Source organism: Phocoena phocoena, chromosome 5 (genome assembly GCF_963924675.1).
Source record: "Phocoena phocoena chromosome 5, mPhoPho1.1, whole genome shotgun sequence".
Lineage (NCBI taxonomy): Eukaryota > Metazoa > Chordata > Mammalia > Artiodactyla > Phocoenidae > Phocoena > Phocoena phocoena.
The window spans coordinates 32,107,149-32,179,237 of NC_089223.1; positions in this window are offsets into that span (position 1 = coordinate 32,107,149).

The window sequence follows — 72,089 nt, forward strand, 5'->3', positions numbered from 1 at the left end:
ACTCTCAACCACTGCGCCACCAGGGAAGCCCCAGAAGCACAGTTTTAATTATGCTTCCTGATGGTTATTGTTTTTTGTTTGTTTGTTTGTTTTGTTTTTTTGCAGCATGTGGGATCTTCCTGGACAGGGGCATGAACCCGTGTCCCCTGCATCGGCAGGCGGACTCTCAACCACTGCGCCACCAGGGAAGCCCCGGTTATTGTTGACTAAATGAAATCCAGACATCTTAACCTGAATTCCAAGTTCTCTGAATCTGGTTCTAGAACCTATCTCTGTTTTTCCAGCTTTAAATCTTTCATATACTCTGTGTTTCAGTCAAATATACCATCATTTTTCAAGCTGTGTCCTGCAATACAATAATACCTTTCAGGAGGTTAATACTTGTTTGTTTCTTTTTTTTTCTTTTTTAAGTTCTTTGATAATTAAATTTAACTAATGTCAAATAGTTTTCCTGCACAATCTCTCAAAGCCTTTAGTATTCTAATACACACTGTGAATTTCCAATTGGGGGGAAAAGTATGTGGTATTTCTCAATTCTATTTGACCATGAACCCTATTTAAGGGACCATCAACTATCTCACTAGACACTAATGTTCCCAGGAACACATTCTGAAACAGACTGATACAGATGCTCCCTTATTCCCCAAACATACCCCCTTTCTAACATCATTCTCTTAGATTAGAACAGTGGTTCTCACCAGGGTTGATTTTGCCCTCCAGCAATGTCTAGAGAACAATTGGGAGGGGTATCCAGTGGGTAGAAGCCAGGGATGCTGCTAAACGTCCTGTAATGACATGACAGCCCCCCACAGCAAAGAATCACCCAGGCTCAAATGTGAATAGTGCCAAGGTTGAGACACCCTGATCTGGAATAGCCTCCCCTCACTTCCCTTGGCCAGGGAAAGCTGTATCCATTTCTTAAAGTCCAGATCAAATATATTCTTTTCAATGAATATTTGATTTTACTGCCTAGATTTTCTCCCGTCTAACTATATACAGCACTTTGTCTATTTTGCTCTTGTAGTATTTATCTAATTCTTTCCCATATTATACATATTTATGCACACTTATAACATCTTATACTAGACCGTAATGTTTTTGAGTGTAGGGACAATATTATAATCATTTTTTTTCCTTTCTTCAAATAGCTAGCACAGTAGTAACCGTAAGTTCTCACTTGAAAAACAAAATGAAGCTTGATTTAACTTCCATTTCAGTTACCTCCTAAACTTAATTTTTCACCCAGTCTTGTCAGTATTTCCTTCACATTTTCCCCAAATCTTTCTTTTTCCTTCCACGTCCATTGCCACTGCTCTGGTTCAGGCTTTATGGCTCCATGCCCTTACTTCAAAGACAGGGAGGGGAAAGGGTGTCACGGAGAGGGCTCCAGGGACTTCCCTGGAGGTCCAGTGGTTAGGACTCCGAGCTTCCACTGCAGGGGGCACGGGTCGATATCTGGTTGGGGAACTAAGATCCTACATGCTGCATGGCACGGCCAAAAAAAAAAGAGAGGGCTCCTTGGGCTAAGTCTCACAGGCCTTGAGTTGACCCCTGGCTCTGCCCCTTCCTACCTGCATGACCCCAGGCAGAGTACTTGCCCTTCCCAGAAATAAGCTCTTCCTGCCAGTGTGGAGGTGATTCTATCTGCCTTGCAGAGTTTCTGTGAGGCTCAAAGATAAGTATAGGAAGTACCTGAACCACAATGGGTGTTCAATAAGTGAACTCTGATAGTCAATAGCTTCTGAAGGCAGCTTCTGACTCCCAGGCTCTGCTTCAAAGCCTTTTCTTTGATTCTCCATCACCCACAAAAGCCTACACTGCTGGAATTCAGAGCTCTGGAGATTCATTACCAATTTACTCAAAAAAACTTTCCTCTAATTCTCCTTCACAAACCCTCAACCCCTGACAAACTGGTTTGTTCACTGTGCTTCAAAAAGGCCTGAACATTCTCACCTCCACATGCTGGTTTGTGGGGCTCTCCCTCTTGGAAAATGCTCTTGTCCTTTATACAAATCCTACACATCCTTCCATCTCAGCCTTACCTCTTTTTTCCATAAAGTCTCCTTAACCCTCTCCACCAACAGGGATCCCTTTTCTTTTCTGAACATTCAGAGTCCTTACAGTCTTCCCTTAATGAATCAATTAATTTCCAATTGCCTGGTGGTGTCTCATGTGGGGAACTATTACAATCAACTTCTATGATTACCTAGCTTTTTGTGTGTTCTCTTTCTTTCTTTTCTTTCTTTCTTTTTTTTAAAAAATAAATTTATTTATTTATTTTTGGCTGCGTTGGGTCTTCGTTGTTGCGCACAGGTTTTCTCTAGTTGCGGCAAGTGGGGAGCTACTCTTTGTTGCGGAGCACAGGCTCTAGGCGCACAGGCTTCAGTAGTTGTGGCACGTGGATTCAGTAGTTGTGGCACATGGGCTTAGTTGCTCTGCGGCATGTGGGATCTTCCCGGACCAGAGCTCGAACCTGTGTCCCCTGCATTGGCAGGTGGATTCTTAACCAGTGCACCACCAGGGAAGTCCCTTGCTTTCTTATTTTAGATTGTAAGTTGCTTGAGGACAATAGCCATACCCTTCCAAGTTGCCTTGCACTCACTAGAGGTTCCAAAAATATTCAGTCCAAAATATTTGGTGTCCTCGTAACTTTGAGCATGTCTTAAAATGTTTCTTCTCTTAAACCTCGTGCTCACTTTTAGAAGGTTCCTCTGGTATAGGCAGAAATGGAGAGTGATTTAACATGGATTCAACAGGTGAGCCAGGAGAGGGAGGTCAACGCACCCAGGCTCTGAGAATATTCTTATAAACAAGTACAAAGGCAATCAGACACTAACATTTTAATTAATAATTTTAATGGCTTATCCAAAATAATCCTCCTGATTTGGAAGGATTAAGTTCCACTTGACAAAACTACCAATCCATGTGGAAAGATGTCTCACGTGCTGCTCTTATAGTCACAGCAGGGTCTGGTGGGACAGGAGGGGTCATCCAGCAAAGTGATCCAGCCAAGTGCACGGCTGGTGGGAGCCTTGTCCCCAGGCGAGTGAGGGTGTCCCTAGCCCTGCACCAGACGCCAGCATCCTGAAACCAACAAAAATCTGGAAATAACTCCAAACCTACAGAGAAGTTATGAGAATAGGAATAGTACATGGTACACCCCCATATACCCTTTAATTAGATTTACCTTTTTTGCCCATTCTATTATCTGTGCTCATTCTCTCTCTATTTTTTTTTTCCTGAACTATTTGGAGAGTAAGTGACATATATTAAGCCCCTTACTCAGTACTTCAACATGTATTTCCTAAGAATAATGCTGTTTTTGTGCATAAAACTCAACTGTAGAGTTATCAACTTCACTAAATTAAACATTGATATGATTCTTTTACCCAATCAACCATCTGTTCTCCAGTCTTGTTAATTGGCCCAATAATGTTGTTTATAGCATTTTCCCTCCATTATAGGATGCAATATAGGGATTGTTTTTATGTTCTCATGTTGCTTTAGTCTCCTTTATTCTGAACTATGTCCACAATTTTTCTTTCTCTTTTATAAAATCAACATTTATAAGGAATTCAGTCCTTTTTTAAAAAATAAAATGTTTGCAAGATGAAAACCCTAAATAGTCCACAAAAAACTTAGAACTCATGAAGGAATTCAGTAAAGTCAGGATACAAAGTCAACACACAAAAATCAGTTATGTTTCTATACACTAACAATGAATAATATGAAAAGGAAATTAAGAAAACAACTCCATTTACAATAGCATCAAAAAGAATAAAATACTTAGAAGTAAACTTAACCAAGGAGGTTTCACCAAGGAGATGAAAGACACTGAAAACTACAAAACATTGTTTAGAGAAATTAAAGACACAAATAAATGGAAAAACACTCAAAATTCATGGATAGGAAGACTTAATATTGTTAAAGTGTCTATACTAGCCAAAGCAATCTACAGATTCAGTGAAATCCCTATCAAAATCTCAATGGTATTTTTTTGCAGAAATAGAAAAAAAAATTAAAATTTATATGGAATCTCAAAGGACCCCAAATAGCAAAAGAATCTTGAGAAAGAAAAACACAGCTGGAGGCCTCACACATCCTAATTTCTAAAAACATATTACAAAATACAGTCATCAAAACAGTATAGTGCTGGCATAAAGCCAGACATAAAGACCAATGAAGTAGAATAGAAAACCCAGAGATGGCATATATATGGTCAACTGATCTTCCACAAGTGTACTATGGCTACACAATGGAGAAAGGATAGTCTAAGAGACTAACACCAACAAATGGTGTTAGGAAAACTGGATATTCACATGCAAAAGTATGAAGCTGGACCCTTACCTTACACCATGTACAAAAATTAACTGCCCCTTGATGGCACAGTGGTCAAGAGTCTGCATGCCAATGCAGGGGACACAGGTTCGAGCCCTGGTCCGGGAAGATCCCATATGCCGCAGAGCAACTAAGCCCATGGCCACAACTACTGAGTCTGTGCTCTAGAGCCCACGAGCCACAACTACTGAGCCCATGTGCCACAACTACTGAAGCCCACGTGCTGCAACTACTGAAGCTCATGCCTAGAACCCGTGCTCTGCAGCAAGAGAAGCCACCACAATGAGAAGCCCTCACACTGCAATGAAGAGTAGTGCCCACTCTCCACGACTAGAGAAAGCCCGCATGCAGCAACAAAGACCCAACACAGCCAAAAATAAATAAATAAATTTACTTTTAAAAATTAACTCAAAATGGATTAAAAACCTATATGTAATACCTGAAACCATGAAACTCTTAGAAGAAGACATAGAGGAAAGCTTTATGACATTGGATTTGGCAATGATTTCTTGGATATGACACCAAAAGTAGAGGCAACAAAGATAGACAAATGGGACTACATCAAACTTAAAAACTTTTGCATTGCAAAGGAAACCAAACAATCAACAGTGTGAAGAGACAACCTACTGAAAGGGAAAAAATATTTGCAAACCATATACCTGGTAAGTGGTTAATATCCAGAATATATAAAGAACTCAACAATAAAAAAATCCAATTGAAGTATGAACAAAAGACTTGAATAGACATTTCTACAAAGAAGATATAGAAATGGTCACAACAAGCACATGAAAAGATCCTCAACAACACTAATCACCAGGGAAAATGCAAATCAAAACCACAACGAGATACCACCTCACACCATGAAGATGGCCACTATCACAACAAAACCAAAAAAACAAATGAAACCCCCCCGACACAGCCCAGAAAATAGAAAATGTTGGAGAGGATGTGGAGAAAAGGAAATTCTTGTGCAGTGTTGGTGGGAATGTAAAATGGTGCAGCCACCCTGAAAAAACACATGGAGTTTCCTCAAAAAATTAAAAAGAGAACTACCATATGATCCAGCAATCCCTATTCTGGGAATATAGCCAAAAAAATTACAAGCAGGATCCTGAAGCGATATTTGCACACCCATGTCCATAGCAGCATTATTCACAATAGCCAAGAGGTTGAACCAACTTAAATGTCATCAATGACCATGAATGCGTAAAGAAAATGAAGTATATGTGCACAACGGAATATTATTCAGCCATTAAAAAGCAGGGAATTCTGACACATGCTGCAACACGGGTGAACTTTCAAGACGTTATGCTACGTGAAATAAGCCAGTCATAAAAAGACAGACGTTGCACAATTCCATTCGTACGGAGTATGTAAAGGAGCAAAATTCTTAGAAATAGCCAGTAGAATGGTGGTTGCCAGAGGCTTTGGGGATGGGGAGCAGGGGAGTTGTTCAATGATGAGCACAGGTGGAAAGTTCTAGAAATCTGTTGCACCACAACGTGTGTGTAGTTAACACTACTGTACTGTGCACTTGAAAATGGTTAAGAGGGTAAATTTTACGTTATTTGTTTCTTACCACAATAAAATAACTAAACTATTAAAATGGTCTCTGTTTGGGGTTTGTCAGATGACTGCTCGTTATTAGGTTCTGTTTATGGGGGTGGGTGGGAGGGGGAACTCTCTAAGTCGTGTCCTCCTCAGGGCATCCCACCTGGAGGCACGTGGTGTCCACCTGGCCCTCCCTGCCGTCGTTAGTTTTAAAGAAGACGCGGTCGTATTCCTCCCCTGACAGTTGCTCTGACGCCCTTGGCGACTGATGGGCAATCTGTGGGGAGCTACTTTGAGACTATGAAAACACCCTGCTTCTTACCAAAATTTCCCCCGAAATTAGCATCCACTGATCCATTCTTGACTACATAAGTCTTTGTTATGATGGCTCAAAAATGATGCTTTTTCAACACGAAAAATCTTCAAACATTATCACCCATGATTTCCTTCACGTTTATTGACCAGCACTTGACATTCTGCTGTGGCAAAAGCTCTTGCTTCTCGTTCCTTCACTCATTCATTCATTGATCTATGTTTTATTGGTGTGGACTCATAGTTTCCTCTTTTCTAATGGTCTATAATTCACTACTGCCCTCCATCATCTTAGTGCTCTAATTGTTCCAGAACTGGCCAGTGAGAGCCCCTGCCAGCTGCTCCTCCATCGTTGTGTCCCATCATTTCTGGAGCTCTCGTTTACTTTCTGGCAACACAAAATATTTGGCATCTTTTAAAATCCTGGGTAAAATCAAGAGAGAGGGAGGAGAAAAAGAAAGAAGAGAAAGAAAGCAGAATACCAGGGGAAGAGAGAGACGAGTAGGAGCATTGTAGCAGAGACTCAGACCCACTGGCCCCTCGGTGAGGGGTGGCCCGACCCCCGGCTCTTCCCAGAGAACAGAGCTGGGCCTCTGGGAGACCAGGTGGACTCTGTATGCTGGGCCTGTGGAGGCAACAGGCTTTGCGTATTGCTCATGACTCTGTCAGGTGCAAATGACAGAAACCCAACCCAAAACAGGAGGAGAGACAAAGATTGAGAATTTAACTGGCTTATATGCCTGCAAATAATGGGGTTTCAACACAACCCCATTCAGTTTCAAACAAAGCTGGGTCTGGATGCTTGAATGGATGCCAGGGATCAGTCTCTCCGTCTCCCATCTCCCTCTATCTCCCTACTATCTCTCTGCTTAGATTCAGCCTGTGTTCCTTTTATTCTTGGTCAGCCTCTCCTCCCAGGTTGGCAGAGATGCCCCTGGCCGTGCTCGATGAACCCTACTTGCTTAGCAACTCTAGCAGAAAGAAAGCACCTGTCTCCCGATGACGGTAACAACAGTGTCACCGGGCGTGTCCCTGACTGGCGGGCGCCTGGGCTGGGAGGGGCAGTGCTCTCATTGGCCAGCCCTGGGCTACATGTTCCCCTCTGGGGCCAGAAGGGTGGGTGAAGTCCCCCAAACACGTGGGCTGAGAATGGAGGGAGGGGCGGCTCCTCAAAGAGACCGTGGTTGGACTTTTACCCAAAGGGAGGAAAGGGGTGTTGGGAAGAGTGACACGAAGATTCACTGTGTGTGGAACGGGGCTCTTGGTCCCGAATTCTGCCTTTGAGATGCACAGATAAACCGCAGCCCAGGCTCTTTGCTGTGACAACCTTTCTCCCCTCACACAAGGCCCCTGACAAGAAAGACAACCTTGAACTCTCCCCCTCAAGACTGAGGCCTCTGTCCACCTGACTCGCTCCTGGCGGCCATTGCTCACCAACAGGGATGAGAGCAGAGCCTCTGCCCCAGGAGCGCAAAGGAGGGGACGGGCCCCAGCACCCCGTGGGGTCCTCTCCCCACCTGGACAGGCCTTGTTTCATCATTTCTCCCTGGGCTCCAGGGGCCCCAAGGGGCAGTGTCAGTCATGCTGCTGGGTTACGTCACATCAGATGGCAATCAAGTGTGCAGTGCACATAAGCTGACAGGACGGCTCTAGCAATCTGCTTATCTGGATGCCACCCTTGCTGAGTAAAGGGTCATTATCAGAATTATTCACGCAGAGTTACAGCAGTGGGAAGTCTGCAGAGGCTTCATTGCGTCACCCTCATTTTAGTCACTCAGCACAGTTGAACCTCAAAGAAGCCTGCCCTTCCCCCTTCCCCCTCCCCCTCCCCTCCCCCTCCCCCTCCCCTCCCCCTCCCCTCCCCCTCCCCTCCCCCTCCCCTCCCCCTCCCCTCCCCCTCCCCTCCCCCTCCCCTCCCCCTCCCCTCCCCCTCCCCTCCCCCTCCCCTCCCCTCCCTCTCCCCCTCCCCTCCCCCTCCCCTCCCCTCCCCTCCCCCTCCCCTCCCCTCCCCTCCCCCTCCCCTCCCCCTCCCCCTCCCCTCCCCTCCCGTCCCCTCCCCCTCCCCTCCCCCTCCCCCTCCCCTCCCCCTCCCCCTCCCCCTCCCCCTCCCCTCCCCTCCCCTCCCCCTCCCCTCCCCTCCCCCTCCCCCTCCCCTCCCCCTCCCCCTCCCCTCCCCCTCCCCTCCCCCTCCCCTCCCCCTCCCCCTCCCTCCTTCCCCCTTCTTCCAGTACCTCAGAGGCTTCTCCCTTCCCCCACCCACTAACCAGGAGGGAGAAATTACATCAGGTCCCCCTCAGGCTTGGTCTTTCCTGCTGCCTGGCATCTGTTCTCTGAGCAGAGTTACACACCTGGAGGCCTCTGCAGGGGGAGGGCTTGGGCTGCTTTGCAATTAAACCCATTCCTAGAATGGTCCCACCACCGACTTTGGTATCAAAATGTGAAAACAAGCGATTTCTTTGACCTGTTACATTTCAGATCTGGTTCCCACAGCTGCTGTCTGCTTAGCACCTGTCTTGTAAAGAAAAAAAAGAAACAAGCATTGAGAGGGGGAGGCACCTCCAAGAACTCGTAGACCACCAAAATGCTCCCCAGCTTGCTCACGCGCACCAGCCTGGGTCCCCACCCATGCCACACCCACCCCTCCTGCATCTCTTCACCCAACAAGCCTGCACCTGCAACCCAAACACACGCAAAGCCCGCCCGGCACACACAGATCCCCGTGCAAAACCCAAGCAGATCCATGAAGGAGCTGTGGGAAAGAGGCGGGAACAGCTAGTGTGGTTAACGAACGAGGTGGGTTCAAAGGCGTGGGCGTCTTCATCACCGTCATCCAATGATGACACCTAAGAATCACGGGCTCTGAACCTCAAGGCATGCATGGCGAGGGGAAGATGAAGATTTACACTTCAAATGTTTCAAATGCCTAGCTGGGTAGACGCTACTTTAAACAATGCTTTAGAACTGAGCCACACTGCCCTACCCCACGCCCATTTCTGGACAGAGCCGCAGCAGCTAGCAGCATCTTAGGAACGTGGTGATCATTTTGTTGCACAAAAGCAGGGTCTTGGTCCAGTAATTTCTTTAGGTTCCAAGTGGACCAGATGCCCCCCTTGTTCTCAGGGGCCCGGAGGCCAGAGCATCAGAGTGATGGGCCAGTGAGGGGATTCTGGACTGTGTCCGGCCACCTTCTAGTTACCCAGAGGAATGGAGGGACCCATCCAAGGACACCCAGGGGTCGATCCCATGTATTCACTTCCTAGGGCTGCAGTAACAAAGTACTGCAGGCTGTGGCTTACGCAACAGAAATGTATTGTCTCCGGGTTCTGGAGGCTGGAAGTCCAAAATTATGCTGTCTGCAGGCTTGGTTCCTTCTGAGGGCCGTGAGGGAGGCGTTGCTCCTGGTCTCTCTCCTTGGCTGGTAGACGGACATCTTCATCTTCCCCCGGCATTCTTCTCTTGTGGGCTGTGTCCAAACTTCCCCTTTGTACAAGGACATCAGTCATTATTGGATTAGGACCACCCTACTGACCTCGTTTTAATTTGATTACCTCTATAAACACCTGTCTCCAAATAGGGTCACATTCTGAGATACATAGTGGGTAGGAAGCCTATATTTTGGCAGGGGGAACATTCAACCCATAACACCCTGGCTCCCTTGGCCTCTCATCCAGTTCTGCCTCTGCTCTCAGGGTGGTGCCTTGGCACTGACACCTCGTAATTTTTCAATCAATCCTTTCAGTGGCCAAGTGCTTCTGGCAAATTCTCACGTCCATGGCTAATGGGGAGTTCTTAAAATCTGACAAGTTGTGAGATCAGAAACCTGGGCTTTCTTTCCCTCAAGATCTCAGGGTCATTGGCTACCCAAGGCTGGCAGGGGTCTGGAACCGCCCCTGTACTGGGGACCCCAGGCTATGGCGTCTTCCTCCTCGGGTTCCCCTCGGCCTGACTCCAAGCCGCTCTGTGGCCACGGCCTCGGTGTTCCGGGGTGGGAGAGCTCTAGACCAGCAGGTGTCTGTGAGCATGTCTGTGCTTGGGGGCTTAGAGGTATCTGGTTAAAAGGCACAAAGTCATCGTGCGGGACCCTGTCTGCTACTCCCCTCTTCACCCCCAGTTACCTGACGTCCAGGGGCTCCTGGCAGGTTGTCCCAGCTTTTGGCCTTTGCAGATGGGGATGCATTGGTGACTGTCGTTAGCTTTAACTAACTAACGTCCGAGCCAGCGAGTGCTGAGAGAGTTGCCCTCCTCTGTCCCTTTGCTAGTCCCAGACCCGGACAGGCAAACCGACCTGAGCTTGAGAACGCCCGATCAGGTCGGGTGCAGGCCATTTCCCTGTGCGCACCCTGCCCCCCCTCCCCCAATCCCTGCTCCCACTCTTTGAGGTGAGCGGCTCCTTCTGAGCTGGTTTCTGTTTCGTCTTCTTCCTGTTAATTAAAGTGAAGTTCCCGTTTCTGAGCAGTGCCCAACTATTTATTTCAGAACAGGCAAGTCTGAACATGGGCCTCCCAGCCACAGCGTGGGAGAGGTAGTAAAGGCTTTGCTGGACGGGAGCCATGGGTGCTGGGTTCCGGCAGCAAGGAGAGGGGGTTCATTCTTAGAACACCAAGTTCAGGGTCTTAGAGATCCACTTGACACACACAAGGCAGGGGCTCGCTAGGGGTGGAGGGGCCACTGCCCGCGGTCACACTCACAACATTGGAAAGGACTCAGAGCAGGGGAAGGACCTACCCAAAGACATGGCCCATCCAGAGAGTACCCAGGGGGGGTGATCCTGTTATTTGTTTCCCAGCGCTGCCTTAACACTGGTAAGTAGTACAATTACACTGTTAGAAATTCTTTCCTTTGGCTCATGCAGGTTTTGTGAAACCTCTTTAAAAATAAAAATACTCTCTGAGAGTTTTTTACCTTAGCATGCAAGACTCTTCAAGATTGGGACGCAAAGCTCCCGCACTGGTCAGGATGGGCTATCGTGGGCAGTTAGGGAGAGAAATGGTCCTAGGACAGGATGAGCTGCCCGCTGAGTGGGTGTGAGGAGTGCTGGGGAGGGATTCTGCTCAGGGAGAGCCTGTGGTTACCCATCAATAAATGTCAAATTCAGGGCACTTTAGTCACTGCCGTCTACAAAAGAGGACAAAGGCCAGCTTGTGGTCAGGGGGCCCACGGAAGGAGGTGGACTTGGGGAAGTTTCAGTCTGTAATTCACTCGTCTTGAAAAAATGGTCTTTAGTCAGTGAAGGAAGTTTTCAATGAGAAGGGGAACCTGATAGGCTCTTTTTTTTCTATTTTACTGCAGAACATTCATGGAAAAAAAATCAGCATTTCACCGACAGGGTAAACCGACAGGGTAAAACATCGCAACCCAAGTGACACTTTCTTTTTCTCACTGTGTGAAAGTCTTCAAAGGGGAGTTTGCCTCTTGTGCTGCGTGGTTAAGATGTTATTATAAAACTTGGGGCCAAGTACTTAATTTTTTTATTGAAGTAGAGTTAATTTACAATGTTGTGTTAGTTTCAAGTGTACAGCAAAGTGATTCAGATATATATATCTGAGATATATATATATATATATTCTTTTTCAGATTCTTTTCCATTATGGGTTATTACAAGATATTGAGTATAGTTCCTTGTGCTATACAGTTGAGTACTTTGAATTGGGAAAAAAACTGAAAAGAGGGCTGCCCACTTTGGAAGTTTGGGTGTTCCCAGGTGATAGAGACTCCCTGCAGCCTACAAATAACAAGACCGGGCTCCTTTGTATGAGGAATTTGCATCAGAGGCAAAGATTTATAGTGAACGGCCACCAGATGGTGTCTTAGTTCTCCTCCAGCTCATTCTCTGGCTTCCTTTGTTCTCTTCGCTCATGAGAGCTGACATTTCATGGGAAGAACAGTCCATGTCAGGGAAAAAAGTGGGACCGAAGGAGTCACAAGTATGATTCTATCCTGACAAAACTCCCAGCTCGTAATGTACGGAGCCACAGTCAGCGACCGAGAGCGAAGATGAGTGCATGTTTCGTCACACGGGGTGTGCAACGATTAAAGGTGTATTAGCTCCCAACATGTACTTGGCCCTGACTCAGTGCTAATTGCTCCCCGCAAAGTGTCGATGCTGGATGCATAGCTGATTTCTCGCTCCTGGGGTGTTTGGGGGACGCAGCTTGAGGGGGAGGGAAACTCTGTCCTTGTAGAACCATCTTTACAGACCACACTGACATTCTAAATAAATCAAATCGGTTTAATTTTTTAAAATTCTCTCTTTGGAGACTGAAATGACTTTTTTTTCTTTTCCACCAGGAAGAGAAAACAGGAATGCAAGTGGGTAAACTGAGTTCTAAATGAGCACAGTGACCTTTATGCTTTTCTCCTCTTTAGCAGACATTTTTATGCTTTTCCCAAAAAGACTTCACAGTTTGTCAGGATAACTGGTCTAACTTTTCTGAGTTACTAGACCTGCCACAGATGCTTCCAGTATCTGGAGAGGGGATGTGCAGCAACTATGACTTTGGGACTTGGGATCCTGTACTCTCATGAAATAACCCTGTCCACCTCCTTAGAAACACCTCCATGCTCTCTCCTTGGAAATGTTTGCTGTCTGGCTGTCACTGCCAGTTTTATAACTTAGCACACCCATGAACCTCAGGCAGAGCATTAAGAAGGAAGAATCCTTGTCTCCATCTTTTTCCTTCCATTTCCCAAGTCCGTAGGCATTCACGCCCCATTTCTATTCTCCAGGGTTTATCTCAGAGCATGGAGACAAAGCAGGCCAAGGTTGGGCCAGCCAGGGCCACCAGCAAGGAAGAGTTGACATATGGAGGACAATTCCTGTAACTTCTCAGTGTCTGAGGTTGTTAGAGAAGAACGTGGTCTTCTGTAACTTAGAAGATGCCGTTTGTGGACTTGAAATCCGTTTCCACGGGTAGCGATTTCCGGGCTGTGCTTGTGCTACAAACCACGTCTCCATTTTTGCCAGCCACGTTCACCCTATTTTATGTTCATGCATACATATGGGGGTACTGGCCAGAGGCCTCACAGAGATTTCTGAGAGTGGGTTTGGGTGTGCTGTAAGCAGCAAACCTCTCTTTCATTGACTGAGAACATCCACTTTGGTATGGCATGCATCTACTTCTTAACCTTTATTCATTTTGAAAGTTGACTCTACCATACCATTTGCAGGACAGTTAAAGGTGCTTCAAAAGAGCTAAGAGGTCTTCCGTCTTACCTGTCCCCTTAAGAGTAGCAGCAGTGCAGCTGATGGACATGTGCCCAGAGGAGTCAGACCAGCTGGTTAAACTCTTGGCTCTGTCATGTGGACGCTGTGTGGCTTTGCAGCGATCACTACTGGGAACAAGTTTGCGCTTTATTCCCACGCCATGGTCAGAGACTGTTCAGGGGGCAAGCCTCTCTTGGCCCTGGAGCCCTGGCAACTAGGTCGTACGGTTGGCTCTGCACCACCTGGTGGCTGATAGGGGTAAAGCAGCCTCCTCCGAAGAGCACTGCGTTTTGGAGCGAGAGGCATTTTTTTTTTTTCCTGGAATTCAACTTTATTACTTATAAAGGGGAAGGGCAACCAAGATAAGTTTGAATCAAAATACATAAATGTAGTCTTAAAATTAAAAAAAAAAGCAGTTCACAAGTATAAAACCTGGGTGTCAGAGAAATCCAAGATAGGAAAGACCTATCCAATGGGAGGTGGTAACAGCATACCGGGGGGCAGGTGGCGGGGCAGAGGGGTAGGGACAGTGCTCAACTTCATAAACAAAGAAATAGAAAAAAGTACTCTTTCTAGAGTTGAGAAAAGCTTTGTAACTGAAACAAATAATATCACACTACTTAACGTGCGGTTTTCTCGACAAGTTGTACCTAAGCGGTACATGCCGTGGGAACCTGTCTTCAGTTGTCTTCCATTAATATGGGCAGGGAGAAGTGAAAGGTGGAAGGCTGATGGGAGCACTTGTAAAGTTCCCTTTTACCTGAAGGTGTCAAACAGCATCCCCCAGAATTGTGAAACAATAATGTGTAGGTCAGTTCCTCCAAATCAATCAATGAGGGCTGGGAAAGACACTGATCAATTTGCATGACATAGAGAACCACTCAGTGACTCAAATGCCACAGAAGATTGTTAACCTGAAAGATCTTGGTTGATCCTTCCAATACCTAGCCTCATGAAAAAATAGTTCTGTTTCCTATTTTATTTTATTATTTTTTTTTGCGGTACGCGGGCCTCTCACTGTTGTGGCGTCTCCCGTTGCGGAGCACAGGCTCCGGACGCGCAGGCTCAGCGGCCATGGTTCACGGGCGCAGCCGCTCCGCGGCATGTGGGATCTTCCCGGATCGGGGCACGAACCCGTGTCCCTGGCATCGGCAGGCGGACTCTCAACCACTGTGCCACCAGGGAAGCCCCAGTTTCCAATTTTAAATGATTTAATCTTGCCTCTTTACTCTCAGTGGAGGAAATGCAGGCTTAGCGAGGATGACGGGCTTGTCGGAGTTCTCACAGCAGTAGACTGTGGTGGTTAAGAACACGCGGTTCTCGCGTCTCTGTGTCTGAATCTGGGAGCTAGTGTAACCTTGGGCAAGTTTTGTGACTTCTCGGTAGTCAGTTTTCTTATCTGTGAAATGAGGGAAGTAATGTTCACCACCTCACAGGTTTTAAGATGACATTAACCAGTGCATGTGGGAGTGCTTAGCCCTGCCCCTGACCTCAGCGAGGGAGATGTCTCCAGAGCATTCTCCCTTACAGCTATTTATCTGTGGTTATAATTTTCCCTATGATGGATAACACTCATTTGACCTGAAAGTAGGAAAATGAAGACTCTCAAAGACCACTGAAAGAAGCAGCCACAGATATTTGGCTTTCAGACAGAACATCTGACTCTGGTGGCTGAGCAAAAGGAGAGCGCTACCATGGCTCAAATTCATTACCAAGGATTAAAGGTCCTGAGTGCTCTAGAAATATTGGTTAGATGAGTGAAGGGAAAGGGGCCTGAGCACAGAGCTTGTGAGCAGGGGTGGCCCTTGTCTCAGAAGAGAGAGGTAGGAACTCAGAGAAAGTCTCAGTTTGCACTATCCACGGTGGCCCAAAGTCCAGCTGGGACCCCTGCAGTCGCCCTTTCTCTGGCTTCCTCCGTTCCTGTAGCAGTGACATTTACAAAGCCCGCTCACTTAATGCTGCAGAGACCACGTTCTTGAAATAATTGCGGAAGTCTTCATCCTTTCCGGGACTGGTCTGGCAGTTCTGTTGAAAATAGGACAAGTGAACTTTGCCAGAAGCCAGGCGGTAGAAGGGAGAAAGGAAATGAATACCTAACCCTCTTTCTCCTCCTTCTCTCTGATCTACTAATGATGCCTCCCATGGGCCTGTCCCAAGTCAGGAAGCCCGGTGGATGCAGTCTGGACACATCAGCCTCCCAGGACAAGCAGCAGGGCAGAAAATGGATCTAAGAGAGCAAAGAACACACACGGCCAATGGCTTCTACGTGCACAGGAAGTTTACATTTTTCTGGTATTTATATATGCAGCAGTACCTCTCTCAATTTGAAGTGGTTTTTTATAACTCATCTTACGGGACTGTATTTCCACTGGTACTACCCAAAAATAGAGGTTCTTTTCCCCCCTCTCCTTTCCCAATCCATTCCCCTCTCTGCTCTAGCTCTTGTTGTGGCTCACACCCATACCTAATGTGATGGGGGATATTAGGCGCTTAGTTGGAAGTGGATAGTGAAATCGACCAGTGCACCTTTCTAGAACGTTCCTCCCCTTGCACCACCTTCAGTGTGTTCTCAGAGGCCTTCCCAGTAGGCTGGTGCCTATGGAGAGTCAGGGAGGGAGAGGTGGAAACAGAGGGAGAAGTGGGAGACTCTCCTAAAAGGAAAAGGGGAGGGCTCCACCATGTCTTGGTTTGCAGTAGACAGCACAGCTACTGTTCCTGCATTCTGTTTCTATATGACCATGGATCCATTCACTCAATCAACTAATATTTATTGGATATATAATGTGTGCCAGACACTGTGCTGGATACTGTTGAATGGTGGACAGCCCTGCCTACAGGGAGCTCATTGTCTGTATCCTACTGGTCCTTATAAGATACATCATCCCCCCTTTGATCACACAATGAGATAAACTCCCTGAAAGAGACGTGCCTGGGGCACGGAGGGAGCCCAGGGGAGGGTGCTGAGAAGTGAGAGAAGGCTTCTTGCTGACTTCTAGGAACTGAGTGTGAGGCCAAGAGATTAACAGATGCAGGGAGAGGAGGGAGGGAGGCACAAGCAGGAGAGCTTGTGCAAAGGCATAAAAAACAGCAAGATGGGTTTGGGGCAGACTCTGGAAGACTGGACCCAGGAGTGTGTAGGAAGCCCTGGAGAGGAGGCTCAGAGGAGAGGCAGGTCCCAGAGCAGGGGCGCTCTGAAAAAGGATGGAAATTTTATTCTGAAGGTCATCAAAGCATTCCTGTAAGAGAGTCACCTGGAGAGCACCATTTACAAACAACCGTGGTGGCCGTGGTGTGGAGGCTGAGAAACAGTAGTAAAAGGTTCCTAAGGTAAACTGAGCAACTGATGGCAACACCTGACCGTCTCCAGTGGCAGTGAGGAATGGGGAGAAGGGGTATCCTGGACTATAAAGCCAGGCAAAGGGAGATGGCTTCCAGAACATCCGCTTCCGCTTCTGCCTCAAGTAATCTGGGCCTTCTGTTTACACAAAATTGCTCTGTGAATTTTACTACCTATCTCAGTTAAATTCAACACGGAAAGGAACGAAACCCCTTTCTAGACGAATATCCCTTCCTTGGGGCATGGGATCTCTACTGTCTGCCTTGTACACAAATTTCTGCTTGATATCAGAAAGATGACACGGGCTTCTGAGGCCTTGTTCTTGGCAACACTAAGTCCTGGGAAAACTTTTGCTGGAACGAAATGTAGAAGCAGCCCTGAGGGGCCTGTGCCCCCCGCCCTCAGCTCTGGGGGCTATGGATGACTGTGCCCAGGCGCTTTTTAACGTGGGCACCAATGCAGAACTCATTAAGTAGGCGGAGGGGATCCTGGCTGCTTTGTCTTAACACCCTTCCATCTTTTTTTTTTTTTGCAGTACGCGGGCCTCTCACTGTTGTGGCCTCTCCCGTTGCGGAGCACAGGCTCCGGACGCGCAGGCTCAGCGGCCATGGCTCACGGGCCCAGCCGCTCCGCGGTATGTGGGATCCTCCCGGACCGGGGCACAAACCCGTGTCCCCTGCATCGGCGGGCCGACTCTCAACCACTGCGCCACCAGGGAAGCCCCCTCTTCCATCTTTAATTAGATGATTCTTTTTAAAAAATCCTCCTGTTGGTTGATGTGGAGCAGCTAAAATTAAAACATGTTCCACAGACTGACTCAGCAAGCTTACCTGGTTTGTCAGTGGCTGGCTCTGCATCAATGCCCTAAGTTTATCCCTGTGCCCTGGAGGGTGGACATGGCCTCCACTTGTTGAAAGAAGTAGTTTGGAATCGGTGTTCCTGATCACCACTGTCTTGGGAGCTTCCTCCAAGCACTATGAGACTTCTCAGGTGGGCCGGCCCCATTCAGGAGGGCTTCCCACATCTGTAAACTGTGAGACTCAGTTCAGACGAGCTGACCTTTGAAGCTGGAAGGTTTGCTTTAGAAGCGCCGATTTCATTTCTGTTCTGGTTATAAATAGTAAGACTAAAGCATAGAGCTGAGGATTCGGACAAGACGTCTTTCGAAAACCTAACTGACAATGAAATAGCATAATGCAATAGTAAATTTATTTGCAGGAAGTATAAGAAATGTAAAATCATTGAAGAAAAACTGCAAGATAGCATATAAATACAGTATGCATTTGCTAAAGTGTGTTTATGCTGGCAGATGGCTGTTTTAATGCAATTCCAACAAAGTTTGTATAATATAATCATCGTAAAAGGCAATTACAATACAGGGGCTTTCAAAATGAGAAATTTTGCGTTTTTAAAGAATGGAGTTATTCTTCTTTAGGGGTCTTCAGAGAGAAAGGCAAAGAAACATAGAAGCCTCTGCTTGAAGTAGTCAGCTGCTGAGTTAGAATTTGCAAGTCAAAGACTTACTTGCGTCTAATTCTCAGACCAGAGAAGAAAGCCATGGAAGATTGCTTAGAGGAGAAAAATTTTAAGATTATTAGACATTTCTTTGAGTAAACCAGCAGAAGGGAAACAAAGTGAGACGTATGTAAATGTGCAGACATATCCAGAGCAGTTCTGATAAAGGCGTACACGAGTCATCCCAGTGAGCACGTTTATAGGAGGCAGTCTGTGTGCTGGGCGCTATGATGGAGACAAAACACGCATTAGATGCGGTGCCCGCTCAGATACCATGTAGCTGGGGATCTAAGACGCTGCGACACAAGACAGGCATACACACAAGGGCAAACACATAATTACCACCCCAGAGCAGCCATTGCACGTGCTCTGAATACATCCTTTTCCTCTTTCAGAACTGAAACAGCACAATAAGGCAGTTCAACTAACTCAGCAAATGGGTGACAGAGGCGTCACAGGCATGGCTTTAATGTTATCTAAAAATAGCTTTTGTATTTCAGCTTCATTTTAATTTAAGCAGAACCAGAACTCCCCCCTCCCCCTGCCCCTGACATATATCTTCTCTTTGCTTTCTCTAAGTGGGGGAAACAAAGTTGGCTGCCTTAGGTACATTTGGATGCAAAGAACCTCTGTGATGTTTCAGATACAAACAAGAGTGATTACGATTGTGGAAAGAAGGGTCTATCAGTTTAGGCTAAAATCCTGAATAGCAGTGGTCTCAGGTAAGGAAGACCAAAGGTAAGCAATCTAAGCCGAGGAGAAGGCTTCAGGGATCCAGCCTCTCTTGCTCCTCCACCACCCTCTACATGAGGCTTCCACCTCATTGGTTCAAGGTGGTTGCATAGGCTCCAGCCATTATGTTGGGATTTTCACCAGCTGGAAAGAAGAGAGAGAGAAGGGCACGTCCCACACTTTAAGTTTGTGTCTTAAAAGTTTCACACATTTCCACCTACATCTCATTGGCCAGAACTTAGTTTTATGGCCCCACCTAGTTGGAAGAGAGGTGAGGACACATGGTCTTTCTTCTGGGCAGCCTTTTGCCCAGCTACAACCAGGGCCTCTACTGGGAGGCAAGAAGAGGGGAACAGATACTGGGAGTCTCTGCTGTAAGGAATTAGCCAAAGGGACAAATGCATGAAGGAGCCTGGGCAGCACTTTTCTTCGAGTGGCACACTTTCCCCTGCTTGTCTAGGGAAGAGAGTTGAGCTTGTGTTTGCAGAGCCCACACCAGTGTAGAACACTAGCTCCCCCTTTAGCCTCCTACCTGGTCCCAATAGGTTTGTATTCATACCTTTATTAAGGAAGAGCCAATTTCTGACATCTGTTCTCATTTCTTCTTCCCAGGATCACATATAAATCTAATTCTCATGACATTTCAGCCCAGACCAGAACCCACCAGAAACCTCCAGGTGCTGCAGCTAGGGAGCTGCACCCACTCTCCTGGGGGTGCTGTCGCTTCTACCAAAGTGCTGGTCTCTAGAGGACGTGGACCTCGAGGGATGACTGCCAGTGAGCAGGGTGACATTCTGCAGCACACCAGGTCTGTACGGACCATGGAGACACCAGTGCCAGGGGATGGTGGCTAAACTGTGGGGAACACGTGGCCAAGGTGGCACTGAAGGACTCCCTACTGCCTCTGGGCAAAGCTGTTCACATTAGGCACAAAAGCAGGGTCCTGGCATCCATTGGGTACCGTGTCCTCTCAGCAGCAGGCAGAGGCATTCAGAGCCCAGAGACACCTGATCTGGGTCTAGATCGGGCTATGCTACTCACCAGCTGGGAGACCCAAGCAGGTTACCTAATCTCTTTGTGCCTCTGTTTCCTTATCTGTAGAATGGGGATATATTAGTTTCCTGTGGCCGCTGCAACAGATTTCCAGTTTCTATAACAAATTACCACATACAGGATGGCTTAAAACAACAGAAATTTACTCTTCCACAATTCTAGAAACAAAAAGTCTGAAGTCAGTATCCCTCCAGAGGCTCTAGATAAGAATCCTTTCCTTACCTCTTCCAGCTTCTGGTAGCTGCCAGCATTCCTTGGTTTATGGCTCCATCACCCCAATCCGGGCTCCGTGGGTCATGTTGCATTCTCATCCTCTGTGTGTCTATAATTTCCCACTGCCTTTCTTTTATAAGAACACGTGATGGCATTTAGGGCTCACCGGATAATTCAGGATAGTCTCCCCACCTCAAGACCCTTAACCCAATCACATCTGCAAAGACTCTTTTTCCTTAACCCAATCACATCTGCAAAGACTCTTTTTCCATATAAGGTGATATTTACTGATTCCAAGCATTAGGACCTGATAGCTTTGGGGCTGTTATTCAGTCTAGGTAAGGAGTAATAATACTACTAACTTGGAAGGGCTGTTGTAACATCAAATGGTTCAACATGCATAAGGTGCTTAGAACAGGGACAGGCACATTGAAACTGCTATGAAGGTGTGGGATTTTACTATCCTCTTCAACAGGTAAAGCGACAGGTACGACGGTAAAGAAAGAATGGAGGGCTTCCCTGGTGGCGCAGTGGTTGAGAGTCTGCCTGCCAATGTAGGGGACGTGGGTTCGTGCCCCGGTCCGGGAAGATACCACATGCCGCGGAGCGGCTGGGCCCGTGAGCCATGGCCGCTGAGCCTGTGCGTCCGGAGCCTGTGCTCTGCAATGGGAGAGGCCGCAACAGTGAGAGGCCCGCATACCGCAAAAAAAAAATAGAAAGAATGGAGCCAGGGAACTTGGGTCTGAACCTGGTTCAGAGATTCTCCACTAAACCCAGCTCCTCTGTAAAGCCAGATTTTGAGCTCTGGGTTTCAATGAAGACCTCAAAATCAGGCCTGTAAATACTTCCAAATCAAAATGCCTGCTCTTCTGCTGTGCTTTCTTTTCACCTCCAGCCTACTCTCGCCACATCTTTACCTCAGTCTGTGTTATTTCTTTTTTCCTCACAATGGGAGCTAGACCTATTCATTGCAAAAAAGACAGTATCATGAGAAAGTGATGACAGGACCCAAGATGTACTTTGTTTTTTTTAACTTGGGAAGTGTAGTCCATGGTGCATACAATCTTATATGTTTATTGGTAGGTATGGTCACCCCTCTATATCTGTGGGTTCTCATCCACAGATTCAACAAACCTCAGATCGAAACTATTTGGAAAAAGAATTCCAGGAAGTTCCAAGAAACAAAACTTGAATTTGCACCTGTAACTATTTATATAGCATTTACCTTATATTAGGTATTATAAGTAATCTAGAGAGTAATTAAAGTATACAGGAGAATACGTGTAGGTTGCATGCAAATACTATGCCATTTTATATAGGGGATTTGAGCATCCTCAGATTTTGTTATCCGTGGGGGTCCTGGGATCAATCATTCATGGATACTGAGGGTCGACTCTGTAACTTTCTGCATTCATCAGAATGGGCTAAGTTACGCCTACTTCTCATTGTATCCTCACATGATGGAGAGCAGAGAAGGAAGCAGGCTCTCTCCTGACTCTCACAAGGGCACTGATCCCATTCATGAGGGCACCACCCTCATGACCTCATCTACTCCTAATCACCTCCCAAGGACTCCACCTCCTGACACCATCACATGAGGGGTAATGTTTCCACATATGAACACCAGTGGGGTGGGGGGCCTGGAGGGCACGAACGTTCAGTCCAGAGCATACAAAGAATGTAAATGTGCTCCTTTTCTATTCTCAAACAGCTTCACGTGGGAACCAAGGTCTGGGCTGTAGGAATTCAGAACGGCAGAAACTTGACTGAATTGGCTTTCAGTTCAATTTTTGTGTCCATTCACTAAGTATAATAAATATCATTAAATTTGCATTGCCTTTTATGTTTCTCCCTTAACTACTTTTCTTCCACCTATATTCTGATAGTTTTTTTAAAAAAAAAAAGAAAGAAAGCACTTTCTCTCTTTAATTTCTTCATGAAACAGTAAGCGGTTACCGGCACTGCAGGCTTTATCCACATCAGGGCAAACAAAACGTGAAAATTAAACAGCTCCCTTCAGCCCGCTGGTCCACCCCATCTCTGCCCGCTGGCAGTCCATTAGTGCGTATTCAGTCCTGAGGAGAAATCTGATAACTGGGTTTGCAGTTCTTTCTTTGAATGAAAGGTACAAAAAAACACTAAACCTGAAACTTGAAAGTAAAAGAGACTTGAGTATGTCTGCCACCTCAAGCTGCTTGCAAATCATGTCCCAATATCCTCCTTTCCCTCCAATTTATACAAAGTCCCAGTTAAAGCAACTCTCATGTGAGCATTGAGGGCTTGGTAAAGTGACTCCCAGAGGTAGTGGAGAGAGCTCTGCTCTGCATCTAATTTGGGCCAAAGGAGAAAAGTTTTGGTGACTCTGGCAGGGTGGGGGAGTGGTGCCTTGACTCCGCATGGACCCCAGACATAGTCCTGGAATAAATAACAGAGCAGCCCTCATGCGGGGGTCTGTAGGAGGTCTGACATTTTGGTTAGAGATTACTGACTTTAGAATGGCAGATTTTAAGATCTGAGATTCTGAAAAAGAAAATAGTCAAGAAAAAAGGGAGCTTCTCAGAAGTAAAATTCCAAGCAGAGAAGTATGAAGGAACCTATTGTTAGAGAAAGAGGCCATGTCTCTAGAAGCCCGCTGGCCTCCTCTCGGACCCAGGCCTGCTTCCCCCTGCTGTCAGAGAACCTGGGATTTGGTCGGTTTCCCTTCCTTGTCAGCTACCAGAGCTGCAGCCACCAACCCTCTCCCCAAATCACCTCTGAGTAGACAGTCTTAAGGCTCAGCTTTTGTCTTGTTGCTTCCACAGATCTGCATTTATTCCCGTTGGGTTAAGGCTTATTATTGGCAAATCACCAAGAAAAACAGATGAGGGTCAGACATATGCGATTATGGAGAAACTCCAGAGGCTCCAAACATCTCAGGGGCCTTTGGTGCTGCCAATCCTCACAAGGTGCGCTGAGCCACTGCCCTCCTGCATAGCCCCCTCTGTCCTCCACTCCCCTCACAGCCTCCCCCGTCCTCCGGGCACCCAGGCGGGTGATCTGGGATTCTTTAGTAGTGGCTCTCCAGGCTCTGGAGGCAGAAGTGATGACACAGGTACCATAGAAGTGCCAGCCTATACCCATCACGGATTTCACGTTTCCAGGGAATTTCAGATGAATGCTTTAACGTCAATGAAATATTTTCTCCACAAAGGAGACACCTTCGGTTGCTTTCTCACAGGACCTCAAAGTGTAGATACACTTCACGGGGGGCTCACATTTTAAAGACAAGCAGAAGGACTCAGAACAGAATGGTCCCGTGAGGGGGGCATGGGATCTCCAGTCTAAGGGGCACTCGCCAACTCAACTGCCCAGAGCAAGCCAGGGGCCTGAGCAGGGCCACCTCAAGCCCATATGGCATCTTTGTCATTCAGGAAACGGGGACCTGTCTTCTGGGGGATGCACCCTCACTTCAGGACCACAGCCTGCTGGGCAGAGCCTGGGTACATTTCAGTGGCCCTCGCGCCCTAGTCAGGCCTGCTGGCACGGGGCGCACCTGTCCTCTGTGGGTGGCACCCTGGTAAGGCAGTCGGGAGAGCTGTGGAGCTCGCTGGAGCTGGCCCTCTGCCCAAATCCTGGTTGCCACACGGAGATGTGGGCCCAGTGTTGCCAGATGGTACAGTTTTTCAACAGCAGCTAAGGGTCCAGACTCTAATGGGAACTCTCCTAGTTTATAAATGTAGGCAACTGTTTCAAATATTTTAAAACACCACGTGGACCCCACAAAATATTGATAATTAATGGCCTCTGAAGCACAAGGTTAGGGAGGCAGGCCCAGATGGTCCTCACGCTTGAGAAGACAGCTAAAGGGGACAACAGTGGGATTTCAGATCAAGAAGGTAAAAGGGGGAGGAACAGGTCTTTCACTTGGGAAGGACCACAAAGAAAACAGTCAGAATGTGGGAATGCTCCGCTTTTATTTTGTTCTATATTTGTTTTGCCTTCTGCTAAGAGGAGGGCTGGAAAGAGTGGACCAGAACAATGAGAGTGAAGTGAAGGTTAGCAGACCTCTGGCCCGGCGAGTCCTTCAGAACTAGTGCATGCGACGCAGGCCAATTGTCAGGCACGATGTCTTAGCTCAGTTAATCTACCAATAACCCTGTTAGATGGGTGTTGTTATAATCTCCATTTTTTAGATGAGTAAACTGAGGCACAGAGAGGTTCGATCACTTGCCCAAGGTCACACAGCCAGCAAATGGAAGAGCTGGGATTTGAGCCCAGGCAGTCTGGCTCCAGAGTTCTCACCACTACCTTCCTTTGGCTGGAGAAAAACATGCAGACAGAACTCTCGGCTTCTGGGGTCACCTGTGAGAATCCTGGAGAAAGGGAGGGAACCAGAAAACTGGAGACAGATAGAATGTATTCTGATTTTTTGTTTGTTTGTTTTGTTTTTGTTTTTGTTTTTTTTTGCGGGACGCGGACCTCTCACTGTTGTGGCCTCTCCCGTTGCGGAGCGCAGGCTCAGTGGCCATGACCCACGGTCCCAACCGCTCCGCGGCATGTGGGATCTTCCCGGACCGGGGCACGAACCCGCGTCCCCTGCATTGGCAGGCGGACTCTCAACCACTGCACCACCAGGGAAGCCCCTGATTTTTTTATAAAAAGTTTTAAATAAAACATTTTACTTATACAAAAAATATAAATAATGATATAATAATATACCTGTGTACTCATCACCTAGCATAAGAAGTAAAAGTGTACAGGTGTGTTGTTTCCTATGCCCCTCTAAACCTGTTCCCTGAGCCCCTGCACCCTGATGCATATGTGTTTGCTTTCGCCACCTCTGTGCGTACGTGTAAACAACTTACCCAATTGTTTGGCAAGTTTTTAGACCTTATACTTTACGTCACCTTCAGCGATATCTGTTTCTTTAACCCTGTGTTGTTTTAGGTCAATCTATACAGGTACGTGTAGTTCACGCTCATTCATACTTGGTACACTTTTTTATTGAAGCGTAACAGCCATTCAATAAGATTCACAAATCTTAAAGGTACAGCTCAAGGAATTTTTTACAAAGTGATTGCATTTGTATAACCATCGCTTAGCTTGAAAAAGATATGCAGAACATTACTAGGGTTTAGATGCCTTCCTAATATGCCCTCTCCTGTTCATTCATTTTCATTGCGGTATAGAATTCCACTGCGTCGATACACCACAATTTTTAAATCTATTTTCTCTTTGATGAACATTTAAGTTGTCTGCACTTTTTCTCCTAATAAACAAGGCTGCTGTGAACATTTTGGTCCATGTCTCCTTGGGCGCGTGGGAAAGAACTGACCTCGAGTCTACACTGAGGCTCTGTCTTGCTGGGCAGGAGGTGAGGGTGGGGGGATGGGGAGCCTGCACGCCTCCAGCTTAACTAGATGTCGCCAGTTGCTCTCCAGAGCCACCCAATCCCCACCCACTGCAGTGTGAGAAGTTCCCGTCCTCCGAGTCCTCACAGCACTTGGAATCGTCAGACTTTCATATTTCCTGATCTAAAGGGTGAGAAATGGTTTTTCAACATGATTTGAATTTGCATTTCCCTGCTTGCAAATGCGGTGGAGCATCTTTGGTATTCGGGTTTCCTCTCCCGTCAGTTGCTTATCCGTGACCTTGTCGGTTTTTCTATTGGGCTGTTTAACTTTTTCTGGAGTTCTCTACATAGTCTGGAAACTACTACCATGTCAGTGACACATCAGGGTATGCAAGTTTACTTCAACTTTCAAAAGGGGGAAGAGGATTCCTTTTATGAGCTATAGATTATTGAGTTTGATTTTTAAAAAATTGCTAGCAGTAGTCTACAACAGATTATTCAATGGAGGATTTGTGAGCATTTAGAAGTCAAGATCACTGGGAGGGGCACAGATCACCAAAAACAAGTCACACCGGCCTCTCAGCCTTGTCTCGGTAGGGTTTCAACAGTCAACTACTACCATTTGGGTGACACTCATAAATTGGGAGCCACTAAGTGCTTTCACATATGTGCTCTCACTATGGCCTGAGACCAGTATTACCACTCTCCTCACTGTACAGACTGGAAGGGTGAGGCTCTAAGTCCATCAGCAGCATAGGGATTGAGGAAGAACTATGGCAGAGCAGGGAAGTGCTGAGATTTTTCTGCAGGGATTTCAGCAAGGCCCTTGGCCTTGGACTTGTCAAAATGCAGAGAAATGAGGGTCAAAGCACCGATGTTAGATGGGTTCAATTACTGTGTCTTATGGGAATTTTCTAGAGACCTGCCCCTGGGCTCTGTCCTGAGTCCATTCAACAGATACGTCAATGTCTTTTAAGAGGGACTTCCCTGGTGGCGCAGTGGTTAAGAAGCTACCTACCAATGCTGGGGACATGGGTTCGAGCCCTGGTCCGGGAAGATCCCACATGCAGCGGAACAACTAAGCCACTGCGCCACAACTATTGAACCTGTGCTCTAGAGCCCGTGAGCTACAACTACTGAGCCCACGTGCCTAGAGCCCGTGCTCCGCAACAAGAGAAGCCACCGCAGTGAGAAGCCCGGGCACAGCAACAAAGACCCAACACAGCCAAAAATAAATAAATAGATTAATTAATTTAAAAAAACAGGGCAGAGACAACATGCAGATCATATTTGTAAAGGGCTTGAAACTGAATTAAATTAAAAATTCTTAACAGATGGGCCAATATGAACCAAATGCAAATTACTAGAGACACATAGCAAGAGGTCCGTCCAAATCTTCTTCCCTCCTCCTCTCCCTGATTTCAAAGACCCAACTAGAGAAGGGGGTGAGAGGGATTGTCCAAAGGGGTCTAAGAGAGGTGGGAGCATCTTGTGGGGGCCGAGTGGAGCAGAAAGAGCCAGAGGCTAAGTCCAAACCCAAGAAGAGTTACTGGCTGAGTCCCAAAGGCAGGAGCAGTGCCAGAAAGGGCATCTGAGGCCAAGGGCCAGGATGGGGGAGCTGGAGAGGAGTGGAGTGGGGGTGGGGGCAGGGGAGGATCCTGGGAGGGTCACTGCCACAACCCAGAAGCAGCCAGGGTTACCGTCAGAGGAATGAAGGCTAATAGCCTTAGCTTTCATTCTTAAACTTAAGGGAGTTAAGGGTCCTGGACTCCCTTAAAGGTACCAGATGAGCGCGGGCAGGTCTCAGAAGAAAAAAAAATTGGCTGTGCATGTGGCAGGTGTCATATCCAAATGGGAACAGGTCCTGTCCAGGAGGCCACTCACCTGGGACATTGTAGAAACGGCCCACAGATCCAGGACACTGTGGCCATTCCAACTCCAGGTCCTTTGATCCCCTGTTGGAGGGATAGCTCAGGATCAAGTTCAAGCAGCACCTGATTTGGACGTGAGGTATGAGGGGGTAGCTGTGATAGGAAGAAGTCTCACATTCATTGTGAACCAAAGGAACCTTGAAAATTTCTTTTTTTTTTTTTTTTTTCTGAAAATTTCTTTAAGTATTCCTCTCAGAGAGAGAGGAAAAAACATTTGGGTATGCTATTAGGATAAATTTTCTTTCTTTTTCCCTCAGATCACAAAAGTGATAAACATTCATTGTCAGTTTTGGAAAATACAATAAAGTAGGAAGAAAATTAAGATTCTCATACTCCAATAGTCCACAGAGAACTATTGTTACTGTTTTTGTGTATAGTCTACTTCCGGGCCTATGTATGCTTGTAGGTAAACTTTTGTTTGTTTGTTTTGCCAAACCGAGATCATATTGTTTGTTTTGTAACCCGATTTTTGCACTTAACTATTTATTGTATTTTCCCATAGTCTTAACCACATTGTAATGGTCGCAGAAGTTCCCATCGTGTGAAAGTACTATAATTATTTAACAGACCTCTCATTGTTAGGCATACATTAATATAAATCTTGAGATATAATCCGGGCATTCGTCTAGACAAACGAGCCTGAATGCTTCAGCTCTGCGCTTGGGAAATGACGGTGAGAAGCTAAGGAGCCAGCTTGCGTGCTGCAGAGCCCCCAAGGCCCAGAGTCAGGTGCTCAGAAGCACGGCCCCCGACCCACAGCCCGACACCCTCTCAAGGCCCAGGACTCCATGCTGCCGGCCTCTGGGCACTGGTCCCCGACTTGCCCCTGTTCCCCCTCCATCTCCCCTCAGGGGACCCATCACCCCCCTTACCTCACCCCTGCTCTGCTGTGATTGGCAGATCCCACACTTCCAGCCCCTCCTCTCAGTGTTCCTGCTATCTCTGTGTTGACTGAAACCAGACTTTTTCGCCCCCAGACCCTGCTTCCCTTGGAGCCCTCCCCCATTGCCATTTCCAAGTTATTTCTCTCTCTCTCTTTTTTTTTCTGTTAAGAACGCCAGCTTACTTGAAGCTGTGTCATGCAGCTGCATCACGGCCTGCCTCTCCTCACCGCTGTCTTTACCGACCTGTGGCTGTGCACCCATCCCTTCACCTTCTTTCTCTTCATGAATAATTCTAGCTCCGACTCACTAATTGCCCCTCATCTTCTACCCCATCATCAGCCTCAGTGGCTTTTTTTTTTTTTTTGCGGTACGTGGGCCTCTCACTGTTGTGGCCTCTCCCGTTGCGGAGCACAGGCTCCGGACGCGCAGGCTCAGCGGCCATGGCTCACGGGCCCAGCCGCTCCGCGGCATGTGGGATCTTCCCGGACCGGGGCACGAACCCGTGTCCCCTGCATTGGCAGGCGGACTCTCAAACCACTGTGCCACCAGAGAAGCCCCTGTCTGATGGGTTTTTGCCTTGCTCCTTCATCTGCTGTGTATTTCTCTGTCTTCTCATTTTGGTTAACTTACAGTGTTTGGGGTCTCCTTTTCGCAAGCTGCAGGTTCGTAGTTCCCATTGTTTTTGGTGTCTGTCCCCAGTGGCTAAGGTTGGTTCAGTGGGTTGTGTAGGCTTCCTGGTGGAGGGGACTAGTGCCTGTGTTCTGGTGGATGAGGCTGGATCTTTTCTTTCTGGTGGGCAGTTCCACGTCTGGTGGTGTGTTTTGGGGTGTCTGTGGCCTTATTATGATTTTAGGCAGCCTCTCTTCTAATGGATGACGTGTGTTCCTGTCTTGCTTGTTGTTTGGCATAGAGTGTCCAGCACTGTAGCTTGCTGGTCGTTGAGTGGAGCTGTGTCTTGGAGTTGAGATGGAGATCTCTGGGAGATTTTCGCTGTTTGATATTACGTGGTTCTGGGAGGTCTCTTGTGGACCGGCGCCCTGAACTTGGCTCTACCACCTCAGAGGCACAGCCCTGATGCCTGGCTGGAGCACCAAGAGCCTTTCACCAACGTGGCGCAGCCTCAGCGGCTTTTATACCCAGCTGGAGGGCAAGCAGCGCCATAGCTGCTAAGTCCTGTATCAGTTTCCTGGGGCTGTTGGAACCACAGACAGGACAGATTAAAAGGACACAGACTGATTCTCTCACAGTTCTAGAGGCCAGAAGTCCCAAATCAAGCTATGGACAGGGCCAGAGTCTCCCAGAGGGCCCTAGGAGGGGCCCTTCCTTGCCCCTTCCCACCTCCGGTGGCTTCTGCTCTTCCTTGACTGTGGTTGTGCACCCATCCCTTCATATGGCCTCCTCCTGTGGGTCTGTCTCCTCTTCTTTCTGGTATCAGGACATGTCTTGGATTTAGGGCCCACTCGGATAATCCAGGATCCTTAACTTAATTACATCTGCAAAGACTTTCAAAATTAGGTCACGGCCACAGTTTCCAAGGCATGAACATGTCTTTTGGGGGTTACCATTCAACCCCTCCTGTGTCACGGGCACACCGTAGACCTGGCATAAGGAGCATCCCCCTGCCTCCAAGACATCAGTCTCAAATATCCTCCTCCCCAGCCGCTATCTCCCCTCTTCCTGGCTCTCCTCTATGCCCTAGGACCTCACCCCAAGGACTCTTTCAGTGACGATGCCCCCTTCCCTACCTGTGTCTTATCTGTCTCCCTCCCTCAGCAGTGTCCCTCAGATGACAAGATCCATCATTCCAGCCTCTCCCGGGGAGACCTCTTCCACTCCCATGCTCCTCTGTTCTCTCAGCCATACTCCTGTGACAAAAGCCCGACCCTGAGTGGTTCAAACATTGACCTTCTACCAGCCTGCCCTTGAGCAGCTGACCGTGACAGAAAAAAAAAATCACACAATCAACCAGGCTGACTGGTTTCTCTGTAAATTCACCTCCCATGGACACTACTTGGCTGCCCCACTGGTTTTCATTGAGTTTACTTCCCCCAGCTGGTGGTGGCACACTTTTCCTCGCTCCTCACAGCTCCCACATGACCTCCTCCCCCACCTTTAATGTCAGCTCATGACCTGCCTCATCCTTAGCTGTCAGACGGGAGCTCAATTCTCTTCCCATCCCTACCCTGCAAATGGACCCACATCTACACTGTCTCACACCTGTCAAAAGCCATCCCTTCACCCGAACCCACCCCGGAATGGAAGCTCATGGGAGTGGCAGACCTGTGTGGGTCATTCAGTGCTCTGTAACCTGCACGGAGAGCAGCATCTGACACGTGTGGACGCTGAGTGCTTGTTGAATGAAGGGAGCTTCCTTCCCCTGTGCTCTCTTTCTCTTGTACCGTCAGTCTCCAGTGATCTACTAGATCATTCCCACTAACATACAGATATGGGCTGGAATCACCCATCATTCAAGAAAAGTGGTCTTTCCTTGACTCCACAGGCCCTCAGCTTTCCTCGCCTTTCTCTGTTCTGCTTCAGAGCAAACTTCTCCACCAAGTTGTCTACAACACACTGTTACCTCTACTTTGTCACCTACAGTTAACTCTCCAATACACTCCAGTCTGGATTCTGGATTCTCCATCGCTCCCCTGAAACGCCTCTCATCAAGGTCATCAATGACTTCCGTGTTGTCAGTTCCAACTTCCATGTAATATAACCATCCTGGAAGGCGCAATATACACAGCTGCCCGCTTCCCTTCCTTGAATCGCTCTCCTCTCTTGTTTTCCCTGATCTAGCCTTCAGCATTTGCTCCTATCCCACCAGACACTTCTTACTGGTCTCCTTCATCGGGTCACCCTCTCCCTGATCTCTACACATGCCCTCTCATTCTTCTCTATCAATTTCTTTTTCCTAGGTGTTGGAACCTCATCTGTTTACTGATGACTTCCAAATTTATTCCTTCATTTGAATACCTCTAACGTCCAGACTCTTACACTCATCCAAGTACCAGCTTGGTACCTCCTTCAGATACTTCAGGAGCAACTCAAACTTGACATTTCCTAAATGGTACCCTCAACTGCCACGCCCTCCACCCACCCTATTTCCTCCATCAGGCTCCAGAAAACGCTACCACCATCATGCTTGTGTAGGTCAAGCCCAAAAGCTAATACCATCTTTGTGGGAATGTTTCTGGAGATAAAGTCTTAGAACAGGAGTCAAAGGCTTTATGCCACTTCCTAAATGTGTAGAGATCTTTGACATGTATTCATCATGAATAACAAATGAGGCTTTGAAGCTCCTGACCTTATTATCTTTGGGGTGAGTTATGGCACTTGTTTTTTAAGTAGGTAGTTTCCTTTACTTGGAACTCTTCCCAGCTCTGAAGCATTGGTTGAATTCACCAGGGTTCTTAGATGTGAGCAATGGACACCAACACCGGCTGATTCAAGTAGAAAAACAAATGTACTGAAAAAACTCTGGGTATCTCACGGAGAGCCATGTGGAGGAATGAAACCTGTGGGAACGTGGGCGCCCCAAAGCAGAACTCAGCCACAATCATGCCCTAGAAACTGGCTGTGAAGATTCTGCCCACACCACACTCTGGACATGGTCACAGCTCTGCCGCCATCATGGTCATTGCCTGAAAAACGGTCTCCTCATCCCTGACTCTTTACTTCACTAACTCAAGTTTCAAGGCCCCAGGCAGATGGATCTGCCTGGCTGAGCCTGGGTTGGTGCCTGTGCCCTGGCTTCCCAGTTGCTGGGTTTCCCATGTGGGTCATTTCAACGGCCTCCCCCAAAATTCATCAGTCTCCAAGGTGACGGATGCCACCAGCCATGGCAGCTAGTTACAGACCCTGTCTGAGACTTTGGAAAGGGAACGTGGCTTGGAGGGTGGAGGGTGTGTCACATAAGGCTTAGTTTATATCATTCTGGAGTTCTGGTTACCAGTCTGTCCTCCTGTCTGTCTATCCTGCTAGCGAGTTCTGCCTTTGGGGTGTCAGTGGCCATCTTCATCTTCATGCTGGGCCTCTTCTACAATGTAATAATAATGAACACGTTGCCTATATTTTGTCCCTTTTTTTATCAGAGAGTCTGAGAGCAGTTTGCAAACATGAATTAGTGATAAGACAGCAGTACCCAGCTGTGAATAAATCAGCAGGGACTTTCTCAGCTGGGTTCTTCCTCATGTTCTCCCTCCGCCCATCAAGAAGGTGAGGGGGGGAGACCAGACTCCCCTTTCTTTCAAGCATTAACTTACCATGCTACCGCCACCCTGGCACCTACAGTGGAAACTTGCCGCTTCCATTTCTAACTAGATATATAATCTACTTTCATTTTGGCGACTAGTCTGTATTTTTTTTTTCCATGAGGTTGGATGATGAGCCTTTTGCCCTGGTTTCTGATGTCTCATGTTCACCAGCAGTAAGCCAGGCCTCCTTTTATCCCCTGTTTTTTTTTTTTTCAAAGAAGAGGAAACCAAGGCAGATACTTGGTAAATGTGGCCAAAAGCCTGAAGCTGTTGTTCTGCAGGCTGCCGCCCCATCAACGTGGTGCACGTTCAAAATAACCCATCACCAGCCCCCACCAGCCCTGCCCCGCCACCACCCACCCCATCAGTGTCTTTGGCAGCAAAGCCAAGGGAACTGCGTTTTTAGTAATTTGGAGATGACAGTTGCACACTCTAATTTGAAAACCACACCTGGACTAGCAGTGGGAAACACGGCAGGGACAGGATTGGGAGTCTCAGGTCTCAGTCCATACACCTTCAGGGTAACTGATGATAAAACGATGGGCAGCAAAGGAACCTTCATTGAGGGCATTTCCCATTTATTTCACAGTATCTGGTAGTCACCCCTAATGGGCAAAATCCGTGCCACAAAATATTCAGATAGTTCTCAGTTTCAACACTGTATTAGCCCCACAGTTTTTTCTGTCTTCTAAAATAAGGGAGCCAAATAGATGGAGATGGAGGGTCTTCTAATTTCAATTTCCTACAATTTATCAAGTGGATGGATTTAGCCATGACTGCTTCCCAGACACTGTTCAAAAAAGTTTTCAAACTCACACAAAAGAGGCACAAAAAATAATTGAACAGATACCCACATGCCAAACATTAGCACTGAACACATTTTAACATTTTGCAATATTTCCTTCATACATTTTTGGAGAGAAAGAAATTTTTATAAATACAACTGGAGCCCTCACTGCCATCCCATCTATCTCCTTCCCTTCCTTCCTCCCCAGAAGGAATGACCTTGATACTGGTATGTGTCCCTCACCCATGGTTTTATAACTTCAATATATATATTGTTGTTTAGTGTGTTTTTTTATATACCATACTCTATGGTATTTCGGTTCCTTTTTACTTACAAAAAGCCTCTTGCACATTTTATTTGTTTGCTTCACATTAAGTATTTCCAAATATATCTATAATACATCTATTTAGTTCATCTTATGTGATACGTGGTATTCCAGTGTATGAATATTGCCACAATTTACTTAGCTACCCCGACGGATTGACGTTTTCCGTTTTCCATTCCCTCTGTTTGGATAACAAATTGCTCTCCCCTGTGGTGATGACTTTTACATCCCCACCAGTGCTGGTTGAGGCTTCTGACTTTCCCACAACCCTGCCAATATTTGGTTTTAGCATCTTTAACATTTGGTCAATTTAATAGGTATGAAATGCTAGGCCCTTGTTATGTAAATTTGTATTTCTTTGATTACCAATGAGGTAGAGCTTTTTCCCCCATTATCTAATGGTCATACATACTTCCTCTTCCACAAATTGTTAATTCCAGACTCTTTGCTCATTTTTCCATTGGATTGTTTGTCTTTTTCTTATTGAGTTGTAGGAGTCTTTATTTTTCTGGACATTCTCCCAATCTGTGACTTGGAACCTGGAACCTGTTTGTCAGAGAAAAAATGTTAGCCTCTGCCCTGGCCCTAGGACTTCACTGGTCCAGGAACAATTTTTATAGTAATTTTTGACTTGTAATCCCCTCAACCTGAAGATAGTATGAATTTGGACCTCACATCCACACTGGACACAAGCTTGGGATTTTGATTTCTCATAAGAGACCAAAAAAATTCTGCCCATATCTCTGGAAGAAAACATAATCCAAAAAGATACATGCACCACAATGTTCACTGCAGTACTATTTATTATACAATAGCCAGGAGATGGAAGCAACCTAAATGTCCATCAACAGAGGAATGGATAAAGAAGATGTGGTGTATATATACAATGGAATGTTACTCAGCCATAAAAAAGAATCAAATGATGCTGTTTGCAGCAACATGGGTGGACCTAGAGAATACCATGCTAAGTAAAGTCAGACAGAGAAAGACAAATATCATATGCTATCACTCGTATGTGGAATCTAATTTTAAAAAATGATACAGGGCTTCCCTGGTGGCGCAGTGGTTGAGAGTCCGCCTGCCGATGCAGGGGACACGGGTTCATGCCCCATTCCGGGAAGATCCCACATGCCGCGGAGTGGCTAGGCCATGGCTGCTGAGCCTGCGCGTCCGGAGCCTGTGCTCCACAACGGGAGAGGCCACAACATTGAGAGGCCCTTGTACCGCAAAAAAAAAAAAAAAAGATACAAATGAACTTATTTACAAAACAGAAACAGACTTACGGACATAGAAAACAAACTTATGGTTACCAACGGGGAAACGTGTCAGGGGTGGGAGGGAGCAATAAATTAGGAGCTTGGGATGAACATACACACACTACTATATATAAGATAGGTAACCAACAAGGATCTACTGTATAGCACAGAGAACTCTACTCAGTATTCTATGATAACCTGTATGAGAAAAGAATCTGAAAAAGAATGAATACATGTATATGTATAATTGAATCACTTTGCTTTTCACTGGAAACTAACACAACATTGAAAATCAACTACAATAAAATTAAGATTAAAAAAAATCTGCCCAGGCCTGAGACATGCTTCCTTACCATCACTTGGGCTGCTGGGTCGTTTTCTAATCTCTTTACAGATAGGGGCTGCCCTTCATGGCCCCTGTTTAACACTGGGTCTCAGCTATCCTGCACATGCCCAGACATGGCTGCTGTCCCCCTTTGGGCATTAGGCCCTGCAACCCTGAGGGTTCTACATCCCCTGGCCCTTTGGCCCACTCTCCTACTTCTAGCTCACTCACCACTCCAGCTCCGGCTCCAAGTTCCCTTTTTGTTTCTAGCGCCTGTTATAGTTGATACGTTATAGTTTAACCAGCATTCCCATGAGTTTTAGTTTAGGGCCGTGGCAGTGGTGTACTGGAGTTGGTCTGTATCAGTTCATAAGAACCGATTATTAAATGTTTAGGAATTTTATGAGCCAGTTGCTAAACACAGCCATTATTAAAAATTAAATTATGGAAACTCACAATTAAATACATTATAATAAAAACACAGATAATAAAAACTCAACACTTGTCATGTGAAAATTATTGGACAACATCTTACTGTGCTCTATGGTCTTGAGGTCATTTATATCTACTGTATCTGTGTGGTCAGATTTCTGTGTGATGGTTTCTACTCAGCAATTCTTCCCAACTCTGCATTCAGTGACGTCACGTTGGTAGCTTGAAACTGACTGCGGTGGGAGCACCTACATCATGGAAGCCTGCTAATACCACAAATCAGGGCTTGATTTATCATTTGTTGATCATCTAGATCAAGGGTTGACGGACTTGTTCTCTAAAGGGCCAGATAGTATTTTCAGCTTTGTGGTTCACACGGTTTCTGTTTTAACTACTCAACTCTGCCCCTGCAGTGCAAAAGCAGCTACAGATACTATGGAGACAAATGGGTGTGGCTATCTTTCAATAAAACTTTATTTACAAAATGGGCTTCGAGCCAGATTTGGCCCATTGGCCATAGTCTGTCAATCCCTGGCGCACTGGTTAGGAATATATCACTATATATCCCTAGAATTAAGAGGGTGATGAGAAAATGTTAATAATGCAGATTAAACTTCAAAGTATGTCATATCTAGTGCTGAGGCTGAAAGAGGTTTTAACTTAATGAATATAATCTGTTTAAGCATGAGAAATAGTTTAACTGTGAGTCACGTACCAGATTTTATAACAATAAATCTATTAGGAAATGAGTTAGCAGATTAAAATGCAACGCCATTTGATTGGACTGCAAACAGAGATTGGCTACAGATATAAGTGGTCTGCAAAACTCAACAAACGCATTCTGTGAGAGTCAAGTGGTGATAGGAAATCTACTGTAAAGAGTATATTTAATTATTATTTGTAAATTGTATGTTATGCACATCCTTTAAATCAAGAAAATGTGTGATAAGCTTATATACACATACAGCATTTCGGAAGAGCTGGTTGTGAAACATTTACCAGCACATCACTGGGGAGAGGTCATCTCAGCCCAGGCTGCGGTGTTGTCAAAACTGCTCTCCAGATTCTATTGACTTAAAATTCCACATCAGTCTAACTCCTACAGCTAAAATGCAAGTCTTTAGACGTGAAATAGCTGGAAGTTTTAAATATTGTACTTTATTTGGAAAATGTCTCAAATCTAGTTTCGGTGCTTCGTGATGCACAGTGTTAGGACTTCATGAGCTGTGCTCTCCTGAGCCAGACATGGGAATGAAATGCTCACCTCCCACGCTTCATCAGCACGCGGACAGCAAAAGAGAGAGTTCTCAGAGGTGACATTGTACAGGCGGGCTTAGTAATACAAGATGCAGCTGAAGGATATTTTGTACTTTGAGACATATTGGGGTGTTTTTAAATAAATTTATTTCTTTTTTTATTTTTGGCTGCATTGGGTCTTCATTGCTGCGCACGGGCTTTCTCTAGTTGCCTCGAGCAGGGGCTGCTCCTCGTTGCAGTGCACGGGCTTCTCATTGCGCTGGCTTCTCTTGTTGTGGAGCATGGGCTCTAGGGCGTGCAGGCTTCAGTAGTTGTGGTGCACGGGCTTAGTTGCTCCGCGGCATGTGGGATCTTCCCGGACCAGGGATCGAAACCATGTTCCCTGCATTCGCAGGCAGATTCCTAACCACTGCGCCACCAGGAAAGTCCCCATATTGGGTTTTATAAAGCCTCCCTCTGGACAAATTTCCTTTTCTAATCTGTAATCTAAAATTCCACAATATGCTAATCTTATGATAATTACAAAGGAAACTTGCTCTCTTCCCCCCTGGTTTTCCAAGTTCAATTTGGAAACACTGGCCAGAGAAAGGGGGAGAGCAGGGAGTTTTCTTCCCTGACTTTGGGTTTTTCCAAGTTTGCTGTGCTTAAAGTGTCAGAATTTATAGGCTGATATGGGACACTCATATCTCACATTTTGCTAGAGAAGAAATGGCACAAATTTGAAGTGGCCCAGTGCCTCACCATGACAAAGCACTGACTTCGTGTCAAGTTTAAAGGTGAAATCATTGAAAAAGCATACATTTTGACCCAAGATTCACTATATTTCCTTATGGCAAAATATCAAGTGAATCTGGCATTTCTTTATGAAGATATAAGGGAACTCTTGAGCCTTAGGCCATGCGTCCCTTGAGGACTGGGATTATGTTCCTGGGCCAGTTAGCATCCCAGAAATGCTTTTAGGGCACAGGAAGGAATGAACAAGACAAGCCAGAGAACTGAGTCTGGAAACTTCCACATCAGGATCCTTAGTTTGAACTCCCTCTCCTGAGGAAGGGACTCAGGGCAGCTATCTGATGGTGAATAAGACAAATATGCATTTCTGTTAGCACGTTACATAGAAGAATCGTGTTCATCACCGTGCCATGACGTGGGCTTGGGTAAGTTCAAGGTTTAACACGAATACACAGGCTCCTGCCTCCTCGGGTGCTGGGCTCTCTGGGCATCAAGGTCTGCCAGGGAACTTGAATTCCTCTCTTCTGCAGTCTTGTAGGCTCAGGCAGAATTCCAGAAGCAGAAACGTGATCACTGAACAAACATTTGTTGAGCGCTTGCTGTGCGCCGTAGGTGCAGTGGAAACTAAGCCCTTGGGGGTCCAAGGATGAAATACAGGGTCGGGAGAATAAACATGGTTACAACCCAGAACTGACAGGGTCATGGGGCAGGCAGAGGGCACTGGCTCCACAGGGGACCCTGGCTCCACAGAGAGCACTAGCTCCACAGGGGACACTGGCTCAGCAGGGGACACTGGCACCACAGGGCATTCTGGCTCCACAGGGGACACTGGATCCACAGGGAACACTGGTTCCACAGGGGACACAGACTCCACAGGGAACACTGGCTCCACAAGGGACACTGACTCCACAGGGGACACTGGCTCCACAGGGGACATTGGCTCCACAGGGGACACTGACCCACAGGTGACACTGACTCCACAGGGGACACTGGCTCCACAGGACACTGGCTCCACAGGGGACACTGGCTCCACAGGGGACACTGACCCACAGGCGACACTGACTCCACAGGGGAAACTGACTCCACAGGGGAAACTGACTCCACAGGGGACACTGGCTCCACAGGGGACACTGGCTCCACAGGACACTGGCTCCACAGGAGACACTGACCCACAGGCGACACTGACTCCACAGGGGAAACTGACTCCACAGGGGATACTGGCTCCACAGGGGACACTGGCTCCACAGGGGAAACTGACTCCACAGGGGACACTGGCTCCACAGGGGACACTGGCTCCACAGGACACTGGCTCCACAGGGGACCGGGACATACCCTTGGCACAGGACCAGGAGCACCTTTGCAGAGGAGGCGACAAGGTCACCGAGAGTTGGAAGAAAAGGTTCAGATTTGCTAGGATTTTAAACTTAAAAGGCTCTCCTTCCCTCTGCCTTCACGTGGGCTTACAGCCTTAGGTGAGTGTTGGCGTCAGAGGGTGTGATGGTTCACTTTGTGTCAATTCGCGGAAGCTGTGGGACCAACAGCTCCCAGTTGTGCGGTCAAACTCCAGTCTGGATGTTTCTGTGAAGATATTTTCTAGATGTGGTAAACATTGAAATCAGTCGACCTGGGGAAAAGCAGATTATCTTCCACAATGTGGGTGGGCCTCGTCTAATCAGTCGAAAGCCTTAAGAAAAAAACAAAAACAAAAACTGAGGTCTCCTGAAGAGAGACCAGGTGGCAGCAAAGAAACTCTGCCTGAGTTTCCAGCCCTCGGACTCACGACTGCATCCTCAACTCCCATCTGAGTGTCCAGCCTGCTGGCCTGCTCTGCAAATTTCAGACTTGCCAGCATCCACAGTGGGACGGCCAATTTCTTAAAATAAATCTCACATCCTATTGGTTCTATTTCTCAGGAGAACCCCAACTAATACAGAGGGCTTTATACTTAACCCAGAGGGTTGGTAGCCTTGGGGTCCTGGCCACATGCCTTCAAAAAGGATCACAGAATACACAGCCACCATGGAGGAAGTCAGCCCAGCTCTGCTTCTCTTTGTCTTTGCACCTGTTGGCCATCAGCTCTGGGAAGCAGATCCTAGGATGTTCTGGCAGCTGGTGCAGCATCTGGTCTTCACACCCGGGTTCTCCCCAGCCCTTTGCCCTCACCCCCAAATTTGCTCCTTCATCCAATCCCAAACTGCCACCCGGAGCTCCTGTCAGCCTTGCCCCTAATGTTTGCATTGGTATATGGTGTTCCCTCATCACTCCAGGGTCCCTTCGTAGGTAGATCCACAGAGCAGACTGTGGTTTACCTGTGTAGGTTTGCATTTTGAGTCTCAGGAAAAATGTAAGACATTAGGTGTTGGTGCCTCTCCCAGTTACCAAGGGCATTGGGCCAACCACTCTCGAGGAGGCTCTTGTCACAATACATTTTAATTAACCGTGGTTCCCCCACAATCCACCCCTGACTGAAGGGAATAAATTGTGTCTTTGTCTTGATTAGTATCCTTAGTATCTCTTATGATGCTTCAAATAAAATAGGTGCTCAATAAACGCTTGTAAAATATCAATAACAGATGAGGATGAGACCAAGTGCTTAATACGTGTCAGATCCTTTTCTATATACATGGGATATATGCTCATTTAATCCTCACAACAAAGTCTTATATGGTGCATGCTCCTATTATTCCCACTTCACAGGCACATCGAGTGAGATAATTTTCCTAAAGTCACATAGAAGAGGCAGAGTTAAGACTCACACCCATACTCCAGAGGCCATGCTCCCAACAATATGCTGCTTATGTAAACCCTGTAAAGTCTGAACGGACCTTGATGATGTTGGAGGTCATCTTTCTCCTGTCACGTCTCCCCACAACTTCCAGGATCAGAACTAGAAGAACTTGATCATCCTGAGTGGTATTATGGAAGGAGCTCCCAGGTGAGAATTAGGGACCCAGGTATTGGCCTATGCCCACCCTGGGTGACTTTGAGACTCAGTTTCCTTATTTATAAAATCAACGACTTGGATGGGATGACCTCTGAGGTCCCTTGGTCTCTTAGACATCGTGGGACGGGAGGCTCTGTCAGCTCTTTGGGGCTCTTCTGCCTGTCAAGTCCCTGAGTCAATGCAGCTTCTCCAACCTCAGTTCCCCCACAGTCCCTCTGGGGCGATTTCCATAGCCCTTCAGGAGTTATAAATCCCTTTGAGAAGCCAATGAAAGTTTAAGCTCATCCTTTAAGGAAAACAATGCACATTTTTATTTTTTAATTTATTTTATTTAAGTATAGCTGATTTACAATGTTGTGTTAGTTTCTGCTGTACAGCAAAGTGATTCAGTTATACATATATATATTCTTTTTCATATTCTTTCCCATTATGGTTTATCACAGGATGTTGAATATAGTTCCCTGTGCTATACAGTAGGACCTTGTTGTTTATCCATCCTATATACAATAGTCTGCATCTGCTAACCCCAAACTCCCGATCCATCCCTCCCCCAACCCCCTCCCCCTTGGCAACCACAAGTCTGTTCTCTATGTCTGTGAGTCTGTTTCTGCTTCATAGATAGGTTCATTTGTGTCATAGTTTAGATTCCACATGTAAGTGATATCATATGGTACTTGTCTTTCTCTGTCTGACTTCATTTAGTATGATAATCTCTAGGTCTATCCATGTTGCTGTGAATGGCATTATTTCGTTCTTTTTATGGCTGAGTGGTATTTCCATTGTTTATATGTATACCACATCTTCTTTACCCATTAATGTCAATGGACATGTCCATGTCTTGGCTATTGTGAATAGACATGCACATTTTTATAACCACACCTCTCACATATGACTTCAAGGCATTCCAGACCCTGAAATCGTCCATCCTTAAGGCCCCAGGATAAAACCTCCTGCACTAGAAAATGAGCGGGAAGTCACAGAAGTTGAAAACGTCACTGATGGAGGATGTGACCTCAGGGAAGGGCGAGCTCTGGCTGAACGGGCTTCGGGTCTGCAGGTGGTCGTAGCAGGGGGGCCTGGGCTCATCCAGAGAGGAAATCAAGAAGGACAGGGAGGGCTTCCCTGGTGGCGCAGGGGTTGAGAGTCCGCCTGCCGATGCAGGGGACACGGGTTCGTGCCCCGGTCCGGGAAGAGCCCACGTGCCGCGGAGCAGCTGGGCCCGTGAGCCATGGCAGCTGAGCCTGCGCGTCTGGAGCCTGTGCTCCGCAAAGGGAGAGGCCACAACAGTGAGAGGCCCGCATACCGCAGAAATAAAAAAAAAAAAAAAGAAAGACAGGGGAAGGAAGGCTGCAGAGGGCTCTCCTATGTGCCATCTAGTTCTTTTCCTAGAGACCATCCTGGAAGGGGATGAGCCCTTTATCAAGTCCGCACATAATCAACAAGGACCTACTGGATAGCACATGGAACTCTACTCAGTACTCTGTAATAGCCTATATGGGAAAAGAATCTGAAAAAGAATGGATTATATATAAATATATACATCAGTTTATCCCTTGAGGGAAAATGACTGCTGACAGCAAACACTCTCACCTCCTCCCCAGAGCACCTGGCCTTCTTCAGATGTGTTCCAGCTTGTGTGCCGCAAGTGTAGCTGCTGTCTTTCTATATAGAAGCTCTTGCTAAAGAGGAAACTCACTTAACTCAATACCTTAAGGTCCCTTAGGCCAAGAGATAGCCGTATAGATAAAACTCCAAGGAGCTCAAAGCTTTTAACATAATTGCTTCTAAAAATACCTTTTGGAGAGGTATGCTGAAGTTCAAGGTAATACTTTCACACAGACCCTAAGAAAAAGCTGTAGCTGAATCCTTCTCAGACACTGTAATCTTCCGATTGTCCGTCTCTTGTTCTGGGTCATTATCCTGGATTCTGTAATGCATCGCTATAGCTTATGCAAAGGAGCTTATTTTGCTAACCGAGACTTCTTGCCCGTTGCTCCCAATAACTCAGCCTGTCAGCTCTTCCGAACTGTTTACTTGTCTTTTGTCCTTGGGGGGACAAATAACGCATCTTTCTGGAGCAGCAAAACCTGCCTCTTTATAGATTCAAGCACTCTTGTTTGCTATAGAAAAGAACATGCACAGGAGACCTCAGGAACTAATGTCAATATTAGGAGCTTAAAGACCTGTAAGTAAACAAGGGGCTGGGTTTCCATTTGTTTGCTTTGAGTTGCTTACTCTGAAATATTCCTCTCTTTGTGTTTGCTGAGGAATGGTTACTGTTTTGTTAAAAACGGACCATGAAATTTGCTCTAAGTTTTTAAAAGCATAATTATTTGAGGAAAGCTCTTCATGTGGATGGGATGTGTTTTCAGTAATAAACCAGAACAAAGCCAGGGATAACACGGGGCCTGATTCGGGGGAGGCTGAGTGTCTGACCACTATCTTACCAAACAGAGCACCTATATTTTGTCCCACCAAATGCATGATTCATGTTTAAATCTATTGGTTTTGGATTCAGCAATGTCTGAGTGCATCTCATTCTGGGAAAACACAAGTCAGGCAAAACTGGCTGTTGAATAAATAGGTATTACTAGGATGGAATTTATTACACTAAACAAACAATATCATTAAAAAAAAAACAGGTCTTTTCTAGTTTATTTTTATAACTCAGAATTCAGCCTGTCTGCGACAAGCTGTGGCCTAGTTCTAGGCTGTTTGTGGAGATTACAGGAGGCAGCATTAAATATTGAGTTTCTTTTGCTTTTTAAAACTTTTCCCTTTTGTTCTCAGTCCTCTGGGTGGATTGTGTCTGTTTTGTTCTTAGCTGCTCTGCTTCACCCAGGTCAAGCGTCCTTTGAGTAGCCTGGGGAACGAGTGCCCCCTTCTGGACAATCCACTAATTGCAAATTCAGGAAGCAGTGGCCTGGTTATCAAACAGGCCCTGCATCTGAATTTTCTTGGTAGAAAACACAAAAGAAATGTAATAAGTCCTGTGCATTTAAAGGGTCTGCTTTTATCTTAGAAGATAAAACATTTTGCTTTGTAATTTTCAAAGTGATTTGGAGAGACAAGAAGACACCGTATTTTAATAGTTTTTCTTTAAAAGGTATGGCCTCTGGGACTTCCCTGGTGGCGCAGTGGTTGAGAGTCCACCTGCCAATGCAGGGGACACGGGTTCATGCCCCGGTCTGGGAAGATCCCACATGCCGTGGAGCGGCTGGGCCCATGAGCCATGGCCGCTGAGCCTGCGCGTCCGGAGCCCATGCTCCGCAACGGGAAAGGCCACAACAGTGAGAGGCCTGCGTACTGCAAAAAAAAAAAAAAAAAAGGTATGGCCTCAACAGGCACATGAAAAGATGCTCAACATCACTAATTATTAGAGAAATGCAAATCAAAACTGCAATGAGGTATCACCTCACACTGGTCAGAATGGCCATCATTAAAAGTCTACAAATAATAAATGCTGGAGAGGGTGCGGAGAAGAGAGAACCCTCCTACACTGTTGGTGAGAATGTAAATTGGTACAACTATAGAGAACAGTAAAAAAACTAAAATAGAGTTACCATAGGATCCTGTAATCCCACTCCTGGGTATATATCCGGAAAAGACAAAAACTCCAATTGGAAAAGATACATGCCCCCCAATAATCATAGCAGCACTATTTACAATAGCCAAGACGTGGAAGCAACTTAAATGTCCATCAACAGGTGAATGGATAAAGATGTGGTACATATACACAATGAAATATTACTCAGCCATAAAAAGGAATGAAATAATGCCATTTGTAACAACATGGATGGACCTAGAGATTATCATGCTAAGTGAAGTAAGACAGAGAAAGACAAATATCATATGATATCACTTACATATGGAACCTAAAAAAAAAATGATACAAATGAACTTATTTACAAAACAGAAACAGACTCACAGACATAGAAACCAAACTTATGTTTACCAAAGGGGAAAGGGGGATAAAGTAGGAATTTGGGATTAACTGATACATACCACTATATATAAAATAGATAAAACAAGGACCTACTGTATAGCACAGGGAACTATTATATACTGTATATTATTATACAGTATATATATATAATAATACTATTATATACTGTATATAGTAAATAATAATATAGTAAATAATACTATTATACACTGTATAGCACAGGGAACTACTATTATAACAAAATATTTTGTAATAACCTATAATGGAAAAGAATCTGAAAAAGTATATATATGTATTACTGAATCGCTTTGCTATACACTAGAAACTAATACAACATTGTAAATCGATTATACTTCAATAAATAAAAATTTACATTTAAATTTTAAAAATAAAACAAAAAATTGTAAAACCCTGACGTCCAAGCCACACCCTAGAATAATGACATCCGTGTGTCCAGGGAGGTACCCAGGCATTTGTAGTCACTTGGAGTCCCCAGTGATTGCAATGTGCAGCCAACTTTTATTCATTCACTTAATAAATATTCATTTTATTTTTTTAAAAAATGTATTATTATACATCAATATGGATCACTGATTTAAAATTAAGCTGCTTGGGAAAATGGATACTGTATAATTTTCAAAGCTTGCTTTCACTGTTTTGATTCAGATACTGTCTTAAAAGTTGAGGTATTTCACTTAAATGAATTTCATTGTCACAAAGTATAATATACCTGTGGCATTAGGTTTCTGGGATTTAGACTAAGTCAGGACCCAATATCCCTTTCTTTTTAAATTTATTTATTTAATTTATTTAATTTTGGCTGCGTTTTGTCTTCATTGCTGCTCATGGGCTTTCTCTAGTTGCGGCGAGCAGGGTCTACTCTTCATTGTGGTGTGTGGGCTTCTCATTTCTGTGGCTTCTCCTGTTGCAGAGCATGGGCTCTAGGGACACGGGCTTCAATAGTTGTGGCACGTGGGCTCAGTAGTTGTGGCTCACGGGCTCTAGAGTGCAGGCTCAGTAGTTGTGGCGCATGGGCTAAGTTGCTCCGCGGCATGTGGGATTTTCCCGAACCAGGACTCAAACCCATGTCCCCTGTACTGGCAGGCGGATTCTTAACTACTGTGCCACCAGGGAAGCCCCCAATGTCCCTTTTTTTAAAATGTCGAAATTTCTATAATCTCTTATGCATAATAAAAGATTAACAAACTTGGGAAATAAACAAACCAACAAATAAATAAATGGTATGGCTTCACTTTATAGCCAAAATTTCATTTTAAAAACCAAATCACTTATTTTCTTTCTCTATATATTTTTTAAGCATATGATTTAAAACTCCTCCCCTTTTAAAGATTAGAAAGTGAATGAATAATAAGGGTGTGTAGGACGTTTGTTTTCAGTAAAGGTAGCTGGATATTTAAAACCACGATAAGAGTAAATTACTTTTTGTAAATCTCAAATCGAATTATTATCTTGTGTATCAGTGACTTATCACAAAGTGCTTAGGACAGCTTTACTCCCCTAAAGTGCTATTTGCCAAAAATGAAGAGTACCTTCTACAATCTCTCCATAATGGATATCAAAGAGTAAATACTCTGTATTTCACTTTTTTTTCACTCATCAGAGGAGGGGAGAACGGAGCATGGGGATGGCCTCGCTCTTCCCTTAACTTGTGAGAATAGTCGGTTTGTGAGTCGTCAGCAAGTTTTAGGTGTACCACTCACTAACTTAAGGCCTTGTTGAGGTTACTTAACTCTTGTAAACCCTTAGTTTCACCATAGGAAAAATGGAGATAATAGTGGTGATAATAGAATTAAATTAGATAATCCATTATCTAATTAGCAAGTGTGCAAGACAGTTAGCTGCCAGGACCAACACCACTACCACCATCATCAAAATCACTCTCTGTCTTCCTCTGCTCCCCTCTCTTTGCACTTTTTTATTGTAAAATCAAGCATATAGAACCCCCCCCCAAATAAACACAGAGCTTTAGTGAGTCATCATAAGGTGAACACTCATGTGACCAAAAGTGCTGGCCTCCCAGACACCTTCTCCATGGCACAGTTCCAACCTCAATTATTTCCCTTCCCTGGAAAGTAACCACGATGCTGACTTTTGTTGTAATCACTTCCTTGTTTCTTCATGGTTTTATCAACCAAATGTGCATGCCTACCTAGTCACGCTATAGTTTAGTCTGTGCGCCTCCCCCCTTATTTTTACATTTTATATCTTTTGATATAAGTTTTTGAGTTTACTTTAACCTATAGGCTCCACTCTGTTCCTTTTGTTACTGACCAGGGTTCTTGGCCTCCTTTATCAATAGAAATCGATCAGAGGCCAGACAAGAAATTCAGGGAAGGCTCTACTGGGGCCCCTGCTGCGGCAGTGGGGAGCGAGAACAAACAACAGGTTCCCTTGCTCACTTGCTCCCCAAGGGGGGACGAGGTGGTTCCTTATATGGGGTGAGGGTAGGGGCAGGTCCAGGGGTCAGGCCAGAGGGCTGGCTTAGGTAGTTTGCCCACCCCTTTGGTGGTGGTGTGTGTAGGGGGCACATGCAACACCCTGCTATTATTGTTCCTTCTGCTTCAGAAGTGGCAGCGGGGGTTTTTGGTCTTTTTGTATCTTGTTGTCCATAATTCTCCCCAACTGCACAAGCACGCAGTTATTTTTAGTCCCTTATAGTTTCTTTGTATTTTGTTGCTCAAGGAGATGTTTGTCCAGGTGCAAGCACTGCTGCAAAGGGTCCCAGGTCCCAGGTCCCGGGTCCCAGGTCCCAGCTTGTCTCACTTTATTTCCTTTTCAATTGATCTGTTCACCTAGGGTATTTGACCTACAGAGCACCTCAGAGTCTGTATTTCCCCAACTGCAGATTTGTGGGTACAATCCAGCATCTCCCCCATCCTCTGTATATCCTGCACATTTGTAGCTGGATCCGGAGGCTGGATCACACTCACGTTCAGTCCCTTCTGCACAACTCCAGGTGGTGGTGTCTTCTTTCATCACGAGACAGGTTATCACTGGTTGTCTCTCTTTTTGTGAGGTTACCCGCTGTTGCTACTCAACGTCTATCTCCATTAATTCACTGAGGTCTGCAAAATTGTGATATTCTTATTCAATCATTTATTTTTTATTCATTAGTTGGAAATTTTTGTAAAGGGTGGCTTCCCTTCATATTGTGTTTGCTTTCTCAGTAGCACCATTCACATAGAAATAGCTTAATTTTCTTTGCTTTAATTACCAGTTTCTGAGAAAATGAATTCGTTCTTGTGATGGTTTTAAAACATGGCTGCGAATTCTCTGGCACTTCTGAGCTTAAGAGGTGGGGTCTGTGTCCCCTCCCATTGAATCTGGGAGGGCATGTGACTGCCTCAAACAATAGAGTACGTAGAAATGACTTACGAACCCCTGAATTGAAAAATATTTCATGATTTCAGTTGGTAGCCTTTATTATGCTTTTTGATTCTCAAATTGTCCCTTATTTGGTCAATGGTACCCCTTCAAGTTGGTTTCTGAGTCCTTCTGACATGACTCTAGTGGTCTTTGCTAGTTGAGTCCTATTTTGTATGACAAGATAGTCCAGACTAATACTGTACCGGGATTCAAACATTTCTCCAGGAAGCCTTGGTTTCTTTGAGTGGAAAATGGTATTTCAAGCCACCGTCTGGGTATTGGAAATGTTCACTGCAACTGGATTGGGTGATTGTTTCTAGGCCTCTTTCAATAGATAGGTAGATACATAGATATCAATACATAGATTGATAGAGATAAAATATCTCATGAATTCCTACTGATATTTCCAGTTCAATTCAGGATTTCAGGTTTTTTATAATCTCTTTTCTGTTATAGTTGTATCTCCTTGAAAATGACAATCCTGGTTCTCAAGGGATGATAGAATTAGTATACCCATAATACTCATTTGCTTTAGTCCTCATTACATATATAACAGTCTCAGAATAACATTACTACCATCACCGATAAAATTATTGAGAATAGTCTAAAATTTTTGCATGTGCTCTTTCTATTTTCTATTATTTTTTATACTTGTTCTATATTCGCATTGTCTTTACTTTCAGCCATGACACACTATATACTCTCCTTTTTAACCCTCACTTGGTTTTAGTTCTATATGTCTAATGTTCCCCCCTCAGTCCATATATCAATGTATCTCTAATCATTCTGGCTTTTCAAGAGTCTTTCTCTAAATGACTCCTCAGGAAAAGCTCATGGAAACAATATTCTCTGATGTTGATAACAGTTTGTACCTTTTACCCGAAAGCCAGTTTTGCGGGATATAAAATCTTTGCTCACATTTTCTTTTCTTGACTGTCTTAAATATATTATTCTGTTTTCTTCTGATGAAAATCTGATTTTCTTTCTCTTACAAGTCTCTCATTAGTTTTGCATGGACAACAAAAGGATATTTTTCTCTTCTTTCTTCCTTTTTTTCTTTTTAACTCCAGTAATTTTACTAAAATAGATCTTGGCATTGATTGTTCTGTCAATACTCAAGATGTGTGTTATCTCTCAATACATAGTTTCAAGTCTTTTTCATTTCAGGAAAGTTTTCTTGAATTATAGTTTTCAGTATTTGTTCTTTTCTCTTGCTTTGATATTTTTCTTTAGAAACTCCTACTATCTATGTGTTTGATCTTCTTTGTTTCCAATATTTGTCACTTTCTCTTGAGTCCTTTTAATATCTTTCATTTCTTTTTTTTTTCTTTCATTTCTTTTTGATTTTTAAAAATGTCTTCCTTTTCACCTTCTATGTCTCTTAAAACATTATCTATTGTTTTTTATTCAATCTGTTGTTTCTTGTAGTTTAGTCGTCATTTCTGAAATGATTTTTTTCTTTTATTTCTAATTCTTTCTGAATTCTATCACCTCATTTCTGAGTTTTGAGTTCTGGTTTGTATTGTTCTTTTATGATTTTCTTCCCTTAAACAAGTGCTTTATGAAATAAAATTCTCATACCATACAATTCACTTATTTAAAGTGTACAGTTCATTGGGTTTTAGTTGTATTCATGTCATCGAACCCAAGTTCATGTGCCTGATGTACAGTGAGGCCAAACAAACTGAAACATCAGAGTTTGGAGCAGAGAAAGGTTTATTGCAGAGCCATGCAAAGAAAACGGGTGCCTTGTGCTCAAAATACCCAAACTCCCCGATGGTTTCTGGGGAAGAGTTTTTAAGGCAAATTTTGGGGTGAAGGCTGCAGAGTGTGTGATTTTCTTCTAATTGGTCAGAAGTAAATTGGTGGTAAGGTAACAGGGCGGTGCTCCAGGAATCTTGTGCTCAGCCTGAAGTTACCATCCTCCACCTGAGTGGGGGCCTTAATTCCTACAGAAGACCGCAAAGATATTGTTATGTATATTCCTTGAGGAGGAATTAGGACTCTGCTTTACTGCTGCCCTATTGTTTGACTGTTTTTCCTTTGTTTCTGCATTCCCTCCCTTCCCTAAGCAGTAACTCTTCGAATCTGCCCTTTGGAACTCAGGGAAGGTCTAAGAGGTCGAAGACTTTTTCCTACAAACAAGATATGAGGGACACATGAAGGATTTTGGGCTCAGGAGGGCCCCACAGTGTCCTGCTCAGTTTCAATTACCCCTTTTCTTTGATACTCGTCAATCTTCAGGGGAATGTGTTTTGGACAAAGAGGGAATAATGTTTTGCATAGAGAGGTTAATTATAGACTAGGCAGGGGAACTCAGTTTTAGGGGAACTCTGTTTCATTCACAGAAAAGTGCAACCATCACACTTTTAGAACATTTCATTGCTCCAAGGAGAAACTCTATACCCATTATCACTCCCCATTTCCCCCCAACTCCTGAGGCAACCACTAAACTACTTTCTGTCTTTATTGATCTGCGTATTTTGGGCATTTCATAGAAATGAAATTCAATATATGGTCTTTTGCGCCAGGTTTTTTCACTTAGCGTATGTTCATCCATGTTGTAGCGTGGATCAACACTTCATTCCTCTTTATGGCCAAATAATATTCCATTGTATGGATATACCACAATTTGTCCATCCATTCATCAATTGATTGTCATTTAGGTTGTTTCCACTTTGGGGCTATTATCAACAATGCTGCTGTGAATATTTATGCACAAGTTTTTGTGTGGATGTATTTTTTTCAATTCTCTTGCTTAAATACCTAGAAGTAGAAATGCTGGGTCGTATGGTAATTCTGTGTAACTTTTTGAGGAGCTGTCAATTATGTTCCAAAGTGACTGCACCACCACGAGCAGTGTATGAAGTTTCCAAGTTCTCCCATCCTTGGCAATACTTGCTATTGTCTGTCTTTTTGATTATAGCCATCCCAGTGGGTGTGAAGTGATTTTTTATTGTGTTTTTTTGGGGTTTTTTTGCGGTACATGGGCCTCTTATTGTTGTGGCTCCTCCCATTACGGAGCACAGGCTCAAGATGCGCAGGCTCAGCAGCCATGGCTCACGGGCCCAGCCACTCTGCAGCATGTGGGATCCTCCCGGACCGGAGCACGAACCTGTGTCCCCTGCATCGGCAGGCAGACTCTCAACCACTGTGCCACCAGGGAAGCCCTTTATTGTGGTTTTGATTTGCATTTCACTGATGGTTAATGATGTGGAGCATATTTTGATACACTTATTGGCCATTTCTATGTTTTCTTTGAAGGAATGTCTATTCAGTTGTATCATTTTCTTAATGTATTTTAGCTCATTTTGAAAGAGAAAGTTATAACTGTGATCTTTCCTGTGAACTTTTTTTCTAGTATACTTTCAATGTCTGTATATTGTTATTCAGCTCTTTTATTTCCCCTTAAGAACTTTATATGGAATTTGACTTTTTATATTGTTTGTTTATAGGAAAAATTAATTTTTCTCAACTTTTAGAAGGAGGTAGCGTAGCTTTTCTATCTTCACAGAACTCCCTCTTGGTTTTTGATTGTGTGTGTGTGTGTGTGTGTGTGTGTGTGTGTGTGTGACTTGTGTTCTGAGATTTCCTGGCTCTGTTTCCCTTCATTACCTTTATCTGGACTTTCTCTCTCCTGTCTTTCTTGTCCATGTCCTGCTCTATTTTGATTGCATAGTTTCTCCTCCACCTGGAGTTCTGTGCCTGAAGGGGACTCTGGCTGGATTGCTTTGGGGGATCATAGGGATTAGACTGAGCTTACCATGGACCTCTTGGATTCACCCACTCTTGGACTGGATGAACCCCTTCTGGTTTCATCTGCCCTTCTCAAACTGTTCCATCATGCTTTCCAGTGAACACTTGATGATACTTTGGGATTCTCCTGTTCAACGGTCTGGCAGTGTCTCATCTACTTGTAGTTTGGGGTTCGTGGGGATGGTTTAAATTCCAGTTTCATTGTAAAGATTGTTCATGGGGTTTTGGTTTTGCTACTTTGTTGCTTCTTATGAGGAAATTTGATGTGATTAAAAAAACCTATTCTTTCACCACTGCCATCTTTCCAGAATCTCTCTCAGACCATTTCACTGCCAATGAAATTTAATTTGCCTTTCAATTTGTTATTTGCTTTGAACTTGATTCATGTGTATGGTACAGATTCAGGTCGAGGTTGATCATCATAATGGAGATTGTTAGTTACTTCAAATGGTGTATGTTCTTCATCACTATGGTTAATTAGAGCTGAATGCTATGTGAGTTCTGAGTTTTTCAAATCACATTCAGCCATCAGCAGCCCTCAAGGCCAGTGATTCAGCAAGTCTGCCTTAGGCCTCTGACCAAGAGCTGAGCTGCCACAGCTCAAGTTGTGGTTCATCTTTCCTGGTGCCTTTGCTTGTCTACTGTGCATCTGGGAGATTACATCTTACTGAGAACTTACTATGGGCACGCTTTTTGAAAATTTCAGGATGCCCCCTCTAATCCCATGTACTAAATGTCTAGGATTCCATGGACTCTGGACTCTGTACAAACTCACAGCCCCTGGAGCAAGAATAACCTCAGTCTAGACTAATCTACTCAGATTGCACTGTACTTGTTATCACTCCCTTCACAGGTACTTATCAGGTGCCAGCTATGTACCAGACACGCCATGCTGGATGCTATGAATGTAAAGATAAATGGGTCCTGCTCTCTCCCCTCTAGCGACAGGAAAGAATGATACACAAATATTAATTGTGGTGTAGGGAAATAATTGCTACACCAGAAATGTGGATTTCCTGATATGCTCTGGGCTAGGTGCAAAGAAAGAAACCACTATCAATAGGAATTCCTTTGTCACCGAATAAAACTGTATGTTTTCTGTGACCTAACATATAAAATGTATGTATTTGGCAAAGGTGGGAATGGAATGCACAACTACAAAAATATGTTTTGTGTTAGTAGAAGAATAATGGCTGGGGTTTTGTTAAAATGCTTTTAGTGTTGGTACTGTTCAATAATGATATATGTACACACACACACACACACACGCACACACACACGCACACACACACACACATGCACGCACACACACGCACGCACACACGCACACACGCACACGCACAATATGTTCCCTTGCTATTTTCTTGGTGCACTTTCACATGAGTCATAAGCAAAGTTCTTGGCACAGAAGGTAGACACCATGAGGGTTTTTATTCGCTTTCCCTCCTCGTGTGTACTAGTGGGATTTCAAAGTGTCACCAGCATTATGATTTTCAAAAGAGAAAAGTAGAAAAAACTGACTAGGAAAGTGATTGTGACATAAAACCCTGACAGAATCGTTTTGAAGCAGAAACTAAAGCTGGGAAACCAAGCAGGTGTTTCCAGAATCATAATGAGACTTCCAGCAAGCATGGCAGAAGCATCTTTGCGGATTGAGAGACGCCCAGGGAACGGCCCACGGTGGGGGCGGGGCAGCAGCGAGGTACTCACAGGCCCTTCATGGGGGGGGGGGGGTCAAGAATGACAGATGTAACTGCCCCAGAAGTTCACCAAGGACAAGGTGTGCCACATGTGGTAGAGCGTGGAATTTTAACACGGGTGGAAGTAAAGTTGTGATATCAAGAAAATGGGGGGCTTCCTGGTGGCGCAGTGGTTAAGAATCTACCTGCCAATGCAGAGGACACGGGTTCGAGCCCTGGTCTGGGAAGATCTCACATGCCGCGGAGCAACTAAGCCCGTGCGCCACAGCTACTGAGCCTGCGCTCTAGAGCCCATGAGCCACAACTATTGAGCCCGCGTGCCATAACTACTGAAGCCTGCGCGCCTAGAGCCCGTGCTCCACAAACAAGAGAAACTACCGCAATGAGAGGCCCGCGCACCGCAACAAAGAGTAGCCCCCGCTCGCCTCAACTAGAGAAAGCCCGTGAGCAGCAACGAAGACCCAACACAGCCAAAAATAAATAAATAAATTTATAAAAGAAGAAAAGGAAAATGGGCCATTTGCACTCTTCATGCAGACAGAATTAAGAGAGTGTGGGCTATGTAAGAAAGGGAGAGACATTCACTTAATCTTGGACGACTGTCAGCCAGGGTGCCAGCAGATACATCTGCTTCTGGTTGTTGTAGCATCACCAAAAGTGCCCTAGAGCCTGTCTCCTAACTTCCAGCACCTGCTCCCCTATCCAGCCCGTGTTGGGACACACAGTCTGAGCAGTGCCAGGAGCTGCAGGTAATTCCCTCCCCACCCAGCTGGACTATATCCAAAAACCATAAATGAAAGTCTGGAAGCTTCCTGAGTCTGAGACTCTCCAAACCCTGCTCTCCTGGCTTACGTCCCCGGCCCCTCCCTAAACTCCGAGGATGAGGAATCACAGGTGACTCACAGGATTCTCCAGCGACTGCCAGACAGAGCATGGTGTCTACTCGGCTTCAAACCTGTCAGATGACAGACACAACATTTCTGTGTGTCTGAAAAATGGAATTTTCCTCAGTCAGATTCTATTTAATATGTCTTGGGGGAGTTCTCTATTTTTTGTAAAAATCGTTTCAACAGGAGAAAGCAGGAAGGGAAGGTTTCAAAGGGGGTGGTTTCCTCCCATTACTTTATTGAACTTTTTAAAAGGTATTCCCCTTCCCCCCATGGATTCAGTAGCAGACGCATGGCAGGTGCTTAACATCAAAGATCCTTCAGTCTGAGTTGTTGGGAAGAAGCATCTCAGGAGTGAGGGTGGAAGAATGCTGGGGTAGGGGGTGGGGTTGAGGATGAGAGCGAGCCCTGAACCCACAGCGTTAGGGACGGCCAGAGCCTCCTGAGGGCGGAAGCTGCTCCCCACGTGCCGGCTCCAGCCCTGGACTCCACAGACCAGCAGCATCACCTCTAGAACAGCCCACGACCCAGTTCCAGCCAAGAATCACTGACTGCAAACATCATGGGATCAAGTGTTCCCAGGAAACTACAAAAGCTGGTGTTGGTTACAAGGGAGAAAGTACCAAACAGTCTCACCAGCATAAGCGTCTTTCTCATCACCCTCAGAACTGCTTCCCGGGTTTTATTTTATCTCCTGCTCTGGTCGTGTGCAGCCTGTATCTGAGCAAGGACGCCCACCCCAGGCCCGTGGGTTCTGGTGGGTCGGTGACTGGCAGCTTATCTAAAATGACAGACGGCTTCTATGACTCAGGGAGCTAAGGGCCTCTTTTCTTCTTTTCAACAACAGGCTTTGGTAGCAGAAATGTTCATTTCTCTCTGATTTTCTACAGACTGTGATATATACGCTCCTCTTCCAAGTTCTAAGGATTACCATATTTGGACTGTTGCCCTGACAATGAAATGTTAAATGTGCCACAAAACATCTTAAGTGAACTGTGTGAAAGTATGTTACACTTAAAATCTGATAAATGAAAGTCTGACTGTACAGAATGGAAAGAACTATGGTCCAATCATCTTCAGTGCTGAATCTTTCTCTTCTCCCCGAAAGGATTTATCAAAAGCTCTTTTATAGGTTTTTACAAGGTTCCTTTGTACTTTGGTGATAAGAAAGAGCTCTGACATTAGGTAGGGCTCTGATCTTAGGCCACCTGAGCTCAAGTCTGGCTTCGCCATGTATACCCACTGGGATCTGGGGTGAGCTAAGGAATTGCTTTGTGCCAAACTTCCTCATTTGTGCCCTGAGCATAGGGTTGCCTGGATGATTCCATGAGACAAAGCATGGGGGGAAAGTTAGCCCCGTGCCTGGTGCAGGGAAACCCTCAGGAAAAGTTAGCTGTCATTGTCATGCGCAACAATTGATTTCCCCCCAGTCTTGGGGAGTATATCTGTAACACAGAATCACATCTATAGCACTTGAGTGCTCTGGCCTCTTTTGAGTCAATTTCTGAATTTTACAAACCAGCGAATGCAGATTTAGGTAAGATGAATGGGGATCTTTCTCATGCCTGATGAATTAAAAGAAGAAACTAGATGCTATAAAACACAGAATCTGAAAGGTGGCCTCTATCTTCACCCTGAGGGTTGTTTCCTACCACATGCTGGTAGAACACAGGAAATTCTTTGCTTCCAGCACCTGCAGGGAAAGTGATTTCGTGCCCAGTATCTGCCCCAGAGATGCCCCTTCTGCCAGGAGCTCAGTCTATGCACTGTGCATTCGTAGGCCAGGGACTGCTGAGCTTTGATGTACGTTGTTTCTAAAGTCGCAGACACAGGCAACAAAGCTTCACCAGGAGGCATGAGCGAGACCCACAGCTAACTATCTCCGCCTGTGCCTGCCCCCTCGGGACTGACGGGGCTTGCAGGGTAGGATGCGGGTGGAAGGGACTGACGTTGGGTGGAGGGCAGGCAGGGAACACTTGGAGGAGGACACAATTAAAAGCCCAGGCTCCAGACGATTTGGGCGTGACCATAAAGTCACAGGGCCTAAACAGAAGTTAGTGAAGAGTTTTGGTAAGCACTTGGTAATCACATTTTTAAAATTGTGATAAAATAGACATAACATAAAATTTACCATTTTAGGGCTTCCCTGGTGGCACAGTGGTTGAGAGTCCGCCTGCCGACGGGTTCGTTCCCCGGTCCGGGAAGATCCCACATGCCGCGGAGCAGCTGGGCCCGTGAGCCATGGCTGCTGAGCCTGCGCGTCCAGAGCCTGTACTCCACAACGGGAGAGGCCACAGCAGTGAGAGGCCCGCGTACCGCAAAAAAAAAAAAAAAAAAGTTACCATTTTAGCCATTTTTAAGTGCAGATCCACGGCACTAAGTGCATTCACATTGTTGCACAACCATCGCCACCCCCCATCTCCAGAAAGGCACATTTTTTGTTGAGGTTATTGAAGACAGGGAATTGAGGATGACGTTTTATTAAGCAAAATGTCATAAATCCATGTAATGAGTGTCCGTACAATCAGGAGAAACTGAGGTTTAACAGGAATTTGGAGGAAGGTCCTGCTTAGTAGGAAGTAAGCCGCTCAGTCAAGTTCCAAGAACCCGTGAGACTGATTTTCGTCCTCTGTAGCAGGCACCCCTTACCAGTTAGTTCCTGCTGACTTTATTCCCAGTTAGGGCTGTGGTCACTTTGGGCAGAATGGAGGGAAAATGAGTTTGCCTTTGCTTCTGGCCCTTTGCCACATCCCTGGTCTCCCACCGCCTTCCCTCTTGTTTCTCACTCTAGGATGTAGTCCCCTCAGCCTTCCATGAGGTGTCACGTGGGGACTTGACTCCCGCTCCAGGGTGAATCCCAGCAGCTTTTGGTACCCACGGTTCAGCATCTTCTCACAGCGCACTCCCAGTCGCCCCCCGGCTGCAGCCCTGGTCCTTCCCTGGGTGTTACAGGCCAAGCCCCATCTGTTTCCCCCTCCATAAAGTGGGAACAGGTCCCGCCTCCCAGAGTGCAGCTGGCTGCAATACAGGACCTGCATCCAGCGCCTGGAGTAGGCGCTCCAAACATGCCCGCTCCCCTGTTGACCCATCAGCTGTGGTGCAGCACGTTGCCGTCCACATTTTTTCTTTCTCTTTCTTTTTTTCTATTGAAAAATTACTGACTCAATACATTGGGCCAATGCTATGCACTCTGAGTTACAACAGTGAGAAAAGGCAACGTTTTCATGGAAAGAATGGGACAAGTACACAAAGAGCGGCGCACACAGTAGGTGTGCAGTCGCACAGTAGGTGTGTATTCTCAGTTCTGGAGGACAAATGGAAGGGAGGTGAAGGGCTCTGAGCTTCCCCAGAGGGAGCTGTTTCCTTCTGTCTGAAAAGGGTGGTCTCTGGCGAAGGGTGCGTAGGATTTTGATGGATGGGGTGGGAGAGCTAAGTGTGATCTTCAGAACCCACAGCTTTCCCACCTCTGCAAGGTGTTTGTTTTCTCCTCCCCTCCTGTGTGTCCAGCCCTGAGAGAGGACTAGTGGAGGAGGATGGTTCACTTATAGACAAGAGAATGCTTCATGATAGAGTGCAGCAGGGAAAGGTGATAATGACTGGCTGTTATTTGGATGAAATGCTGGAACGATCTGAACTGAGGTGGGCAGGCTGAACGGGAGACAGATATGGAGAACTGGTTAAAACAGGGACTTTGGCTTCAGACCTGGATTTGGGCCCCAGCTCCGTCACACACGTGCCGTGTGGTCTCTAACTTAGCCACTCTGAACCTCAGTCTCCTCATCTGTAAAATGAAGTTGCAACTTTATAAGATTATCTGAGGATCAAATGAGGTGAAGCATATCACAGTGTCTGACATACAGTCAGCAGTGATAAATGTCAACTACTTTCATTTGAGAGCCATAAGATGAAAAAAATAAACTTATGTTTGCTCAGTAAAAGAAGTTTTCTTCATATCAAATCACTAATGAAACTTTTAAAATGAAAGTGGTATATCAGACCCTGAGGATCTGTCTTTGATCACAAGTACCATACATTTTTCATGCTACTGATGTTCTTCAGAATTACTGTTCGCATTTTGAGGATCCAATCTTCCACAGTGGATCAGACAAACTAGCAACAATGCCTCTGTTCCTTTTTGCCTCTAGTTTTTCTCTTTGGTCTTTTCTAGGCTTTTGCTCCGAGAACTGGCACATACATTCTGTGTTGCATCGCAGTAGGAAAGCCTTACAAAGATCAGGGAGTTACTGAGTGTCAGGACATTGGGCAGCAGTCAACCTGGTGTGTGCACATTAGAATTCTGAAAGTTTGAAAAACAGTTGTGAAACTTTTGTGAAAGATTTATGAAAAATCTAGGCAAAATAGAACTTTTAGGCAATGTCTAAATGACACTGTAGTTTTAATATGAGCATGCTTAAACTAAATGTCACATTTTAAAATTGTAAATGACAGAAAACTGAAATCAGTTTGCCTTATAAGACAAAGGGAGTTTATTGATTCAGTGGTAACTGGAAATCTAGAGGCGCTGACTTCAGGTGAGGTTTGATCCAGCAGCTCTACAGATGCCACCTAGGGCCAGGTTTCTCTCCTCCCCACTCTGCCTTCTATGGTGTTGGTTTTATCTTCAGCCTCCATGAGGTGGCCACAAAGGCAGCTCCAAGATCTCCCTTAATGGAAAAACTGCTACAGCATCTCCAAAGGTCACATTCTCATACCATACTATCCAGAGTAAAAAGGATAGTCTGTTCTCCCAGAATTGCTACAAGAAAAAGAAGGTTTATTTTTCCCCAGAGTCTCAGCAAATATCTTTTTGTGGCTCACTGGCTCTGATTGGGTTAGTGCCAATCCAGGTGACTTGGGGGCAGAAGCGGGTGTGCCACTGGTTTAAGATTATGGGGCCCACTCCTGGAACTTAGTTTCAATCTGACCCAAGCCAAACTTTCTCTGGAAATTCAAGCATCTGTTGCCAGGCTGGGATGATAAATGCTGGGTAGCAAATAGCCAATGTGCACTATATTGCATTTTTAAAAGGGAGCACCAAATTTGTGCTCACAGATTTGTATACTAAAAGCAAAGGCAAGGGAAATACCTATTTCTCACCTGACTTTCCCTGTTGACAGATCACAATAACCAGGAAGGATGTTAGCACTTGGCAGTTTTGTACCTTGGTTCTGTCCTGGAAGGGGGGGGGGGGGGGAATGGCAGGTGTGACATTTACAAATAAGTAATCAAAGATCAAGGTCAAATGCATGCAGGGCCTAATTAGTTCCCTAAACAAAGAAATACCTCTGGTGCATTCCTGGCCCTGTTCTCCTCTGAGGGTGCTGTTGGCTCCAGCCCAGAAGGCTCTGCATTCTTTGGTTTCAGTTCATGTTACTGAGATCACCTGATCTTAAATGACATTGCTAATGTCATTTAATTATTGCTAATAATAAATATTATCTAAATATTGCTGACTAATGCTCATATACATATATTTTTAAAGTTTAGATGAATCATGTGTACCTCAAAGAGAAAACAGAATTTAAGCCTTGGAGTGAAATAGGGTGCTTAGTCTGCCGTGACCAAAGGGGACTGGAAATGACAGGAAATTGGGAAGGGGTGGGGGGTGAGGGGAGGTCCAGCCAGAGCAGCCCAAAGACTCAGCCTCAGCTGCTGTACTTCTCCCCTCTCAGCCCATGTGGTGACACTTTGAGTGCACCCTGGGCTTCCAGCCCAGAAAACAGAAGCCAGGATAAGTGGTTTCTATAACATAATGGGGCTAAATGAATGGTTTCTAAATCCAACTTTCAATTACAGTTTAGAAAATGTTTTAGTAATAGATTTGAAGGTAACAAGAGATCAGCTGGAAGAAAGATGTGGAATCAGATTTTCCAGTGTTCCAAATAGCTCTGGGGGACGGGCTATTCATTGATTCAACAAATATTTTTGTTATCCAGCAAATATTTATCCAAGGCCCACTCTGGGCAGGTCCTGGGTTACAGTGGTGAACATGACCCTGTCCACATGGGGTTTATGGTCTAGCCCAGAGGAGATAAACAATAACCAAGTGACTGTGCAATTCCACTGAGGGTAAGGGCTAGGCATGAAACATACACGCACATTTATATTTAGTTAAGAAAGTCTTAGATGAATTTTGTGGATTAAATGGGTAGAGAAACTCCCAGTATAGAACACCTTAAAATGCTGGATAAAATATAAAAACCTTAGTCTTTTTTGTCCATTCTGTTCAGGTATTATTTACATATAATGAAATTCACTGATTTTAACTGTACCATTCAGTGAATATCGACAAATGTACCACGATACAGTACATTTCCATCACCCCACAAAGTCCCCTGTGCCCCCTTATTGTCAGTCCTTTCCCCTCCCACTCCCCCCTGGCAACCACTGATCTATTTCCAATTACTATAGTTTTGCCTATTCTAGAACTTCATATAAATTAAGTCATACAGCATGTAGTTTCTGTGTTTGTTGGAGGAGGTAATCAAGAGGACATGACCAATAGTTGACCCAAGAGCTGGGCAATTGGAGGCTCCTTACCTCCTCCCCTGTCCTTGGAATGTGAATTTTGCCTGTCTTCCCTGTGCTAGAAGCCACCCAAGGACGCAGCCTGGAGATGGTGATGTGGTGCTGAGGCCATCGGGACAGTATACAGGACTAAACTAAGTTAAGGCCTCTACATAAATTTTTAAGATTCTGGCAGGCAGGTGTGAAGATCGACCCATCTTGCAGCTGCCCCAGACAAGCCTTGTAAGTAAGTTCCCTTGGTTATTAAACCTGCCACCTACCAATATGAAGTGGTCTGCCTCTTTCTTCTGTCTCTTCCTGCCCTCTGTGTATGGGAGCCCGTTTCAGGTTTCAGAATAAAGTAGACCAGCCAGTATTCAAATTCTTCCACTGAGCACCGTGATTTGGCGATTTCTCCATGCTGTTGTGCGTGGCAGGAGTCTGCTCCTTTCCTATTGATGAGTGGTGTTCCACTGAATGGATATACCACAATCTGTTTTATTAATTCACCAGTTGATGGATATTTGAGTTTTTTCTGGCTTTTTGCTATAATGAATAAGTGGATATAAATATTTACCTCTAAGTCTTTGGGTAGACATATATTTTCACTTCTCTTGGGTAAATACCTAGGAATGGAATGGCTGGCTCATATGGTATGGTAAGCAGAATTCTGAGAAAGACTCCCAATGACACTCACCCTTGCCTAATTCCCTCCCCTTTGAGTGTCAGTGGGACACGTGAATATGATGAGCTATCGCCCCCATGATTATGTTACCTTAACACGGCAAAGGGAGATTAGCTGGGTGGGCCTAATCTAATCATGTGAGCCTTTTAAAAACTTTCAGACAATAAAAAAGTCAGAGAGATGTGAAGCACAGGGGAGATTCAATGCGTCCTCACTGACTTGAAGACAGAGAGGACCCCTTAAGAGAGAAGCCCTCACCTGACAGCCAGCAAGGAAATGGGGACCTCAGTCTTGCAACCACAAGGAACTGCATTCTGCCAACACCCTCAGTGAGCTTGGAAGTGGATTTCATCCTAGAACTTCCAGAAGAGGACTCAGTCTGGCTAACACCCTGACTTCAGTCTTGTGACACCATGAGCAGACAGCCCAGCCACACTGTCCCAGACTTCTGACCTTCACAGCTATGAGATAAAAACTAACTGTAGTTTTGTTTTTTTTTTAAAGCTGGTTTTTTTTTTTTTTTTTTAATTATTTATTTATTTATTTTTGGCTGCGTTGTGTCTTCGTTGCTGTGCGAGGGCTTTCTCTAGTTGCGGCGAGCGGGGGCCACTCTTCATCGCGGTGCACGGGCCTCTCGCTGTCGTGGCCTCTCTTGTTGCAGAGCACAAGCTCCAGATGCGCAGGCTCAGTAGTTGTGGCTCACGGGCCTAGTTGCTCCGCGGCATGTGGGATCCTCCCAGACCAGGGCTCGAACCTGTGTCCCCTGCATTAGCAGGCAGACTCTCAGCCACTGCGCCATCAGGGAAGCCCTAACTGTAGTTTTAATCCACTAAATTTGTGGTTTTGTTATAGCAATAGAAAATGAATACATATATGTATGTTTAACTTCATAAGAAACTGCTAAATTGATTCCCAAAGTGGTTATACCATTTTAAATGCCCATCAGCAACGTCTGAGGTTTGCAGTAGCTCCATGTTCTTGGCAATGCTTGATATTGTCAGTCTTTCTCATCTTTTAGCCATTCTTGTGTAGTGGTATTTCATTGTGGTATTTCATAATTTGCATTTCCCTGATGTTCTTATTTGTTATCTATATATCTTCATCAGTGAAATGTCTGTCTAAATCTTTTGCCTATTTAAAACAATTGAATTGTTTGTCTTACTCTTTCAAAGCACTGCGGAGCTGGTGGTAAAGTAAAGGGAAGGCAGAACTATGAAGAAGCTTGATTGTAGAGGGGAAAGCAGGCCTTTGCTGAGAGGGGTGAAGGAGAGGGGGCACTGGCCAACCCCAGAGTCTCAGTTTGAATGAGCCACATCCAGGAGGCAGGAGATAAAAAGCAGTGGGCTTGAATAGGGTGGGAGGCCAGAACCCCTGAAAGACAGCACAATGGCTATACCAGAGCACAGCCTGCCTGCATAAGGAAATGTCACCTACCTCAGTCCTGGCACTGGGAAGAAAACTCTGCCCAAACTACTTCCAATTTCAGGCTTCCACTCACAAGTGTTTGAGCCTGAAATTTACATCTCCTACATGGACCTGAAAACTTTAAACATAAAATTTATTTTAAAGTGGTCCCATGTTGGTAGTGCTTCCACCTCTCCAGCCCATCTACCCGAGCATTTCACTTTAACACAGGACTCAAAGAGATCCCACTGATAAAGTTCAAAGGTATGTGAATTCACAATAAATAAGTCACTAAGGGCTTCCCTGGTGGCACAGTGGTTGAGAGTCCACCTGCCAATGCAGGGGACACGGGTTCGTGCCCCAGTCCGGGAAGATCCCTCATGCCGTGGAGCGGCTGGGCCCGTGAGCCATGGCAGCTGAGCCTGCACGTCCAGAGCCTGTGCTCCGCAACGGGAGAGGCCACAACAGTGAGAGGCCCGCGTACCGCAAAAAAAAAAAAAAAAGGTCACTAAATAAATAAAGAAATGAGACTCTTGTGAGCCAATAAACTGTAAAGGCTATGAATACTGGATGAATGGGCATAGAATATTAAATAAGTGTGTTTAATATTTTTAAAGAGATAAGATAATGGAATAAGGGCATAACAAAGAACAAAACATTCAAAGTTGACAGATATCCAGAAAAAAGCAAAAATTACACCACAGCTATTCTTCATTAGCAACAGTGAAGCCAGGAGACAGTGGAATATCTTCAAAGTGCTGATTGAAAATAACCATGAACCTAAAATTATATGTCAAGTGAAGCCATATTTCAAGAACAAAATCAAAAGAAAGACATTATCCAACCAAAACTGGGAGATTTCAGTTACAAAAATCCTCACTATGAAGGTTCTTGGGGATGTACTTTAAGGAAAAGGAGAGTAATCCCAGAGGAAGTTCTGAGATGCAAAAAGGAATGACGAGAAGTTTAGGTAAAAACTGTGGACAAATGTAAACAACATTGCCTATATGAAACAATAATTTCTAAAGGAAGCTTCGAAAATATTCAGTGTAGAATTAAAATCCTGGGAAAAGTAGCCTAAAAATTGGGATTCATGTATTTGCTATAATGAACACAGTGTCAGGCCCAGTGCTGAGGTCTTATATTACTTGATCCTCCCAACCATCTCATGAGGAAGGTGCTATTCTTAGCCAAGTTTTTCAAATGAGAAAACACACATAGCCAGGAAGTGTCAGCTGGAACTTAAGCCAAGTCTATTTGATTCTGAGCCTCCTCTCTCAAGCAGCCTACTGCACTGCTCTCACTGGTAATATTTGTTGTGGAAGCCATAGGCAAGTGTAGAGAAAATATAGGCAAGTGATATAGGCAAGTGTAAAGCCGAGAATTCCCCTGCACCATCATTGTCATATGTACAGGTACACACACACATAACTCTGAAAAAAATTGGGATCATAACTATCTACTGTTTTGACTCTCAGTTAATATTACCTATGAATACGATATTTTAAATATAATCGTCTTCCTCTTAATTATTTTTTGGAGCAATATTTTTAAATGGTTCATTGCTTAGTATGTTTTAACTTCTTTACCCCTATTCTTCTACAGTATTCACTGTTAAATTTTGTTAGACGTGAAGATAATCTATTTGATACTTTTATTTTCTCAAACTTGAAATGTAATAAGAGAGAGAAGTGGATGACTATTCTATTGCTGGCTATACTTTTTTGTTTTAGAGATCTTCATTTGCAGATAAACATCACATCACATGATTCCAAAATTATGTGCTTCAAAGCAGATTCAGGATACAGCATGTGGATTTTCAAAACATGTAAATTAGATGGTTCTTCTTGATGAAAGTCTTTGCTTTATGACAAAAATTTCCTATGTGTTTTCTTTCACATAAACTGTTTTCTTAAAATATAGAAATATCACTTCCTTTATGAAAATTAGGTGCATGTGGAACTTAACAGAAATGCATTTATGACTTTTAAAGAAATGAGTTTGTGTATACACACACACACACACACACACACATACATACAAATAGGTGTATTTCAGTCTCAACCCAGAGGTTAATTAAAATCATCATATTATTATAATGTGTATAGTAAAGTCTCCTCAATTCAAATATGCCATTGATTTTAAACTTTCAATAACTCAGATACGAAACATACAATTTAGAGTAAGGAGGAACCGTCTGGAGGAATTGTCTGCAATCCCATTATGCCTTGCACGAAGCACATTAACTTGTTTCATGTTACTTGTGAATACCGACTTGTTTGACAAGTATCAAATGCCCATATCCAAAATTAACAAGATGGCACACGAACATTGAACCTTTGAACAAACAAGGATAGTTTCATCCACCCTTCTCCTTTTCCCCACCCAAACCATCACATGAGTTTAATTTTGTAGCCATGTGTTTTCCGTAGCCGGATAGTGCAGAGAGCGCACAGTCAAATATTATTCACACGAGGTCTCCCCTCGGCTTCACACGTCTTTGTGGGCCTCTCCTCACTTCTACCGGGACCTAGCTATTGCTTTGTCTGTGCAAAATAACTTTTATATAGTATCTTAAGCAAAATAGAGAAAAGGAAATATGCTGAAGAGAATGACGGAATTTGTTCTAGAACCAAGTGTAAACTCGTTTAGTGGGGGGGGTGAAGGGGGGGAGATATGCGGGCCCCCGGGCCTGCGACGTCCACTATCCCCACCCACAAGCAGACTCCCGCGGCTCCGCCTCCATTCCCAAATATCACTCACTGCCCTCCTGTTTCTGCCCTCCCACCCTTGAGAATCTCTCTGAATCTGTGATTTAACGCAGGCATCCATTGCCATCCTTCCTGGACCGCCTAATGCTAGGTCGCAGTTGTCGGGGTAACAGCGTGTCCAAAGGGAGGACTGGCTCTCCGGAGTTTCCACGGAAACCACTCCCCGCAGAAGCAGGTGCGGCGGGCGCAGCGGGTGGCGCTGGGAGGAACCCTCAGGGCGGGGCTGGGCCCCTAGCGCCCTGTACGGGTTATATATGTACTATATTTTATCAAGCACTACCTTCGGTGGGATATTTCACATGTAAAACAGAACCACTAACTCCTTCCGGCTTGATAAAAACTCAGTGGCTCTCGAGGCGCTGCCCGCGCTTTGGAGATGGTCCAGGTCGAGGAGGAGCTGAAAAGGAGCCCCCCCCAAACAGTAAGGTTCTCCTGGCCAGTGTCCTCTGGAGAGGCTGGAGCATTCGTGTGCGCGACAAAACGTGAGCGAAACCCAGTTTGATGAGCTTCTTGCGCTTTGCATAGTGCCAGGATATTCCACCAGTGCCCAGAAAATCAAGTATTAATAGGTTTGAGGTTTGCTGCGTTCCTCTAAGTCCCCTTTACATTTGAGACGCCAGGTTGGGTTAACTGGAAAGGCACTCGCCCTCTTGCTTTGTTTCACAAGTATCGTTGGGAAGAGTATCAGTTTTATGTTCAGAGCGACTAGGAAAGAACTGAGGTTTCTGGAGAATTCCTAGTTCAAGGCTGGAGTTTGAACCTTTTCCCGGTCCGTGCCTGCGCAGTCATTCCAGCTGCGGCATCGCTAGGGATGAGGCAGGGTGACTGCGGTCGAACATGCTCTCGTTGGTCCCCAGCCTGTCATCTTTGTGTCTCTTTTTGGGGGGAGGGGCTGTCTGACACAGTTATTAAACCTGGCAGCTGCGTTGGCGGCACCGAGGCGCATTTTGAGTGAGCCTGCAGAAAATGAGGGGCTTTCAGCGGGGCGCCAGCTTGTCACTTCTCGCTGCCTGAAAGGCGGCTCTCAGAGCGCTTTCTCTGGCTTCTATTAGTGGCCGCGGGGAGTGCGCGCATTTCACGAGAACAATTGGAAACGTGAGTATATGTGGCTCCGCACTGCTTGCAGGCGACTCGGCTCCTAGGGCTTACAGCCTAGTGGCGGGGACGCAAAGGCAGCGGGAGGAGAGGCCGGCCCTCGGGGGATCGGGCTGCGGGAGGGCCTCGCGACGCACGTCGCCACGCCTTGTCTGTAGGTGGTGCGCACTGGCGCGACAAGGAGGCGACAACCGGGCTGGCTGCGAGAGGGGGCTGGAGCGCCCGGTTTCTAGCGCACGCCTTGGGATCTGGTCCTGTGCTTTGGGGACGGATGCACAAAGAAAAGACCTCGGGCCTAGGCAGCCAGGGGAGACAGTCCTGTTGAGCCCCCAGTACCTTGGGTCCGTTTTTAGAAAGGGGAGAAGCTGCATTTTGCGGTTAGCTCGAAACAATGAGATTAGGCCTCCCGCCCGGGAGGACCCTTGTGCAATGGCAGTGACCACCGCGGCCAGGCCTGCGAGGACCCGGGAGTGGCGGCGCCTCCAGGGTCGCGCCTCCCGACGTTGGCCCATCCGGATTCTTTTGCGATTTAAGAGCCTCTTGGGCCTCAGGTCCCAAACCCCGAGCTTGCTCCTCCCCTTCGCCTCCTCTCACACTGTGTTCTAACAGGGCAGATATGTTATGAACACCGTGCGTAAATAATTCCCTTTTCTCCCCGAAGTATGAGTGTGAAGGGGTGTGCTTTTTCTTACTATTGGTTGCTAGAGGGAATCTTGAAGCTCAGCTTCGGTTTTATATGTATTTCTGGACAAGATTTCCAACATTCCAGAGCTGGCATTATGCCAGGGTGGCTCCGTGGTTTATGTATTCCTTAAAGAACCTTGGCTTTCCCCTAGGAGTTCCAAGGAGCGTTTAACAGCATCAGCTGGCTCCGGAATATCACGTTCAGTATTTCGTGTGCGTTTCCATGTCTATCTGGTTCAGGCCCGAATGTGTGATACCCAGACTTTGTATCGAAAGTCTCACTCCTACCATCTCTGAGGCTGGATTTCTTGCTGTGCTGTCTGATATCCAGCGTCAGGTAAGGTTCACCTCGCCCAGGGGGCCGACCAGAGCCAGGACTCCTCCCATGTTGGGTGTATGGGCAGTCAGCTGTGGGGTGGGGGAGCCTTTCCAGGCCTCAGTTTCCTAATCTATAAAATGAGCACAACAAAATAATAGAGAGATGCTGGTGTTCCAATCCTGTCTCCCACTAAGCAACTTTTCTGTTATAACCTGATAGTTGAGGATTATGTTAATGAAAACAAAAAGGAAAGAAAGGAGAAGCCTACAAAACGGAAAAAAATAAATAAATAACCCTAAGAAAAGCAGTTATCAAGTTAGCTTGGAAATTCCCTAAAAACAGACTAGCCTGTTGGGAGGAAATTAATGTATAGGTGAAGAAGTAAAACTGTCATGGATATGAATATGGCCTATTTATTTATTTATTTTGGCCACACCATGCCTTGAGGGATCTCAGTTCCCTGACCAGGGACTGAACCCCAGCCACAGTAGTGAAAGCCCGGAATCCTAACCAGTAGGCCACCAGGAAGCTCCCCATATGGCCTTTTTAATTTTACATTATCAGGTTGTGGCCCTTGAGGAAGTTTGATGTCCCTCTAACAGGGAGACGAGGGTTGATATTCGGTGCTTTATTTGCCCCCAAACTTGGTTTTCCATCCTGGAGTGTGGTGTTTCAGGTTTTTGCAAATGAGTTCCTTGTTAACAAAAACCAGATGATAATTAAGTTTAAAAAAAAAAAAAAAGCATTGTGAAAAGAAATTAATGTGGTTCTGAGGTGTTAAGTATGATATGATAGAACCAGGAATAAATGCCCCTACCGAATTCTACTCTAGTAAAATAATGGTTAGGGTATTGTTTCTAATTTTGTCCACTGTACTTTAAAAAGAATGTGGAGAAACTGGAGGAGGGGGTTCAGAATGGAGCAACCAAAATAACAATGTAGCAGAAAGAGGAGAAACTTTCAAAAAAAATTTTTTTTTTTTTAAATCCTGAGGCTGGGTGAGGTTCTGAAAAGAATGGAATAAGAGAAAACCAGGTTTCGATAGAATAGAATGAACTTCTAAAATGGTGAAAGAATAAAATGAGGCACTGAGGAGCTTCAAAAGGAGAATAATTTACCACCTGCCCTTCATGGTCTAGCCCCCGCCCTGCATGAACCTGGCTGCCTGCTCGCATCATGTAGGGACTTTAAAACTCTTCTAAGGCCCAGGTCCCTCCCTAGGCCCAGATTCTGTCTTCACTCGTCTCAACGTGGGTGTGGATATTTTGTTAGAGCTTCCTAGGTGAAACCTGAGATAGGGAAACATTGGTCACGCCTAAGAAGGCAAAGTCCATGGCTGCAGGGACCAGCAGGGAGCATAAATGCCGGAGGAGGGCCAGGGGCTGCTGGGGCTTAAGGAGGGAAGGCAGCTATGATCCGCACGGGGATGTCAGCCAGCTTTGCCAGGTCTTCCACTTTATCAAGGATTTCTGGAAATCCAGTTATCTGTTTATTAATATGAAATCTTCAGATCTTTAAGGGTTGCAACTAAGTAAGAGTAAAACATTTAAAAGTAAATTGTGCTTGCCAAACAGAACACATCCCACAGGCCAGATTAGGCAACCTCAGCCACAGACTTGTGCCTTCTCTTCAGGGCTGGAGCAGGGGCAGGACTAGGGCCTATCCCAGGGCCTCTTCTAGTTTGAGTTCTGTTGTTTTGCTTTGTTTCGTTATTTGTTTTAGTAAATTTATTTTATCTATTTATTCTTTTTTAAGTTGAAATATAGTTGATTTACAATAATGTGTTAGTTTCAGGTGTATAGCAAAGTGATTCAGTTATACTTATATGTGTATATATATGTATCTATTTCAGATTCTTTTCCCTTATAGGTTATTATAAGGTATTGAGTAGAGTTCCCTGTGCTATACAGTAGGGCCTTGTTGGTTATCTATTTTATATATAGTAGTCTGTATCTGTTAATCGCCAACTCCTAATTTATCCCTCCTCTCCTTCCCCCTTTGGTAGCCATAAGTTTGTTTTCTGTGTCTGTGGATCTATTTCTGTTTTGTACATAAGTTCATTTGTATCATTTTTTTTAGGTTCCACATATAAGTGATATCATGTGATATTTGTCTTTGTCTGACTTCCTTCACTTAATGTGATAATCTCTATATCTATCCATGTTGCTGCAAATGGCATTATTTCATTCTTTTTTATGGCTGAGTAATATTCCATTGTATATATGTACCACATCTTCCTTATCCATTTATCTGTTGATGGATACTTAGGTTGCTTCCACATCTTGGCTATTGTAAATAGTGCTGCTATGAACATTGGGGTGCATGTATCTTTTAGAATTATCATTTTCTCCAGGTATATGTCCAGGAGTGGGATTGCTGGATCATATGGTAGCTCTAGTTTTAGTTTTTTAAGGAACTTCCACACTGTTCTCCAAGTCCTGCACCAATTTACATTCCCACCGACAGTACAGGAGGGTTTTCTTTTTCTCCACACCCTCTCCAGCGTTTCTTATTTGTAGACTTTGATAGATCTCTCTAGATTAGTTGAATGAAGAAACATTCTCTGTTCCCTAAGCTTCCCCTGACTGTAAGTTAAAGGGGCTGGCCCTGGGGATTGCGATAATGCCCACAGGCCCCCGAGGTAAGAAGTAACCAGCATGCCCCCTGCCCAACGTCTACCACTAAGAGTTTCTGGCTGCCTCTGCTGATCACGGAGATAAGGCGAGTGAGGATTGGGAGGCTTGATCCGTTCTATGGGAGGCCTGGGAACTGTCCTGAAGCTGCCTTCTGCTGTCACTTGGGTTGGGGGGAGGGCATGGGTACCAAAAATTGTCCATGCCTATAAGCAGCACTGATGTTGAAATGTGATTTCAAAAGTTCCCAGTTCAGGGCTTCCCTGGTGGGGCAGTGGTTGAGAGTCCGCCTGCCAATGCAGGGGACGTGGGTTCGTGCCCCGGTCCGGGAGGATCCCACATGCTGCAGAGCGGCTGGGCCCGTGAGCCATGGCCGCTGAGGCTGAGTGTCTGGAGCCTGTGCTCCACAACGGGAGAGGCCACAACAGTGAAAGGCCCGCGTACCCGAAAAAAAAAAAAAAGTTCCCAGTCCACACATCTTTTAAATTTCCCTTAAGCCTTCCCTAAGCTTCACAAGCAATGGGAGAAGGTGTGTCTCCACGAGCAAAGAGGAGGCATTCAACACCACTTTCCACAGATAGTAACTTAGCCAGAAGTAGAAAAACTCAGAGGACCTTAAAATGCGACTTGGCTGGATTCTCCCTGCCTTTTCCCTCTGGTTTAGGGCTGCTTTTATTTTGCTCGGACGTGGGGTCAGGTGAAGTAACAGGAAGGCGGAACACCTGCCTCTCTCTGGCTGTTCCTCCCACTGTAATGCTGAGACCAGGGTGGTACCTCCCTCCCCAGACACAAGGCAGCCTTGCAGACTAACGCACAGACCTGGGTGTGCACTGTGGCAGGGATTCAGCACACAGGGGATGGCCACTTACCCCAGGGCAACGAGCAGATGCCAGCTTTGTTCAAAACAGCTTTGTCAAGTAAGGCGGCCCCAGTACGTAAATGAAAAAAGCATTTGAGCAGCTGCCATTTTCGCTTCCCATAGGCTCTGGGTAGGCAGGCAAAACCAGAGTAATTGAACAGATGCCTGGCTCCCCTCTGCAGGCTGTGCAAAACCTCCCAAAGCCATGGCCATGTTGTCTTCAGTCCTTTTGCCAGCCCCTCGGTTCTCCAGTCAAAAAAGCAGTACCCGTGATCAAAGATTTCACTATCAAGGAGAAAGGAAGGAGAGTTTTGCAGGTAGAATGTGGAAACAGTGCTGAGAAAGGGGAAGGAAATAGGATCCAGGTGTTTGGTTGGATTCTGGGTGCCAAAACCCAGAAATTAGTTTCTTGGAGGGGGCAGAAGCCATATCAGCCCTAATGTTGAGCTGCCAAGGCCTTAAGCTGTGGCAGAGATGCTCTGCTCTGGTATAATCTTCATCTCTCCTAATGACTGCATTAAAAAAAGTGGTTGATTTGATTCTCCCATGGGAATCCTAGATGAACACATTCTACCCCATCAGCCTTTGCCACTAGCCGGGGACCAGCTTCGGAGGACCAGGGTGTAAGGTGGGGTGCTGTGAGATCCCTTTGAGTGTCTGACTCACTTCACAGCACCGTGCAGCCTCAGGACTGTGGCTCAGGAATGGGCCGCATACAAGACTGCTCCCACTCGTGCTCCTTT